Source organism: Quercus robur, chromosome 4 (genome assembly GCF_932294415.1).
Source record: "Quercus robur chromosome 4, dhQueRobu3.1, whole genome shotgun sequence".
NCBI classification, from domain to species: domain Eukaryota; kingdom Viridiplantae; phylum Streptophyta; class Magnoliopsida; order Fagales; family Fagaceae; genus Quercus; species Quercus robur.
Genome location: NC_065537.1, coordinates 336,100 through 407,909, shown reverse-complemented (window position 1 = coordinate 407,909; position 71,810 = coordinate 336,100). Strand labels below are relative to the sequence as shown.

The 71,810-nt window shown below is 34.6% G+C and overlaps 1 protein-coding gene and 1 pseudogene across 3 annotated transcripts; both read right to left on the bottom strand.

Annotated features, from left to right (window-relative positions):
* Nucleotides 1–7,224: 7,224 nt before the first annotated feature.
* On the bottom strand, nucleotides 7,225–16,809 carry LOC126720257 (protein RETICULATA-RELATED 1, chloroplastic-like; annotated as a pseudogene).
* A 14,374-nt stretch (nucleotides 16,810–31,183) lies between these two features.
* LOC126720255 (uncharacterized) lies at nucleotides 31,184–57,801 on the bottom strand. Of its 3 annotated transcripts, XM_050422571.1 has the most exons (21): nucleotides 57,753–57,801; nucleotides 57,562–57,639; nucleotides 57,346–57,429; nucleotides 57,040–57,261; nucleotides 47,579–47,665; nucleotides 47,361–47,450; nucleotides 47,119–47,245; nucleotides 46,577–46,680; nucleotides 44,842–45,010; nucleotides 44,182–44,303; nucleotides 43,512–43,640; nucleotides 43,319–43,417; nucleotides 43,187–43,244; nucleotides 43,032–43,107; nucleotides 42,798–42,927; nucleotides 34,646–34,803; nucleotides 33,552–33,624; nucleotides 33,261–33,455; nucleotides 32,529–32,622; nucleotides 31,275–32,267; nucleotides 31,184–31,241 (listed from the first exon to the last, which is right to left on the bottom strand). In XM_050422571.1, exons 2-20 carry the CDS (start codon nucleotides 57,607–57,609, stop codon nucleotides 31,309–31,311), a joined length of 3,024 nt encoding a protein of 1,007 aa, XP_050278528.1. In that variant the 5' UTR covers nucleotides 57,610–57,639; nucleotides 57,753–57,801; the 3' UTR covers nucleotides 31,184–31,241; nucleotides 31,275–31,308. The 3 variants fall into 3 exon arrangements, with proteins under 3 accessions (XP_050278528.1, XP_050278529.1, XP_050278530.1); XM_050422572.1 differs by lacking the exon at nucleotides 57,753–57,801 and having other exon boundaries at nucleotides 57,562–57,728; XM_050422573.1 differs by lacking the exons at nucleotides 57,040–57,261; nucleotides 57,346–57,429; nucleotides 57,562–57,639; nucleotides 57,753–57,801 and adding an exon at nucleotides 48,198–48,559.
* Between the last annotated feature and the right edge of the window lie 14,009 nt (nucleotides 57,802–71,810).

Below are 71,810 nucleotides of genomic sequence, written 5' to 3'. Positions count from 1 at the left end.
CCCACATACATATAGGGAAAATGATTGAAGAAATTAAAATAAAATTTGGCACGGAATTAAAGCCAACACAAGCTAGTTGGAAATCAAAATTTTACAATAGCATCTTTTAATTTAATGAGAGCAAAAAATTCTAGCATTTTTATATTTTAATTCTCTAAATGCACAAAAAAAAAAAAAAAAAATCTCAAAAAGAAAATTCTAGCATTTGTGCCATATGGAGCATTCCTTGAAGTTCTCTTTATTTAGGGTTCTAAATCAACAAAGTTTGCATTTATATCAAAGGATTAGTTCATTAAATTAGTCAATACAGTAAATGCTTATATCAATTATTTATAGTTGTGCATTAATTATTTATATCAAATGAATTTATATGATTATTTTATAAATTCTATCTAAGAGATAATTTTTAGTTGGAATGATAATAATAAATTTAGAATATGACATTCTTACTCATGTTTAGATGCTGTGACAACTGTTAGGATTAGTGCCCTTAAATTTTATTGTATGATTTTATGTATGATATTATGTATGACATTATATATGACATGATGTATGACTTAATATTGTGATTGATAAATTTGTTTTATTATTATCTAAAATAATGGTAACATGAATATTCGGACATTATCATATAGTCCATGAGATGCATAGTATGTAATTTATGTGAAAAGTCACAGAGGATATAAATCACAAGTTCTTTATAAACTCAGAATTTTAGTTCGTAGTCGGTGATGAAATTGAGCGTTTCATCTGCGAAGATTATAGCATATCAACTAAGATGATTTGTCTTGATCATGGAAGTGGAGACTTCTAGTTGATATGTTGATATGTTTTAAGAGTTAAGATATATTGAACTGGACCGCTGTGAGATTTATTATTCTCCTAACGACTGTCAAATGAATAATAAATCTCACGACTTTTATTTACATGAACTTTTAATCCTGAGAGAATAATGGACCTGATCATGAAGTGTAGGTTGCTTTGATATATCAAGAGTGAGATCTAAAGTAACGGTAAAAACCTCAGTATATTAGGCAACCACATATAGTGTTGATGGAACATATATTCTCAAAATGGAATTCACAGTCTTTTAACGGAAATACAAAATATTCCCTTGAGATAAGTTTAATGGGTTTGTTATTCAGAATGTTAAGTCTAACTACTTTAGTAAATAGTTACTAAAGTATATATTTATGAAATTGGATTTCATAAATATATGATGAATAACTTAAAGGATTAAACCGGGTACTCAAGGATTAAGATGTAGTAATTTATAAAGTGGCAGTCTACATTCATGACTTTGTATTACTACGAATATTTTATAAAGGAGTTGCATGTACAATAAAGTCTTGGGATATAATTTATTAATAAGGCTTAGAGTACAATTATATTTATATAGTGATATTAAATATAATTAATGGTAACTTTGGACTTGTCAAGAGTTGACAGAAAAGCCCAAGGCCCATTAGAACTAATGTCTTATTTGTTCCCTTTTGGTCCTATTCCAAGCCACATACTAGAGCATAATTGGGAAGGCCCAAAAGGCTAGCTCAATTAGATAATCAGTTATAAGAAGAGAAACATACAAAATTTAGAGAAGAACAACATACATGAAATGGTTTGTATGTGAGTGTTGGACACTCTCTCATTCTCTCTTGAACATACACATATAACTCATTGAGAGACTACACTTTTTGGGTGTTAGTAGAATTGGAGTGAAGATTAAAAGTACTCCCAAGGACTTCTAATCTTTGTTTTGAAATTCACCACACCAAGGTACACTCTCTTGTTCTTATATTTTGAAATTTACATAGTGTATGTTGTCAATTACGAATGAAGTAGATCCGTTAATTTTCCGTTGCATATGTTTTATATGTGATGCAAACATGCATTTAACCATAAAAAAAAATTGACACAAGAGTCATAAAAAAAATTTTGTGAATTCACTAAAATAAATCTTAGTCCTTTAAATTTCCTAACTCCTTTTAGTCACATGTAATATATATGTGTGTGTGTGTGTGTGTGTGTGTGTTTAATATAATTTTTCTACATTTATTTGAGAAACAATAATTGAAGGATATATGCATTTTTTTAGTAGGCATGAAACATGCTTATCTATATTAACCACTACGTCATGCAATTTTCTATTTGTGAACACACACACACACATAGTATGATTTCTATTTTGTCTATAAAATAACTAAGGATTACAATTTTTTACAAGGAAATTTATTCAAATTTTTTTTATTCATCAATAGTTTGGGGATATGAATCATGAATATCTCTATTAGAAATTGAGGTGCCAACCAATTAATCTATAATATTCTTGGCAAACTTATTGAAATATTGGAGAAAACTAATAATAAGTACATCGTGTGGAAATTTAGCTAGTCTTACTAAAAGTTTAATCACTTAACCAAAACGTATGAGAGTTTGGAAATTCTACGTACCTTGGAAGGGCGGGGGATGATGCTTATAAAGTGGTATAGAGCTGACCAAGATCCTGTGAATGTAGGCTCTTTCCTTATAGGAAGAGTATGAAGTTAATGCTCTAAGATCTTTAGGCCGAACTTTCCATGTTTGGAGGATATGAATGGAAGAGTATGAAGTTAATGCTCTGAGATCCTTGGGCCTAACTTTCCATGTTTGGAGGATACGAACGTGTAGAAGGATCTTTGGGTGTGGTGTGAAAGTTCTTTCCATACAGAGATACTAGTGTGGAGAACATGTAAACGATGTGGAGCTAAGTATGAAGGGTCGTCAGTCATGCATTGCTTCGTCTGCCATTTTTTGTATCAAACGAGTAAATATTACTATTGTCAGAGATGTTGATGAGCACTTAGGGGGCTTGACGATCTTTGGGGTGCCTGACAAACCTTGGGGACACCTGAAGGTACGCATGAGGCCTAACGATGCTAATGGGACCTAATGATTATTTATTGTCTAATGATGCCTTTGTACTTGAAGGCTCAGTGTGTTAGCCAAATTTTGGGATGGTGAAAATATTCCCTATTAGTAAACATTTTCCCTTATTGTTATGAAAGAGTCCTAATATTATGCCATCCTTCAAGGTTGGTTAAAGGGATGTGATCTTAGGGCACCTTTTCCAATGTTATAGCTAGAAGGAAGGTACATGTTGTGTTGCATTAAAGACAAACAATAATATCAAAGAGGATTGACCAAGGATTGTATGATCAATGCATAAAAAGAGGCGCAGAATTCTATGTCATTGTCCCAGAAAACTCCAACAAACCAATTAGGATGCAAATTCAGATTGGTGGAGGGGGACTTCTACGCAACAGTGAGGGTGACTGGATTGCTGGTTTTACAAGGAAGCTTGGTAGCATGTACAGCATCATGGCTGAGTTGTGGGCCCTTAAGGAAGGTCTTTCTCTGGCTAGGCAATTGAATTTAACAAACCTGAATATTGAAGTTGACACTATTGTCCTTGTTCACCTTCTTACTAACCCTGGAACTATTAATCTTATGCTTGAACTGTTGGTGAATGACTGCAGGAACTTGATCAAGCTCTTCCCTAACTGCTCTGTCACTCATATCTATAGGGAGGCTAACCGTTGCACTGACAAATTGGCCAAGAAGGGAGCAACCCAAGACACTGATCTTCTTATTTGTATGAACCACCGCCTGTGGTGGATGATTTGCTAGTTTTTGATAAAACTGAGCTATTTTGTAATAGACTAATTGTGTCCTAAGCTTTTTTTTTTTTTTATGCAGCGCCTTTTTAACCAAAAAGAAAAAAGAAAAAGACAAACAATAATAGGTAAGTCACAATAAATACAAATATGAGAGGTAATGGTCTTTTATGGCACTCCTTTTTAGGCAAAAACAATCAATTGCCACCTTCAAGTAGACTTTTTCAAACTAAATACAACTTTAGGTGAGGACAATATAATGCGATAATATTGTTTTGTTGCTTATATATATTATGTGACAAAAATGACGACAAACATTAGCCGGCAAAAGGTGTTTCATTGCCATATGTAGCAAGAAATTGTTTTTGTTGCCATAGACCTTGTTTTCCGATTACACTTGACCCTTGTAATGGGGACACATGACACATAAAATGATATCCATCCACTTGCAAAAGATTAAAGATTAAAAAAAAAAAAAATGATCCACCAGCTAAGATTTAACGGATTAAATTGCAATCCCACTTATTGGGATGTAACAAACTAACAAATTTATCACACGGGGATACGAAATATGTTCCCATCCCAGCTATAAGGGATACAAAAGGTTGCAAAAATGAAGCTGATATATCATGTATCCAATCTATATCTATATATTACTAAAAGTTGAAACGTAGTATTTATTGTTGCTAAGCTCCTGTTGCATCACCTCATCACCACATCATTCGCCACATAATTATTATTTATTATTTATTCCTATTTTTTTTACAAATATATATATATATATATATATATTTATATATATAGATTATTGACTTTACATATTCATTTTTGTCGGTTTTAACTTTTAACTTTTAACATCTATATATATATATTTCTTTTTTTATTTCCAATTTTCCTATAAATTTTTTTACATTCATTTATTTTTTAAATATTTACACTTTCTTCAACCTTTCTTCTTCCCTTACATTTTCATCTCCCCACTACCCTCTACTTTAATATTGTTATTCATTTTTCCCTTCATCTTTCTTTATTTGTCTCTTCTTATCTCTTCCCTCTTACTATAAATTTGTCACTTTTTTCCATTCTTTGCATAGTTTTCTCTCACAAAAAGGTTCTCTCTCTCTCTCTCTCTCTCTCTCTCTCTCAATGTTTTGGTGGATTTTTATTTTTTTATTGCATCTCCGCTTTAGGTTGATAAATATTTGTGTTTTTAAGAACTCTAATTTAGGTTAATACGATTTAGTTTTGTGTTTTAATTTATTATTATTATTATTTTGCTCTTTGATTGTTAAATTTTATCCAATTACATTATAAATAATTAAAGATAGTAGATAAAAATAAAATAGTATTCCATTACATAGCATAATTTGGGTAATTTAGTGTTTATTGTTATATCTTTTAATTTTTCTTATTTTTTTCTTCTCTTCTATTTTACTCAATATTGAAATTCAACCACATCCTCCTTATCATTAAATTATTTATATTTTCTCTCTCTTTTTGTTTAAAAAAAATAAAAAATGTAATATTTTACTTAAATTCAAATAAAAGAAAATTGTGCTCATTTTTTTTTAACATTTACACTTTCTTCAACCTTTCTCCTTCTCTTTACCTTTTCATCTTCCCAAACATTCTGCCTTGATATCCTCTTCCTCTTTCCTTTTATCTCCTTTATTTTGTTTCTTTTTATTATCATCCTCTTAGTATAAATTTGTCATTCACTCTTTCATTATTTGCATAATTTTCTCTCACAAAAAAGTGGTTATTTCCCACTCTTTCTCCCTCAATTTTTTGGTGGATTTTTATTTTTATTTTTCTTGCATCTCTATTTTAGCTTGATAAAGTTTCATATTCTTTAGAACTCTATTTTGGTTGATGGGATTTAGTTTTGTGTTTTAAGTTTTTTTTTTCTTTGATTGTTCAATATTATCATATTGCATTATAAATAATTAAAAATAGTATATAAGAATGTACTATTATTATATTACATAGAATTATTTGGATAAGTTATTGTTTATTTTATGTATTTTTTTTTCTCATATCATTTTATTTAATATTTAAATTCAGCCACATCCCCCATATATATCATTAAATTATTTATATTTCCACTCCTTTTTTATTTAAAAAAAAATTTAAAATATAATATTTTGCCTAAATTAAATAAATAAAATTGTCCACATTAAGTGAAGTCATGCTAGGGAAACACTCATTCTCACACCCAATGCATCAAAGGAAGAATGAAATACAAAACAAATTAAGTTAGAAACACTAAATTAAAAATAAAATAAAATAACTAATAATGCATATTTAATGTCATAGAATCATCATCAAATTTTGGAAAACGATAGGTTGCCAATGGAGAGAGAGAGAGAGAGAGAGAGAGAGAGAGAGAGAGATGGTATAGAAAAGAAAAACCAATACAAAGTAATAAAGAGTAGATAAAGAAAAAAAAACTAAATGTCAATTAGTAATCGTTGATTGGAAAACAAAAAGGTTGTAAGGAGAAGTAAAAAATAAAATAGAGATTACCGTGTGGAGAACATTAAAAACTTTACAGTGTAGTAACATAAACTATTAAATTCACTTAAAAAATTAAATCAACAATCAACAATTAAACACAATCATAGTACTAAATTTAAATTTAAAACTAATCAAACTCTAACAATGGAAACCATATTAATCATAACTAAAAAAGAGATGTTCTTTGATAGTAATAGAAATTACATAAGAAATAAAGTTAGAAAATTTAAAAATCTATTTTTTGACATTTCATTTAACCTTATTTAATATATATATATATATATATATATATATATATATATATAATTTTCATACACTATTACTTTCGAAAATCTAATGAACAATGCTACCTCTCATTTATCATCTTTGTTATGCAAATCATCAGTTATTAAATATATGATAATAGTAAGAAGCATTACAAATAAGATCACTAAAAAAATATATAAAATTAATTAGCCACTATTATTATGGAGTAGTAGTCTATAAATTTACACATCCAAAAAAGTGAAATATGTAGAGTTTTCTTAAAGGTATGTGTAAAGATTCACTATATATGTGTGTGTATAAAGGTAAAAAAAGGTATATTTAAGGTGTTTGTTAACTTAAAAACTAATGAAAAACCAATAGTTAATAACTAAAATTATAGTATTAATAAAATATTTAATGAGACAATCCTAAAAAAATTATCACGCGCAACACGCGGCTATGCAACTAGTACATATAACAAGCCAGGAGAGAGCATGGTTTCTTGTATCCTTTTTCAAGGATAAGAGACCAGCCTTGAAAACAAGGCTTACTTGAATTGAATGCTGACTCAATTGCGGTGAATTACATAAGTTCATTACAAATATTTGCAGTTGGATCATTTGATAATAGAATAGATTTAAACATTCATAACTAAGGAGATGATGGCAATAATTCAAAATCATTGAATTGTTTGGGACATGACAAACAGGTTTTGCGAAATCTTGACAGTTTGAGAGCCCAAAAGAAATGTATAGAAGTTATTTTTAAAATCAATGTAATATTCTCATTAAAAAAAAGGTGTAATATCGTAACTAAACATTCAATCTATAAAAAAATTTCAACAACAATTAATTCTGAATACAGCATTGTTATACATGTCAATTTAGATTAAGTGCAAGTACTTTAAAGGGTAAAAAAAAATTAAGAAATCCTCCCCAAAAATATTATTCTTGTACTATTCATTAAATTTTCTCTCAGCTGCCCCACTGCAGAAGCAGCCATGAATCATTATGCATACCTCCCACCCGCTCTTTCTCTAAATTTTGGTGAGCAAGCTCTCAATGTCTTCGTCATATGGCAAAATTGGACAGTGACAGTGATTAGATCAACAGAACTATGCTCAACTTGTAGTCACCTTCTTCCGGACAATCCTCTTTCTCCATGCCTTGGGAGCCGCTGGTTCCCCATCAGCAACAGAGTCAACAGTCCCCTGTTTGATGCCAAGGAGCCCAAGCCCAGAAACAATGGCATTCTTTGATATAAACCATTTTGAAGATGGCCTATTAACATCCTCAGAAGGTCTGCTGTAAACCTTCAAGAGACTATCTGATTGAACCAGTGGATCAGCCTCTACGCCTAACCATGCCAGCCTTGATCTCTCTCCTAATTGAACATTCAAAATCCTGCATACAATGATTACTAACAAAGTTAAACTGCTCAAGCTCAGATGAAAGTATCAAAAGGCAGGGACAATTATTTTAGGTACATAAAGTTTGGACACCAAGACCAATCAAACAAATAAGCTTTCGTAATCTATGGCTACAGATTTCAATATAATCAATATGTGGATGCATATTAACAAGTTCTGACAAAGATTGCAAATCTATCACTTACAGAAGGAATTTATCAAGGAAGAAGCCTTAATGAATAATCTGGCATCAAATGTAAATGGGTCCTTTGACATAGAAGCAAGGAGACAGAGAATGCTAATGCCACCAGATGGAATTCTCAGAGCATATGAGGCAATCATAAAATATATTGACAGACTGTTAAACCCAACGGAATAGCACATATTTTGTTCTAAATAAATAAATAAAAGAATAGAATAGAATAAGAAGCTCTTTTGTAGAAATGAATAAGCTATTAGCAAAAGCTACAATAATGAAAGAGAAGCCACTACAGTTAGAAGACTATACAACTATGTGAACATATTGAGTATATCAACAATGAAGAAAATCCCCAACAATATCATATTAATTTAATAAATTAGAATGAGAGAGAGGTTTGAAAACATCCCTTCCTTTAGCATGGGAAAATGCAAAAACTACGTAAGTCAGTAAGTGAGAACCAGCACTATTGTCAGGTTTGCATGAATGACTTGGTAGAGAAAAACAGACCTCAAAGCTGTGCTAGAAAACAATGCCACTCCAATAACATCAAAGTGGCTGATCATTGCTCTATCAAATCCACTTAACAACTGATATCTGAGGTTTGCATAGAGACCGAGGAATGCACCATAACCAAGTGCGTTGGTACTCACAGTTGGAATTGTCACAGATAACCTGCCCAAAAATCAATGGTCACCCAAAATAATTTAGTCCGGCTACTTCGCCCCATCACAGGCAGAGTTATTTACTTTCCTACTTATAAGGTGAAAAGAAAATAGATTAACAAAAGACATATTTACCTTCCCTCCTTTTTACTGGCCAAAAAGTTTGATACTGCTCCCTGTACTGCTCCAGCACTTAACCCAACCATACACAACTCTGCAGCCTTGTAGAAGAATGAATGGATACCAAACAACAACAGCATTGCAGGCTGCTATGGTAAGGACATTAATAAGTGCCAAATCCCACTCTTGCTTTATCCTACAACCATAGTAAAGAGAATCTAATCAGTTAATTATATTTAATGAGCATAAACTGAACAGCCAATTGTAGCAGCCTGCTCCAAAAGAAGCTTATATAAGAAGGCAGGATCTGCAATCATCCTGTGCAACAGAATAATTTTAGTTGATTACACAAAAATCCTAGGATAGACTCAACTGCTTACTGATATTCAATCAGTCAATGCACATAGAAAAGAATCAACCACTAATTTGTTCACAGCATTATTGAGAGGTTGAAATAAAGATATTATCTGTTATATAATTGTGTTTAAAATTTGGGTAAGAAGTTTATCCAGAACATTAAATCCATTTCTAATACTTCATTGCCTATGATTATGTATCTCTGATGGCACAAAACAGTCATATCCAGGTATGTATACTAAAAATGAACATTTACAATAGTGAACTCCGATTCTTAAACAACCAACCAATTGAAAACCATAATATGAACTAGCAATATGCCCGTCTGGTGCACGGATTACTTAAAAATTCATATATAAAGAAAAGTTTTTTTTTTAAATAAGTAAGAAAGATGTATATTCAAAAGGCTACTTTAAGCATGAAAAGCACAAAGCAAACCAAAATTTACAAAGAAGAGAAAAAAAACAAGGAAGAAAATTAATAAAACTAAAAGAAAATTATCCTAAGTTATATGATGGAAGTCTATTGTTTAAGATTTTTGTCAAAAAACTACTGATTTTGAAGGATTTCTTTTTTTGTTAAGTAAAATAAATTGAATTGAAAACAAAACAGACCCAAATACACTGGAAATGTACAATGGGTACAATACAATCGAGATCCCAAAATATAATGATCCAACAAATCAGAAATAGAAAAACATGAAAATGTTTGTAAAAAGCTAAACTCTACTTGAGTAAAGTACAAAAGAAAAAGACTTAATCTTGAGAATCCAACGTTCACATCCCTCAAAACTTCTAACATTCTGTTCTCTCCAAATATACCACATTATGCAATGTGGCACAAACCTCCACAAAGCTATATTGCAATGTTGGCAAAACCTGCCCTGCCATGAAGATAACACCTCTAGATTCCAAACAAGCTAAACGCCATTGTCCGCAACTCATATGCTAGCATGACATTGGAAGGGAATGAAGAATGATAATATCCATGAACCTCAAAACCTCTACTCTTAGCTGTCTTCCAACAGATTTATCACAGTCATCACCCTGCTAAGACGTGGAATAGATCAAATCCATAAACAAAGCCAATGATTCTAATTCCCAATTAACGAGAACTGTACATCCCAGTGAAGCCTCCCTAGACCGACTAATACAGTAAAATTCCAGAAAAGCCTCCTTAAGAGGATAATCTCCACACCACACATCATGCCAAAACTTCACTCTAGTACCATCACCCACATGACCATTGTTTACTCTTTGAAAGTGCGGGGGGTTGGCCATGATAAGGTTTGTTGGAAGCCAGAAAGGAGTCGGGTGGTTTTGAGGTTAGAAGTTTCTATCTTTCTTTCTACCCTCCTACTCTCTCCTTCCCTTGGAGGTTGGTGTGGCAATCAACCTCAAAGGTCCCTCCAAGGGTGGCTTTCTTTTCATGGTCAGCCTCTTTAGTTAAGATTCTTACAACTGATAACCTCCATAGAAGGAGTATTATTGTTCTTGATTGGTGCTATATGTGTAAGCGGTGGGGGGAGTCGGTGGATCATCTTCTGCTTCATTGCCCAACAGATTATGAACTGTGGTCTTTGGTGTTTTATTTGTTTGGACTCCATTGGGTTATGCCTCTTAAGGAAGTTGAGTTGTTTGAGTTTTGGCAAGGTAATTTCAGGCGACATCGCTATATTGTTTTTTGGAGACTTGTGCCGCATTGCTTGATGTGGTGTATTTGGAGAGAAAGGAATGCTAAATGCTTTGAGGGATGTGATCGGTCCTTGTTAGAGATTAAGTCTTTTTTCTTGCATACTCTCCTTGTTTGGAGTGTGGCTTTATCGCATTTTACTTGATCATTGTAATTTTGGTTCTTGATTTTTGCCCCCACAGTACATCTCCAATGAACTTGGGTTGGCTAGTTTTTTCTTAATAATAATTTTTTTTTTTTGTTACCTGTTAAAAAAAAGAAAACTGGAGAAAGTCAACTAGTCTCTCTTGATGCATTTCCAAAGAGTAAAACCATATGGACCAGAGACAGCTTTTGTACACCATCCCTGCCATTCACTCCCATATTTCACCTCTATGACTCTTCTCCAAAGAGCATCTCTCTCAGTCTCATATCTCCACAACCATTTGCCTAACAAAGCTTGGTTAACTCTTCTCAAACATCTAGTACCTAACCCCCACCTCTACACTGGTTCACAAATCTTAGAGCACTTCACTAGGTGGACTTTAGTTTCAGCACCTATACCACTCCATAGAAAATCTCTCTGTAGTTTCTCAATATGAACCCTGGACATCACCATTTGGGGACACCGATAGGTACCAGCAGAACTAATGGGTCACTGGCGATGATTATAATATTTTGAAATTTCCAATGATATTTCTTTTAAATTTCTTCAAACTTTTAGTGATAGATTTTCAATTGAAATAGAACTATAAACTTCCAGGAGTTTGGCAGTAGAGTTTCACCTAGAATATAATTAGCTTAGTAATTTTAATGTGCTTATAACGTAGTAAGGACTCTTCTGTTTTATGTACTGTTCGTGCAGCATGAGAGAGAGTATAATTAGATTAATAATTTTAATATACTTATAAAGCAGTGTGTGTGTGTGTGTGTGTATAACGTAGTAAGGACTCTTCTGTTTTATGTACTGTTCGTGCAGCATGAGAGAGAGTATAATTAGATTAATAATTTTAATATACTTATAAAGCAGTGTGTGTGTGTGTATATATATATACACACACTTGATGCAATCTCAACGTGTAGGACACGACTTATATTATATAGTGGATGATAATATGATATCATGTATGATATTTCATTAAATCTTAGTAAGCACTATGAAACAAAAGATTAGAATGATTGCAACACAGCAGCTGCATGGCTTCAAAGAAAAGAACTCCTTGGAAGACCTCCACTAATGCTTTAGAACTAGCGTCAATTAAAAGGTCCATACCAATTGAAAAGGGAATTTTAGTTGAGAGTCCATCATAGTTGTTTGGCCCTCATTGGTTTAAGTCTTATTACAATAATTACAAATTTACATGTAGGGTTATAATTTACTTAATCTAAGGATTAGGATTAGTTTGAATTAGAGCTCTCATATTTATAAAAAGGCTCCTAACTCTGTCTTGTCGTGTTAGCACTTAATTAATTGAGATTTATAGCTTTGCTTGTTAAGCATGTGATTTTGTGATTTTGGATTTGGATATTGTTAGATGGGAATACTCCATCGAATATTCAAAATTTTTTGTATCTGTAAGTTATCTAGGGCAAGATTGGTCATTCATATATAAACCATAAACCTATATCACTCTCTTTCCTTTTTCTCTAATAAAATATCTTATAAAAAAAAAAAAAAAAAAAGTAATGTTGCAATTTATTTATTTTTTCACTGATAAAAAATCTTTTAAAAAAAAATATGATATTTCAATTCCTTCTATTCTTTATTTCTTCTTTTTTGTTCTACTGTACCTCTATCATTTTTAAACCTACGAGAGGAGAATCTTAAAAACTTCCTTTTCACAGTAGAAATCATACTTTAACGCCCAACCTTTTTCTCATCAAAGAAGAAAATCTAGCAAACTAAAAATACAAAACCTAGGCTCTGTTAGTGTTCATGTCACCAACATTGGAAGCCCTGTTAACAGCAACCTTATTCCTATTGTCCTTGCTTTGTTCTCAATCACAAATTCAACCCTACCTCCATATCATTTCAAAGCCTAAATCCTTATTCTCCACCAAAGTGATAATTCAAAATCCACTTTATAACCCTCGATTTTCCCGTCTCCAAACTTCCCAACAACATGACAATCAATCTCTTGCAACCTATGACCACTCAAAACCCTTCCAGAAGTCCTCACAAATATAGCTCATCAGCTTTATTTATTTATTTTTGATAAGTAACAAATCTTTATTTCTTTATTTACTCATTTTTATAGGTAAGTAACAAATCTTTATTAAATCAAAAACTTGCAAGTTCAGTATACAAAAAAGGAAAATGAAATCATCCTCTCAAATTATACTGCTCAATCATCTCTAACAAGGAAAAAGAAGAATCTAATTGAAGAACTCTAGTCCAATCCATCAAGGAGTAAAAAAAAAATGACTTAAGCTCACTGCTAGAATGTTCACATCCCTCAAAAGTACTAGCATCTTTCCCACCAAATACGCCACATCAAGCAATGCGGCACCATTTTCAATATAACGGCATTATGATTCCAGCCAAAACTGCCCTCCCAAGATGTTAACAAATCCATAAACTACTGTGGCATAACCCAAAGTATACCAAATAAACAAAAAACCACGGACCGCAGCTCAAATGCTATAGGACAATGTAGGAGCAAATGGTCCACATTTTCCCCATTCCATTTGCACCCAACACACCAATCAATAACAATAATACCTTACATACTTACTCATTAGTCAAAATCTTCCCCTTTGCAGCAGTCCAAGAAAAGAAAGAAACCCTAGGGCAAACTTAGACCTACTGATAATTTTCCATGGAAATGGGGCTGGGGTAGACATACCCCAAAACCTCTGCATTTTCCCCATTCTGTTTACACATAACTCACCACCTTTATCACATAAGACAGTTGTTAAATGCATCCATACTACAGCTGTCCTACATCGGAGTATACTTAGAACCCAAATGACACATGTCCAACGGCTTGAGTTACATTATAACTTGATCGCCTTAACAAATCAATATCTATTATCTCATACACTGCATATTCTAAACCCAGGGTCCCCTCATGTGACAGAAATCAACATAAAATACTTTACTGCATCTCAAGGTGTTCACCAGGTCTTTAATCTTACACTTCAGCAAGGGTTCTAATCTAGTACTAAAGAACCGAATAATAATAGGATAGATTTTTCCTCCAAAAGCCTCCTCCAACCCATTACGTGGTGATTCATGCAACCATCCACTTGTATTACTTAAACAAGTCACATGACTCAGTAAATAGATCATGTGACTAAAAGATAACGAGGACGGTTTTATCAATCGCCACATAGTGGGTTGGAGGAATTTTCCGCCAAACTGGTTTTAAGGTAAGCTTTTTTTTTTTTGAGAATAAGGAGATATCCTGCATTCTCCTCACTTTTCTCTTTTCATTCTTCGATTTTCTTTTCTTTCTCTCTCTTTTTTTTTTTTTTTTTTGAAATGGGTGAGAGAGAGAGAGAGAGAGAGAGAGAGAGAGAGAGAGAGAGAGAGAGATGGAGTGACACGAACAAAACGCCATATGCCCATATCACAGAACAGGAACAGGAACAGGAATCTATTAAAAGAAGCCCAAATTTCAAGGGAATCAGTTTAAGTTGTAGGCTAATTGCAACCTTGTATCACACAAAAAGTTTCAATGTCATGAAACAGTTTTTTATATTCACATTTCATGGCAAATGCACTTGTGCAAAGCTTTGTTCCTTTATATTCAGAAATTATGATAAACGCACACAGGTAAGCTTAGTTTTTTTATATTCAAATATCATGGTGAATGCACATGTAAAGCTTTGTCATTCTTGAAAAAAGATAAGCCTGATGCCAGAGACTGAATTCCTTGAGCTATTTCTACTGTATCAGCATCTAAGGAAGCAAAAGTGAATCCTTAAGAATATAATTAGGATCCTTTTTTTATTGGAAATGAACATACTGAGGGATTATATCACAATAAATTGTTTCAAGTGCCAAAAGCAAAACAATCCCACAAAACATTGCAGATATGAACAGTTAAGACCAAAAACAGAGAGAGAGAGAGAGAGGGAGAGAGATTAATATGTAAATGTAGCATAGGATTATATGGGAACTCTGCAACTTTGACAGCCGATGATGTGGAATTAAAGGAAGCATATTCACCTGCCAATAAATGCCCTCGACATTCCTTCAGGAAGTGCTCGGGAGATAAATCTAGTAGTAGTTGGCTGGGCATTGATTGCTAGGAATTTTACCATTTGAGCAGAGCTAACCAGACCCTGGAGGCAAAATTTGAGTTGGTATATGGAGAGATAATTCTTTGCCAAAAGCATGTAGTTAGAGAAATACCATACCATTTCATATGCTTGTCGGAATCCAGCAGGCAAATCCATCATTGTCTTCTGCCACTCGTTTAACACCGCATCTACGAATTTACGATCAAAAAGCTGATAAAAGGCACAAGATTATAGCTGCATTAGAAAATACTAATTAACAGCACTCACAGGCAAAACATTTAATCTACTCAAGAGCATATAAAAGAATTTTAACCTCCTCAAGAAATTTACGTCTCCTAAATAGGCCTCCCTCATCCCCTTCATCACCATCATCAAAGTCATCAAAGTAATCGTCGTCATCGCCATCATCATCACCACCATCACCACCACCATGATTTATTTTCTTTCCAATATCTCCACCACCTCCCCCTATTGCAGTCTGCAATTCCAGAAGTATCAGTCATGTTGCCCAAGACAATGAACAATTTTCATTACAACATGTTTAAACCAAATCAAAGCAGTAAAACTCAGTCAATTGGTTAAAGGAATGCAGAACATCGAATCTGAGTACTTAGACCTAGATCAGCACCCAAGTCCAAATCTATAAATATGTTGGTTCCCCCTAAAATAATATTTGCATAATTTAGGAGTTATATAATTTAGATGGTATCAAAACTACCGATTTCACCAGTTTCAAACACAACCCGAAGTCCACTTTATCTCAGAAGGCTATATAAGAGTTACAAGACCTATTAAGTTAAAGAAAAAATTGTAATAAGGCTGATACAAGGTCAACTATGCTCTATGGTACTAAATGTTAAGAAAAGCCTTGTAAAAATTCAAACAGGAAACTTAAGCAGAATCTTAAATTATTTTATTTATTTTGGTGACAAAGTTAGAGCAATGAATCTCAAGAATTCTATTGTTGAAGTAAACATTTAGTCCTCAAATCTTAGCCTATCCTAGCTTGGACATGATGATTCATTTTAGTTCTTAATAATTTTAAGTTTGTGCAAAAAAGGTCCTACAGTTAACTCTAACATAAATTTTCTTTTATCTCCAAATAATTGTGAAACATAGACTAAATGTGTAATGTCTCAAATAATTCTGAAAAACTCTGAGCATCCAAACACTAATAGATGTTAGAAAGAAAGAGAGAAAGAAGTACCTCGGGGCTAGACTGGGATTGCTTCTGGGACGTATCAAGCTTGCCTTTCTCCAAGGTAACCGCACCAAACGCACCGTACTGCCCTTTCATAACCGGACTCAGCATAGAAGAAGAAGAAGAAGAAACAGCCGGTGGCGCTACCAAGCAACGCTCCAATAAACTCACGGAGAAGGAGGAGTCTCCTTCCACCACTGCCGACAACGAAGAAGAAGAATAAGAAGAAGAAAAGGCTTTGAGTACCAGAACTCCCCTCCTACTGCGAGCAAGTTTCTTACCGGCTACCGGCGGCAAGTAGGGACCACCAGCAACCGCCTTCGCTGATGACGACGATGATGATAAGGTCCTTATCGGCATAATTTGCGCCGTTTGGAACACCGCGTGAGACATTCTTTTTTTCTGTTTGGATATCAAGAAAATTACATAGTATAGGAGTTTTTAAATTTTTTTTTTTTTTTGGTCTCTCTCTAAGAAGGGGGAGTGTGTTAGCGAGAGAGAGAGAGAGAGAGAGAGAGAGAGAGATGTTAAGATGTTAACTCTCTCTAAGAAGGGGGGTTTTGATGTAGGTGCGAAACTCACACTATCAGGTAGAGAGAGAGAGAGAGAAACCCAATCCAAAAGTTTAGGGCCAAAATGGCCAATTGGCCTTAAAATGGTAACTATTTAGTTAGTAGGTTCTGTTTAGAAACATATTTTGTTTATAGCATCTCGAGTCTTAAAGACTCGATTTTGATCTTCAAAATTGAGTCTTTGAGGCTCGGTTTGTAGCTTGGACCAACTCTGATGTGGCAGAACTGCCACATGGCATTTACATAGAAATCGAGTCTCTAAGACTCGATTTCTAACCCCTATATATACCACTCAAACCAAACACCAGAGAATCAGAGGAAAAACCCAGAGAAAAAAGAAAAAGAAAAAAGAAAAGAAAACCAGAAACAGAAAGGGAGAGAAGATCGGAGACCCAGGCGCGCACGACATGACCAGAAATTGACCAGCGACCCAGGCGGCCTGGGGCTCGCGCCGGCCAACGTCGAGCGCAGCCAGGGGCTCGCGCGTGGCCTGGGGCTTGCGCGAGCCTGGGTCGCGCGCGGCCTGAGGCTCGCGTGCGGCCTGGGGCTCGCGCGAGCCTGGTGAGGTTTAGAAGTGAGGTTCTCTGTTTCTCTCCCTCTGATCTGATCTGAGTAGCTGTGTGTTTCTCTTTCTCTCCCTCTGATCTGATCTGATCTGCGTTCTTAAATTTGTTTTGGGTATTTCGGCATGTAGAGAGACTTAGAATTTTTTAAAAAAAATTTTGGGTTTGAAATCGAGTCTTAGAGACTCGATTTCCAGGTGGATACCCATGTGGACAAAGTGCCATATCAGAACTGGTCTAAGCATACAAATCGAGCCTCAAAGACTCGATTTTGAAGCCCAAAATCGAGTCTTTAAGACTCGAGATGCTATAAACAAAATATGTTTCTAAACAGCGCCTACTAACTAGATAGTTACGATTTTAAGGCCAGTTGGCCATTTTGGCCAAAGTTTAGTTAGGTGAGTCGACTCGGGCGTGTTTCGGTGAGTCAAGGCCGGGTTTGATTTTTGGTTCTAATGGGCTGGGCTGGGCTGGGCTGGGCTAACTAACCATCACCGGATGGTCTTCACTCTTCTCCTGCTCTAACTAACCATCACCATCACCTGTTGGTTACTTGGTCGTCTCTTCCAGGCCTTAAATTACTATTACGCCCCCAAAATCCGCTTTAGCAAAAGAATAAACCGTTCATCCAACCAATTAAAAGTATTCAACTATTGATAAGTTCTTATCAAAAAAAAAAAAAAAAAAAACTATTGATAAGTTAATAGGGTTTAAAAAAAAAAAATTATTGAAAGGGATAATGATAAGTTAATGAATAATAATCCTAACCTTAAAAAAATAAAAAAGTAGGCAAAAATTAATGGATTTTGTATGGAAAATGTAATGAATAATTTCATTTCAAATTACATAAATTTGATAAATTTCAAGACTAACAAAAAATTTTGATAAATTTCAAATTAATTAAAATGTTATAAAAAAATGTTATGATTTAAAAAATATAGCAGTTGGGAATTTGAAAAATGTAATTGTTGGGAATAAATAAATGAAAAATATAGAAAGATTAAAAAATAATAAATGAAGATTAAAGAAAGAATGAAAAAAATAATATTTAAATTGGATAAAAAAAAAATTATAGAGTGTACTGAAAAGTGTATTTGAAAAAGTAGATAGATAAAAGACAAAATGTACTGTTTACTCTCCAAATGTTACAAAAAATATAGAGAGTTTGTTAGAGTTCATAGGATAGTTATCTCATTGTAAGTACTATTTATGTACTGTGAAGGTCCTGAAGTAAGGAATGAAACTTAAGCAGAAAATTAACTAAAAAAAGTCTATTCTCCTTGTAAGTTCAGGAGGCTAGTCATTTCGAATTGATTAATCTATCTTTTAATTATCCTAGTTCACAACATTTGGAATCAAAGCATTTTGATTTGCATCTCCATCAAAAAAGCCACACTAAAAAAAAGGTTCTGTCAAACCCACCCTTGTCATCATCAAAACCTACACCCCACCGGTACTGTCAATAATGCACAACCAAAAAAAAAAAAATCACCGTGTTTCAACTTTCCACTAGATCATTTCGCTGAAACCAACATTTTTTTTCCTAACTTGACCCATTACTCAAAACGTCACCCATCCCACTTGCCAAAAAAAAAACCCCTTTGTTAAAATCAGTTTTTGCATCATGCTTAAAGTTCTTCATGACTAGCCCATATCAAAGCTTCAATCTTGAAGGACAACAAACAATGTCAGGGCATGTCAACTGAATGTTAGAGATTCTCAAGGACATGTCCAAAAGCATACCAAAGATGGAAGCAAAGATGCAAGATTCATGATATCAAATTATAGAGGTCTTAGATAAACAATCCAATGTAATTTTGCAAATCAAAGAACAATCAAAAGTACAAGGATCTCATGAAATTTTGGAGAATCATAGTGATGTACTCCAAGCATCATCAATAATTCTAGAGTTGTAATATGTTGGAGTGTTAGGTTCTAAATGTTTAGAACAATTGGCAAATCGTGAACACAAACTTGTCTAGATATAGATCTTAGAGTTTATAGGTTTTATTAGACAATGCTCAATATGATTCAAGTCAAGATTCAAGAACATACAAGCTGCAGGAAGAAGATTTCATAATCTGTTTGGTTCGATCGATCGAAAGACAGGCTCGATCGATCGAAAGTCGTATCTGCAGAATTTTAATTAAGCCCAAACAGCAGTTCAAGCCCATTAAGGATTAGGGTTTCTAATTTACTTCTACCAGTATATAAAGGAAACTCTAAGCACGTTTTTATGTGGTTTTTAAGAGAGAAAAGAGTGTGCCTCTTTTGTATTTAGAGTTTTGTTCCTAAAAAGCTCTCTTATGTCTTCTATCGGTGCTATCCTTTGAAGAATCTCAAGATCCGGTATTGTAGAAGTTGTTGTCTTCTTTAGTCATCAAAGGTGGTGATGATCTAAACCTTCAAAGGTGGTCTTGGAGTCATAAACAGGAGAGTTTGTGTTGCTAAACCTTTGAGTGGGATCTCAAAGTCACAAACAGGGGTGTTTGTGTTTTGCAAAAGCCAAAGAAAGAAGGAGTCCGTGGATTCGGAGTTTGCACGTGGTCATGTTAGTAAGTTCTACTAGTTGGTAGCAATAAGAAGTCGAGTGTGGGGGCTTGTAAGTCTTATTGTATGAACTTCGATTTTTTCTAGTGGATTTGCTTTTTACCTTGAGGATAACTAGGTTAAATCCTCTCTAGGTTTTTTACCAATTTGGTTTTCCTAGGTTATCATATCGTTGTGTTATTTATCTTTCCGCTACTATGCATGATATGATTGTTTGATTGTGATAACCTAGACTTGTAATTTGGACTAAGTAATCACTTGGCTAATTACTTAGGTTAATCTGATTGTGGTTTTAAGGGGTCTAAAAGCCAACAAGTGGTATCAGAGCAGGTTGCTCTTTTGTTTTAGATCTTTTGATCTAAGAGTTGATCCTTGACCCCTGTTGTCATGGATAATTTGAAGCGTCTTTCTGATCATGTTTCTGCTCATGCTTCTATTGATTTTATTGATGCCTGTGAAACTCTTCGTAAGGAATTATTGAAATCTATGAAAATTGCTAAGAAATTCAAGGAAGAGTTAAAATTGGCTAATCTTGAAAAAGATGAATTGATTGTTAGATTAGATGAATCTAATAAAAAGAATGAATTTTTGAGAAATCAAATTTCCTCTCAAGATGAGAAGATGAAAAGCTTGGAACAAGAGTTAGTTGAATCTAAAGTTAAAATTGAAAATTTGACTAGTACCAAGCCTGCAGTTGATAACAGAAGTGTTTCTGTTTCTCTTAAGCCTAAAATTGAGAAAGTTTATATCCCTCATTTTAAGAGGAATAATAAAGAAAAGACTTATTTTGCTAGGTTAGACAAAGGTAAAAGTTCTGATGTTGACGCTGAAGTTTCTAAACCTAAGTCTAAACCTACTGTTAAAGAGCATAATAAATCTGTTTTTGTACCTACCTGTCACCTTTGTGGTGTTGTTGGTCATATTAGACCAAATTGTTCTTTGTTGAGGCAAGAACCAAAGCCTGTGACCGGAAACCCCACTAGGAATACTGATGTTCCTAAATTTGTTCCTGTCTACCATTTTTGTGGTGTCTGTGGTCACATTCGTCCTAATTGTCATAAACTGAAATTGAAGCATTCTATGTTTCAGTCTAGGATTTGTGATGATATTTCTCCTGCCATAAGTCCATATAAATTAGTTCATATTATTTTGAAAAATTTAAGCTTGTTGGCTTGTGAAAGGAATTTGCAGGATTTTAGTCTGTCTTAGAAGATTAGTGTAATTCTTCAAATACACTCTGCTTCTCATGGATTTTCACCTATAAAACCGAAAACACGTGCTATATGGGTGAGAAAAAATTCTCTAAGGTGAGTGTTGTTGACTTGTCCTTGATTTAATTCTTTCAATTGTTTGTGGACATGTTTTGTTTTTGTTGTTTTGTTTTTTAGTTTTTTTTTTTTTTTTTTTTTTTTTTTTTTTTTTTTAATAAAAAAAATCCAAAAACATTGAAAATTTTCAAAAAGACAAAAATATTTTATTTTGAGTCTTGTTTTATTTTTCTTGAGAATTACATAAATTATGATATCTCTCTTAATTTAGAACATGCTTGACATTGTGGAGAAACTTGAATAGTATGTGTTATATAAGTGCTAAGCTTTTTTTGATTTTGTATGAGTATGTACTAGTTTGTACATATACTCAAGGGTTAATTAAGAAATTGATATTTCTTGTTTGTGTACCCTCTATAGCTTAGTTAAGTACTGTCATGCATTGCATTTGTATTGTTCATTTAGCATAATGTGTGCTTTTTGTTTTTGGTCATAAATTTTTTAAAACCAAAAAGATTTTTGTGTTTTGTATTTTACATCTTGGATTTATAATCAAGGATTGACCATATTATCTTTATATAACAAGTTTATGTACCTTGTTTAGCTTTGATGAGTTTACTTATTGCACTTTACTAGTTGAAGCTTTGTAGTGCATGTTGTGTGGGAAAGATGTTTATGGTTTTTGATTACTCTGTCTTAATCTTGAAGTCACATGTCTTTGAATGTTGGACTTGAACTTTTAGAGAAAGGCATAAATAACCATCTCACCACTGTTCACTAGCCAATCATGAACACCTTAGTGCATATCATAAGATTTTGTGCTCGAGAAAGTGTAGCACATGCACAAAAAGAACATAAGGTGAAGCCTCGGTTTAATTGCTTAGTACTTAAAATTGGTGTGTATATTATGAGGTATAAATTCAAGAAACTTACATGATTGCAAGCTTATGATTTAGGAGATGTGGGAGTTATATGATGTAACTCTTTAGGTGATAGTCTCTTCTAAATTCAATGTGATGAATTTTGTAGACTTTGTGATTGATTGCTATTCACATATCACCTCACATGTCTCTCAAACTTTTCCTAGTTGCACACGCTACACAAGTTACTCTTTGCTAAACATGGTATATTATATTGTGTGTGATCTTGTTGTGGCCATCCAAGATTAAAATTCTTTGATTTTGATGCAAAATATGCTTAATGTTTGAGTTTTTGAGGACAAATTGGTTGAAAAACTTTTAATCTCATACTCATGCATTTCATTCATGAAATATTGTGCTTTGAGGAGTTTCTACATTAAATTGCTCTGTTTTTTCAAAAATATGATTTTTCCATGCATCATTTATGTTTAGGATTCTCATGCATTGCATTGTTTTCTGTATCCATCTTGCAGTTTTGCAGTCATATCTCTCATTGTTTTCACACATAACATGCATACACTTTGCTAAATTGGGTACTCAACTTGATTTAAAAATTGATTGATTAATTTTTGAGTTATGTACTTTCTAGTATATGCTATTTTTATGTGTGAATTGTAGAAAATTATTTTCTTAAGAGTTATGATGGATAATCAATGTGCAAATATTTTCTCTACTCATGCAACTGTTTATGGGTCACATAGTGTCATGTTTGCATTTTATTGAAAGAGAGAATATTTTTTCTTCATGTGTATCCTCAACTTAGTTTTTTTTTTTTAAAAAAAACTTGGTTTGTGTCTTTTTATTTATCCCCAACCCCTTTATTTTTCCTCAAAACTGTTTTTCCCAAAACTTGTTTTGTTTTTCCTATTTTTATAGGGGGAGAAATTTTTTTTAACCTTTGTGGTTCTTAGGGGGAGTTGTTGCTCTTCATAGGAGAAGTTGTCTCTATTTTCTCTTACTCTGTTGTGTATGTTTTCTGTCTACCTTTTGATTAGGTAGTCTTTGTCAATACGTGACAAAAAGGGGGAGATATAGATGACCTGTTTATTTTGTTTAGGGGGAGAATATAAAAACTTTTTGATGTATCTAACTTAGGGGGAGAGTTAGTTTATTTTTTTATATTCTATTTCATATTATTGTTTATATGTCTTTCTTTCCACACATGCGGTGATGTGTCTGTTGAGTGTTTCAGGAAAGACAGGTGCATTCTGATTAAGACCTTCTACCTCTTCTTGCAACTTCTAGGTTAGGAGTCTTAGATTGAGATTTGTGATGTAATTGGGCATTTTATTGTATTGGGTTGTTCTTGTATTTAAGCATTTCATTTTGTATGAAAGTTTTGTCACGAATTGCCAAAAGGGGAGTTTGTTAGGTTCTAAATGTTTAGAACAATTGGCAAATCGTGAACACAAACTTGTCTAGATATAGATCTTAGAGTCTATAGGTTTTATTAGACAATGCTTAATGTGATTCAAGTCAAGATTCAAGAACATACAAGCTGCAGGAAGAAGATTTCATAATCTGTCTGGTTCGATCGATCGAAAGACAGGCTTGATCTATCGAAAGTTGTATCTGCAGAATTTTAATTAAGCCCAAACAGGAGTTCAAGCCCATTAAGGATTAGGGTTTCTAATCTACTTCTCCCAGTATATAAAGGAACCCTAAGCACGTTTTTATGCGGTTTTTCAGAGGGAAAAGAGTGTGCCTCTTTTGTATTTAGGGTTTTGTTCCTAAAAAGCTTTCTTATGTCTTCTACCGGTGCTATTCTTTGAAGAATCTCAAGATCCGGTATTGTAGAAGTTGCTGTCTTCTCTAGTCATCAAAGGTGCTGATGATCTAAACCTTCAAGGGTGGTCTTTGAGTCACAAACAGGAGAGTTTGTGTTGCTAAACCTTTGAGTGGGATCTCAAAGTCACAAACATGGATGTTTGTGTTTTGCAAAAGCCAAAGAAAGAAGGAGTCCGTGGATTCAGAGCTTGCACGTGGTCATGTCAGTAAGTTCTACTGGTTGGTAGCAATAAAAAGTCGAGCGTGGGGGCCTGTAAGTCTTATTGTATGAATTTCGATTCTTTCTAGTGGATTTGCTTTTTATCTTGAGGATAGCTAGGTTAAATCCTCTCAAGGTTTTTTACCGGTTTGGTTTTCCTAGGTTATCATATTGTTGTGTTATTTATCTTTCCGCTGCTATGCATGATATGATTGTTTGATTGTGATAACCTAGACTTGTAATTTGGACTAAGTAATCACTTGGCTAATTACTTAGGTTAATCTGATTGTGGTTTTAAGGGGTCTAAAAACCAACATGGAGGATGCACCTGCTATACAAATTGGATTTTTTTTTTTTTTTTTGAATTTGAATGATAAATTAGCAATAGTAGATTAGGTTGTTATTATTTCAAATTTGTATTTGATAGGAGTTAGTTCTTATTTGTTAAGATAGTTATCTCATTATGAGTATTATTTATGTACAATGAAGGAAGGAATAGAATCTAAGTAGAAAATTAACTAAAAAAGTTTATTGCACAATTATAGTACTATTGTGTACTCGAAGTTCTCAGCGAGGAGAATAAGGGCTATCTTTTCTCTCACTGTAACATAGGGTTTCCCTTCGCTTTTTGAGAAGGAAGTTGAGTTCCCTCTAGTAACAACGTTACTAGTAAGGTTAGGGGGTTTTTTCTTTGTGGGTTTTGAGAAACAGTATTAGCAATAGGTATGGATGACATCGTAAACAGATGGAAAAAGCTGTCCCTATCAAATATGAAGGGGATGAATGTTGATCTCTCAAAGGAAAGAAAACCAATGGAGTTTGTTCTGGCAGCGAAGTTTCTTACTCAAAGGTCTGTGAATATCGAAGCGGTGGCCAGAACTTTCAGGCCAATATGGTGTACACAAAGGAATTTTGAGGTTACCTCCGCTGGTGATAATTTGGTGTTGATAGCTTTTGAGTTGGAAGTGGATGTAGAGAAGGTTCTCCAAGGGGGGTCATGGACGTTTGATAGAAATTTGGTGGTGTTGCAAAGATACGATGGTATAACTCTGGTTATGAATCTAAGCTTCAATAAAACCTCTTTCTGGGTGCAAATTCATAACCTACCTTTCTCCTTATTAACAGTTGAAGCCTCTTTCAGCATTAGTGAAACACTAGGTACGATGATGAAACCAAAGGACATTAATGAGATGAGAGGAGGAAACTTCATGAGAGTCTGTGTTGCCATAGAAATTCAGAAGCCACTATGTAGGGGTAGGAAGATCTCGTGGGATCAAACTGGTGAAGGATGGGCCTCTTTCATGTATGAACGCTTGCTGAATATTTGTTATTGGTGTGGTCATCTTTCACATGACGATAAGGATTGTGCTCTATGGCTCAGTAGCAGAGGTTCATTATCAGCAGATGAATAACAGTTCGGCTCATGGCTTAGGGCTTCACAATTCAACCCAGCAAAGAAACTGACAATAGAGGTACAGGGTTCGAGAGTTTGGGGAGTGTCTGAAGTCAGTCACCTTTGGCTAGGTTTCCTACCCTAAACACAAGTGCTCCAGTAGCCTTAAACCAAGTCAACTTGAGTTACAGCTCTGTGGAGGAGGTGGTGCTTATGGAAGCGGAGGGTGGCGGCGGAGATCCGAGAAAGATGGACAACATGCATGATAGGAATGGCGAGAATTTGAATAAACAAATCCTAGATTTTGAGGAGATTATTAGGGATATTGATAAGGCTATTCAATATGATCCAGGGGTTTTAAATTCAAAAAGAGATATCCCTAATAAATTGTTGAACGGGATTGGCAATAGCTCAAATCAAGGAGTGGATGGAGTTTCTGGAAATATCACGAAGCACACGGGTTCGGATTTTAAGGAGTTTAAGGAAAACACACCTCTTTTAGAAACAGAAGTTACTGAGGATTTGAATTTTAAGTTCAAGTTAGGATGGGAAAGTAGAAACATGGAAAAGAAAAGTAGTAACAAAGGGCCCACATGAAGTAAGAGTAAGGATAAAAACAAAGTACACTTCCAAGACTCTCAAACTAAGCCTAAGCTGGAGGAGGTCCGAGTGGGTCAGGCTAGTGCAAAACGAGGAAGCTGGACAAGGCTTAGGGAGAGGCCAATGCATCAAATGGAAGAGGATTCTTTGAGGTCGATAGGTGAACCAAAGAGGAAGCATGTTGGTACGGAGGATGAATGCTTAGAATCAAAGGGGAAGGAGAAGAAGGTAAGGTTGCTTGAGGGGACTCAACAATTCGATGCATTAATGTCCACAAACCACGGCGGAGGTTGTAGGGCAACTCTGTCGGGACCAATGAATTTGTTAAGTTGGAACTGCCGAGGGTTTGGGAACCTTCAAACAGTTAAAGCCTTAAAGAAGGCGGCGAATAAAGGAGCCCAGTATCATTTTCCTTATTGAGACAAAATCGAATAGAGAGTGGATGGAGTTGGTGAAAGACAAATGCAACATGAAACATGGATTGGCATTGTTGTGGAAGGAGGGTATTACGGTGGAGGTTCAAATGTTTTCACAATCACATATTGATGCGTTCGTAGATAATGGGGCGGATGTGGGTTGTTGAAGGGAGGAGTGGTGGATTGGCACTGTTGTGGAAAGAGGGTATTACGGTGGAGGTTCAAACGTTTTCACAATCACATATTGATGCGTTTGTAGATAATGGGGTGGATGTGGGTTGTTGGCACCTTACAGGATTCTAGGGCAATCCAGACACAGCGAAGAGGCATGAATCTTGGGCAAAGCTCAAGCACTTGAAGGGAACATCTACATTGATGTGGCTTGCCCAAGGTAGTCAAAGGAGTTAGGCGACCTTGAGGCATTAAGGCCTTGTATCGCCCAAGGCGACGAGGCTCCAAAAAGGCGCTAACCCGAGTGAAGCAAGGCGCTAAATATTAAATATAGTTTTTTTTACATATATTGAGCTTAAATCATATATATTAATGTACTGAAAATTATAATCAAGCCTCTCTTACTTTGTTCCTAATGCATGGGTTGTTTATAAAACCAGTTTTTGTGTTGAATCCAATAGAGCCCAAAAAAAGTAGAGAGAGTATAGGAATAAAAATAAAAAGAGGAGAGTTGCTATTAGAGACTAGAGGGGAAAAAAAACTAACAAAGGGGAGCTACGAGGGAAAGAGAAGAACAAAGAGAGTTGCTCTGAGTAAGAAAGGAGTAGAAAAAAGAAGAAAGACAAAAACAAAAAAGAAAAGAGAGGACATAATAAACTATATTATCTCTATAACTACTAGATCGATTGACAAGATTTTTTTTATAAGAGTATTATTGGACTAACTCATATATAGGGGTGTCCACGAGTTGGGCCGGGTCGGGTATGTGCCCAACCCAGACTCGACCTGACTAGGGCAGGTGAATAAAAAATTGACCCGAAACCGACCCGGAGACATGGTCAGATTTTTCGGTTTGGGTCTCGTCGGTTTCGGGTTAATTCGGGTCGGTATCAGGTTTATCACTGGGGATGAAATCTGGCTGAATCCGGCGAGATCTGGCCGGATCCGTCAAGCTCTAGCCGAAATCTGGCTGGATCCGGTGAGATCTAGCAGATATCTGGTCGGATCCGTCGAGATCGGACAGAAATCTGGCCGGATCCGTTGAGATCTGGCCTAGATTTCGTCGGATAACAGTGAGATCTCGCTGGATCTGGTCGGAAAATCGTAATACTTTGCCGGAAAGGATAAGGATTCAGTTCGGGACAGGTGTCACGGGTTTGGAAACCAAAAACTGACAACCGAACTACATGGGGTTGGGTTAGCTTCGCCGGAACCCACGTTCGACCATCGGAGTCGTCGGATCGGGTGGCGGCGGGTTGGACGTGGGCGGGTTGGCCGGGTTGAGCGGGTTGCCGGGTCTCTTGGATAGTCCTACTCATATATTTCAGGAGCCAACTCCTATTTTTGTAGCTAAATCTTCAATATTTTTTCATAATTACACATACTATAAAATAAATGACATTAGAGAAAGATCGTTATATTATTACGTTTTTGTAAATGAACTTTACATTTCATATGTTTTATGTAAAATGAGTCGTACAATATTATTTATGTCAGTTCTTCCTTGTATGGGTGTGAAGGGAGGGATGCTATATATCTCTTTGCATAACTGTAGTTACAAAGTCATTTTAGTTATTTTGCATGGTTATGTCTAATGGGATTGTGCCTATGCGCGAGTGTGCTACTTAGATAAACCATGACCCATGAGGTGCAAATTGAGGCCAGAAATGAGCCTATAGCTACAAGGTCATCAAGAGGTTCAGAAATATCTTAAGTGAGAGATCATAGATTGCACCAGAACGTGCAAAAACTTTATAAACTATGACGACGGAGTGATCTGTCTTCACTAAGCTAATATTGTGGCTAGGAAAAAATATTCACGATCATAAATGGTAAGACGACCTGTCTAGTCAGAATCTTGAGTGGTTCAGGTCACCATGGAATGGAAGGCAGTAAGCTGAAAGGAGATTCTAGGTCTAGTTTGATGCAAAGGAAGAATCGTTGGACTATCTTTTGCTTCAGCAATAATTTTACTTAGCAACTTAACATATTCTTTAATCTTTAAGGATCAGAGCAGAAACATCAAGATCATTTGAATCTCTTACTCCGCCTCCACCTGTTTGATGAATTTCTTGCTTTACCATGTAAAAAGATAATGGGGTCATATACCTTCCGTGGCTCCTTCATGAGACAGCTCACAATTTGTTGTTACTTAAATGAATAAAAATTAAGTTATTTCTACTGTTGCATTTGCAGTCTTCTCACTAATTAATGTTTTGCAGAAATTTTATTTGTTTTCAGCCATCAGTGGCACAGATGCTTAGCAAGTCATGATGCTGAATGATTCTGATTTTACTCTTCTTAATGGATTTCTTTATTTCTGTATTCTTACCGTTCAAGCAATTTCATGCATGTACTGCTGCAGGGTTTGATAAACAATTTGATCTCGGTGGTTTGGGATGCAAAGCAGAATTTTCAGCTGAAGTTTTGGGGTTTGGGATGCAAAGCAGAATTTTCAGCTGAAGTTTTGGGAGACAATGCTCTCATGGAAAAGGCATGGCAGGATAGGGGGATGCTCGCCGAAGGTGTGCTTTGAACATATATATATATATATATATATATATATAAAACACCGTTGTGTTGCCTTTAGTAAAAGGCGAAAGAATAGTTCGCTTTGTGCTCACCGCGCGGCTGCGTGGTCACCGTTGTGTTGCCTAAGAAAGCACATGAGGGGCAGAAACCGCATTTTTTAGTTGTAATGATTATATTCAATTGTTTCCTGCTTAATTATTGTACTCCTTCATGCACTGCTGCTCACATCACGTGGATGTACTACTATAATGGTTTTTATTTTTTTTATTTTATTAATATCTTCTACAATTTTGGTTTACAAGGAAAACCCACAGGCTCTATATGAATTATACCCCAGACGTAGAGGGCTGGTCAACATTAAGAAAAAGCAATAATATATCTTGTTATCTTTAGATTTTAGAATTGATCATTAAACAACCATTTTAGCCCAAAAATGCATAAATAAATACAGTCGTAGAATCTAGACTAGGGAGCAAACATGAAAAGCATTTTCATTACAACTTTTGACATATGAGATGCATAAAATGCCAGTCATTTGGTACTTTTAGAAGGGATAGTTTGAAATCAAACAAAGAACAGGAATAAAATATAAAAATCCGTTATTGCAGAGTTGTCTTTTTATTTGTTTCGTATCTTTAAGGATCTAAGGCTTATTTATTGTAGTTTTAAGTAAATGTATTTAAATCTTATATGGATTGGAGGGAGGGAAAACAACGAAAAAAAGAAGAAGAAAAAGAGCCAATATTTAACTTAAATAAATGAAGGTTAGAAAATTTATTATGAATACCTGAAGTTGGCAAGGATGAGCAGCTTTGTGTCAGTAGTCGGTACACCATTATACAGCACAATAAATATTTAAGTTTAGGCAAAAATGTAAAACTGACCCTTTAACTTTCACTGTTTTTCATTTCAGTCCTCTAACTTTTAGTTTTGTCAATTCAGTCCTCTAACTTTTAATTTTTGTCAATTCAAGGCTCCGTTACAACTCAGTTAGTGTTGCCGTTAGATATGCTTGAAACGATGCCGTTTTGCTCTTTTTTTTTTTTTTTTTTTTTTTTTTTTTTTTTTTTTTAACTTAGAATTAAAATAAAATAAGAAAAATCTGAAAAAAAAAAAAAAAAACATTAAGGGAACGACGTAGTCGTTCCCCTTCCCTGAATCAAAACAAAGAAATCAACCCACCCAAATGCCTAACTTAGAGTAATTGGGGAAACGATTTGAGAGAGAGACTGAGTCCGTTTGAGAGAGAAATTGAGTCGGAATGAGAGAGAGAGACCGAGCATGAGAAACTGAGTCGGACTGAGAGAGAGAGACCGAGTAGGAAACTGAGTCCGTTTGACTATTCAAGACTGATTTGCAAAGATATTATGAATTGGTTTGACATAATCAATGATTGAGTTCTAATGAAGACCGATTTGCAGAGATTGAGGCCGAGAAATTTAAATCGAGAATCCCTATATTGACTGAATCAGTGATGGGTGTACTCCGTAGCTCCAGCTCCAGCCAAGTTTAGGTATGATGAAAACCCAGTTTTTTTAGTGTGTTTTTTTGGATATAAGTAGTAGCAGAACAATGAATTGCTGTGTGTTTGGTGTCTTTTTCTGTTGAGTATTAAAACTTAGATTTATAGGAGCATCAAACGTTGTAGTTCTATCTAATTTACTCTCTGTTTTAAGATGAATACTCTCTGTTTTAGACCCTCTTTTTGCACTTTCTATGTTTTGATTCAGGGAAGGGGAACGACGGCGTCATTCCCTTAATGTGTGTGTGTGTTTTACTAATAACCTTTTAGCTAAGAAGGGGGAAAAATACAAAACAGAACACACAAAGATAAAACCTGCAATAGAGCAAACCTGTGCATTAAAAAAGTTCTAGAACATGCCGTTCGTGTTCTCGAATCCAGTGTAAGAATTAAGCATTACGGTATAAATTTAAAACACTGACATCTACATTTTCCTTGGGTATATAATAAGAGTCGAAAAGCCTTCTTGGTCCTTTCAAAAAAAAAAAGAAAAGCCTTCTTGGTACAGGCTTACAATTCACTCCCATCCTCAATTATTCAGAAGTCTCCCCAAACATATCTGTGCATTGGGTCCCATCTCACTGAATATTGAGAACTCCTCTGGCACCGGGATATTCAACTCCGAACAAACAAAATTAATGATGTTTCCAGTTACAGCCCCAAAAGACATTTTGTTCACGGTCACAGCAATAGCAAACCTGTTATTCATGTCAGCAAAGCCGGTTGATCCGCCCAGTCCTGAGTGCCCAAAGCCAACAAGGGACCCATCCTCAGAAATAGACCTCCTAAACCCTAAGCCAAATTTCCCATTTGGCAAAGCGAGATTTCCATATTCACCAACACCCAAGAATGCATCATGAATTCTAGGATTGCTAAAAATCCTACCAACAGAATTGTTTCGAGGATTACTATCTTCACTGCTGTCAGTCATACTAATGCTATTGCTATTGCCGCTATCATTCACAAGCCTAGTACAACTATCATTGCTGGAATTTCTACTATGGCTAACATCACTGTAATTTGGTTTCTTTTCATAATCATTAGTTCTGTTAATTGCAGCAGCAAATACCTCCTTGGTTTTGCTACTTTTCTGCCTCTTGCTGGTCTTTTGGGAAGGAAATTTGGGGATGTGTGGGTGGCTGCCAAGTGGTGGCTTGGAAGAAGAAGAATGGGGCCAAGGTACCATACCACCATCAGCTAGGGCTGCGTAGTAACGTGCAAGTGCACGGGCTGAGCAATGTCCATTAGCAGCAGGTATGATGGCACGACGAATGTTGAGACTGTTGAATGTAACAGGCAGGGTGGTTGCAAGTTGGGAAACATCACCCAGCTGGATTGTGGAGGTTACGTCAAAACGACTGATGACGCGTGAGAGCTTCTCATGATCATCTTTATTTAGTGTACATGTTGCAAGACGACTGCTGATCCCTGAGAGCTTCTGAAGATCATCTCTATCTGTAGTAAGTGTTGCAAGTCGAGATTCCACACCTGAAGAGGAGCCATTGCACATGGTGATAAGGAAGATAATAGCCCAGCTACCACTAACACTATTTTTCACAAACAATAATTACTATAAACAAAATCTTTTTCCCCTCAAATAAGTACCACAACACTAAATAAATTAACCATTAGAAACATAAACTAAACTGTAGTTCAACATAAATGAGAGAAGAATACAATACAATCATGTGTACAAATATTCTACACAACGAAGCAAGAGAATTAACAAAGTATAAGTCCAACACTTGCCTGGAGGAATTCCAATATATAACTCGCCTTCAATTTGGAGGGGATGAATGAATGCTTCTTCAAGAATCTCCTTAAATTTTTTCCCAGATGCGTGCTATTATATCGAAACAGAATATTAGAACAGCAGAGAAGGTAAGGTTTAGAACATCAAGGAAGTTTTCACGAATAAAAAAACCACAAGATTAATAAAGCACTTTGATGTCTCCAATAGACCTATCAATCCAGATCGAACTGACAATCCAAACACAGGAGGCATGCTAGAAAAAACATGATATCTGAAAGATGCACCAACTCCTAGACGGCCATTGCTAATAGAATGAAGAGATCAACAGTCTAGCTCCATAGGAGTGTTAAAGAGAGAGAGAGCGAGATTAAATCTATCAGAACAAATGAAGTGGACATGTATAAGGCAGGAAAATAAAATCTTTATCGAGCCTCAAAATTCTTTTTTACCATGTTTAGGGGCTAATAGACCCTGTTCCTAAACTAAGGGGGAAAGATTAGGGCCCGTTTGGAATGTGAGTTCAAACAATAGTTTTTTAGTATTTAAACAGTTTTCAATGTAACTTCCTCAACCTAAAATTCCTATAGGGAACAGATGATAATCAAATACCATATTTTATTTCACTGCTTTATTTAGAGATCCCAACCAGGAATAAAAAAGTTTAGCAGAGAGTTTAGATAAATTTAAACATGATCAAAATATTCTAACATATTGGCAAGCAATTATACCTCAATAATGCCACCACATAGCCAGCCAAAAGATAGATGGTGATACAACTGCTCTTGGCCAGGTTCAGTCTCAGGTACTGACAAAGCAATATGATTCAAACACTCATCCCAGTCAGACAATTGTAAAGGATCTTCTCTGATGATGTCTGCTAAAGCATTATGAAGACCAGATGTATGGTTAAGCACATGATGGACCTAGAAAGATAATGGAAAAAAATCAAACAAAAAGTTAATTAAGAATGACAGTTGATACAGGGAGAAGTTTATCAGAAAGTGAGATAAAATTTAAACCTTGATGAGATCTTTCCTATTTGATCCAAACTCTGGCCAGATATTTGCAACATTTTCCTCGAGCTTCAGCTTTCTGGGCAATAAAATGTTCATAAACAAATATTAAAGTCCAGATAATATGCCCAGAAAACAATTATTAATGAATTTCTACATTTGTAATTACATGTAAAATAAAAGTTTTAGGTTTAAAGTTGTGTACTTTCGTCAGTGTTCAAGAAAGCATCAATACATTTGTAGAAGTACCCCCAATCCAGCCCCCCACCCCAGCAAAAAAAGAAAAAAAGAAACATCCTAAGTTTTGACATGGTTCATGTAAATGTTTAGAATTGTGATTCATCAACAGTGCAAAGGAAAAAAAAAGAAAGATTTGGGAAAACAAGGGTACGTGATATGGTTTACAATTACTTCATTCTAGAATTACAGAAATTATGTCAAAAGTTTATTAATTATGAAAGTACCTGTGAGTCATGTATGGCTTTTGAAAGCAATTATTACAGAGACATTATGTTGTGGAGGGATAAGGAAATTTTCAACCCAAGTTTTTCTTCTCTTGGTAAAGAGGGCGATGCCAACAAGGGGTAGCCCCCACCTCCCCCCACAACCCCCCCCCCCCCCCCCCAAAAAAAAAAAAAAAAAAAAAAATACACACATATATATATTTTATTACCTCTAGGAATATATGAAGTAACTGTAACATTACTACACATTATTTATCATATTTCAATTTAAGATACACTGATGTTTGGCCATGCATTTATATTTTTCACATCATGCTAGTATTTTGATGTCATTGAGATTGACTTAAACTCTCCATTGTACACCAAATTTCCAGTGTACACCAAATTTTCAAGTGGATGGACAAATACAGACTATCGTACACCCATCATTCAAATACACACGGCCAAAACAATTGAAAACGTGAGTTGTTTTGGGCAGAGTGTGTAACACTGTATGCAACAGATTTTTCCCTAATAAATTTATAAGACCCAAAAAGGGATTCCAGTTAATTGTTTATAATAAAGTAAACAAAAAGGATTTGTATCATTTGATTTGAAAAGATAAACCTTTGACATTCATAAAATTCTATAACGTACCCATTGTCAACCAACCAATGTAACATTCCCGCTGTGATAGCCTTTGTCACAGAGAAAACAGGAAAAAGGCTATCAGGCTGCACTGGACGAGGATCATAATTACCAAGCACTCCAGCAGCAGTGTCAATTATAACCTCTCCATCTTTGTAGGCACAGACCTGTAGAAAAAATTATTAAAAACTATATCAGAAAAGAAGAGGATAAAAAAAGCCGGGGTGTCAATGCATTAAACATAAAAATACTAATCTCAACAACATACTCAAACACGATAAAATCAACAACAACCGTAAATTGATCATAAATTGTAATGATTTAAGAGACATCTAGATGTGTGGATTGTACCACCCAAATTCATTTGTTACCCGTGGTAATTCTCTTGTTTCCAAATTAATCAAATGGAATCACTTATTTAGGTTCCATTTCTTTACTTTATAGATACATAGTTTTTTTTTTTGGAGAAGCAGATATGTAGATCTTAAACGCATAGATCTCTTCTAATTTCAACTTTACTAGAAAATGTTTTAAAGACAAGAACTTAAATGAGGAATCTTCTAATGTTTTAAAAGAAAAGACTTCTTTTTCACAAAAAAGGAATTTGAAATAGGATTCTCATCTTGATGAATGCAATATACAAATTTGGAAGGACTGACTAGGATACCGGTCTTGATGAATGCAACATACAAATTAGGAAGTACTGACTAGGATACCGGCATGGGTATGATAAAGCGACATGGCAATTTTTGAAAAATTAGGACACAAGTACGACAAGGGTACATATATTATATATATATATATATATATATATATATATATATATATAATTTCAAAACTTACAAAATTTGTTTTATAACAAAAACATTATTTGTTTTTAAATAATTTTAAAAAAATCTTTTAATAAAATTATAAAAGGTTATAACTTATAATTACCTGGCTTGATGGGTGGTGGATTTTAACTTATAAAAGACAAGTTTGAAAAGAAGCTATTCACATGAGTGGGTGGAGATAAATGCTTCACGTGTTTGTGATAGTGTGAGGCAGACAAAATAAAGATAAATCACACATGGACAAACAGGGGAAAAGGGCAGAAGGGGGAAATTGCAAAAGAGTTGGCCTGAGCTCTATGAGAAGAAGAAGAAGAGGGAGGAGATCGGCGTTACAGTGTGTTTAAGGTTTTCAGCTCTTTTTGTCTTCTTGGCCCAGGACATGTCCCAATTGTGTCTCGACGTGTCCTTGCCGTATTCATCATTTTTCAAAAGAAAAAAAAAAAAGGTCGGGATGCGTACAGCTGTGTCCAATGCATGTCCCGTGTCCCATACGTGTCGGACACAGGCACCGCAACCCAAATGCTTTGTCCGTGCTTTCCAGCATACAAATAACAATAACAGCTTCCAATGAATTTAGCCTAATCCAAATCCACATTCTCTTTAGAACATTGCAAGTCAAACTGGAAACTTAAACCTAACATCACCCAAAAAAAGAAAAAACGAACTTTGGTTTTAGTACATAATGACCGATATACTTTTGCTAGTCCATTCAATATTTAAGTACCACAATCAGTAGTTGCTCTTTGCTACTGCTAGAATAATGGTTGGTTATTAAATTCACTATTTTCTAATAACTTAAGCGCTTTGGACAATCAGTAGATATCAAAGTAGGTGGTCCTAAGTTTAAATATTGTTTCTGTCCTACCTCGAATTTAAAAAAGTTAAAAATCCCATATATCGGCCCTAGAAATTAAGGAGTTTGGGCCCACATGTGAGTAGGAGTGTTAGAATAATGGATAAGTGATTAAATTCACAATTGCCTAACAACTTAACATTTAGGGGCAATTGGTAATATACCAGTTACAAAACAAATAAATTTCAGTACTCAACCAATAAATGGATCTTCAGTAATCCTCAATAGCCTACACCTCCAAGCATTACATCTAACTAGAAAAGCAGATACAGATAGTAGCATATAATCAGATTCTTCTTGGAACGCATTGGTGAAGGGGTAGTGGCTATAAAAGGAAAAGATAAGAGCTCATGATCTGAATTTAGCATTTATAGCAGCTACTTTCAGTAAACATAGTTACTGATATTCAAACTAAAGTTATGCTCTTTTGAATATCCACCATTGTCATTTTCTTAAGAACTCTTGATATACACTACTGTTAGTTTTTCTAAGAGTTAAACATGCCTTCAGTAAAATTTCTATTGTTTTTACTAATACTTATCTGTGGTAGAGGTATATATGGAATGCCAGCTTGACATGTCAGGTATAGTTTCCTTATTGCCAAGTTTGTTTTTCCTTCCTCTTTATAGTTTAATGAGGTTGTGTTTTGTATGTTTATGTCATTATTGCATGAAGGAGAGCTTGGTATCACTATTAACTGCTGGCAGGAATTTGGTGCTTTTGTAACTGCTAGGAATGTTTGAGGCATTTTAGGAATTAGCATACTCTATTGAATTTTTTCCATCAGTTAAGAAATTTTATCATTAGACTGGAAAGAGCACTTTAGTTTTAGTTTTTTTTTTTTTTTTTTTTTTTTTTTTTTTTTTGAGAATACTAGGTATTTTAACACACACACATATACAGGGAGAGAGGAGAAGGTCTTAAAGAAATTGACAGTAATGTATATCCAAAAGCGCCTAACTCTTGGATATACAATCTAACAGTGGATATCAGAATCTGACATGGCCTAATTTTTGGATACTCTACTATTAATTTTTCTTTTGGATATGCATCATTGTCAGTTTTTATTTTTAATTTTTTTTTATATATAAGAACTCTTTTTTTTCTTATTAGTTTTTTAACTTGTAGGTTCTAGTTAGCTCAACTGGTAAAGTTTTTGATGGTTGAATAAGAGATCTGAGTTTCAATCCCTGCCTACATCAAAAACCGATTAGTGTCTTGATCTGATGATAAAAAACTATCATCAGGAGTGGATGCCATAGGTTAAAACTCTCTCCCAAAAAAAAAAAAGTTTATTTACTTATTGTTACACTTTGTCCAACTTTTCTCCCTCCTTTTTACATTTTCATCTTCCCACAACTCTTTACTTTAATGTCAATCTTCCTTTATCCATTTATCTTCCTTTATTTTGACTTTTCTTATTCTTATCCTTTTACTATAAATTTGTCATTCTCTTTCTCACTCTATGCATAGTTTTCCCCCACACAAAAATGCTATTTCTCTCTCTCTCTCTCTCAAATTTTTTTTCAAAATTTTTTTTTGTGGTTCTTTTTTTTAGTTTTCTTGCATCTCTACTTTAGGTTGATAGAGGTTTTGTGTTCTTTAGAGCTTTACTTTGGATTGATGTGATTTAGTTTTGTGTTTTTAAGTTGCTATATTTTTTCTTTTCTTTGATTATTAGAAGTTCCTATTGCATTATAAAATAGTATATAAGAATATAATGTTATTCTATTACATTTTATCAAAAAAAAAAAAAAAATTGTTATTCTATTACATAGCATGACTTGGATAATTTGGTGTTTATATCTTTTATTTTTACTTTTTCTATAAATTTGCTATTTTCTCTCACATTCTCTCCTAAAAAAGTGATTGTTTTCTCTCCCCCTCTCTCTTGAATTTTTTATTCTTTCTTGCAACTACTTTAAATTGATGAATCATTATGTTCTTTATAACTCTATTTTGGGTTAATACATTTTGGTCTTATATTTTTGAGTTTCCCATCACAAGTAGTCTCTCTCCCTCATAACTTTGGCTTGATTTTTGTTTGAGTTGATACTTAGTTATTTTGGAAGTGATAATTTGAATTTATATCAAAACACAATCTTGGCTTTGCATTTGAATGTGCCTACCAATTATTTGAGTGATATCAAGTGTAATTTTGTTATGAGTTTTGATTATCATGATAATCTCTTTTAAGATAATGAGGAATTTGAATAATTTATTTGAAACTTAAAAAGTTTAGTCATACAGAATATATATATATATATATATATATTGTGGGGCCAGAGAATTCATGGCCCAGGCCCGCTCTACATCAGGGCCCAAGGCCTAAGTCCGAGGAGACCTATTGTCGAGGACGATTTCACGTCCAGCATCCCACAAGACACCTAAAGAAGAAGGACGAGTTTAATGCAGGGACAAGACAAGTGAAAAGGCTGCAAACACTGTAATAAAGAACTCTGCGTCTGACAGGCCCATGCTCTTGACCATGCTATTCAACCTTTACGTCTACTCCCAACCACTTGAGGTATGGGCGGATAGGACAAGTCCCCTTCTCAGAAGGTAAAGCTTACACGTGGACCCTAAAGAGAGGGAGGAATACGAGTATAAAAAGAAACGAAAGCCAAGAGAAGAGGGGGGGGGGGGGAGAGGAAGGAGGAGAAGAACGGGAAGAACTTGATGCTCCTCGGACTAAGTCCGAGGAGTCAAACCCTTCAGGCTACATCATTGTAGGACTTGGATGTTCAGGCCAAACCCACTTCTGCATGAGCCCCCCTAAAATCAGGACCAGACCGTTGCCCAGCGATCAAAGGCAAGCCTTTTAAGCCCACTCTCTACAAATCATATTGTGAGGGATCTTTTATGTACGAGCCCAACGTCATTCTTGGGCCGTTAAATAATCGTGTCCTTACAATTGGCGCGTTGGCGCCGGTGGTGGTGGAGTCAAGTCTCTGTTGAGCAAGGGTTTGCAAGAGCTCCATCATGTCCAACAGCACGCTATTATTGTTCCGACATAAATTTCCGCTAGGGGCTACGCCTAGCAGTGTCAACGGCACAGGCAGCTCTAGGGGCTTCCAACATCAAGCTAACGCCCTGCTTTGGTCGAGGGGCTAATTTTCGAAAAAAAAAAAAAAAAAAAGAGAAAAAAAAATATAAAATATATATATACAAGTTTTGGACAGAACCAAAGCCTTGTATGGTCCTCGGACTCAAGCCTATGGGGAAACCAACTATTTGAAAGAGAAATTACAAGTTTTGGACAGAACCAAGGCCTTGTATGGTCCTCGGACTCAAGCCTATGGGGAAACCAACTATTTGAAAGAGAAACCACAAGTTTTGGACAGAACCAAGGCCTTGTATGGTCCTCGGACTCAAGCCTATGGGGAAACCAACTACTTGAAAGAGAAACCACAAGTTTTGGACAGAACCAAGGCCTTGTATGGTCCTCGGACTCAAGCCTATGGGGAAACCAACTACTTGAAAGAGAAACCACAAGTTTTGGACAGAACCAAGGCCTTGTATGGTCCTCGGACTCAAGCCTATGGGGAAACCAACTACTTGAAAGAGAAACCACAAGTTTTGGACAGAACCAAGGCCTTGTATGGTCCTCGGACTCAAGCCTATGGGGAAACCAACTACTTGAAAGAGAAACCACAAGTTTTGGACAGAACCGAGGCCTTGTATGGTCCTCGGACTCAAGCCTATGGGGAAACCAACTACTTGAAAGAGAAACCACAAGTTTTGGACAGAACCGAGGCCTTGTATGGTCCTCAGACTCAAGCCTATGGGGAAACCAACTACTTGAAAGAGAAACCACAAGTTTTGGACAGAACCAAGGCCTTGTATGGTCCTCGGACTCAAGCCCATGGGGAAACCAACTACTTAAAAGAGAAACTACAAGTTTTGGACAGAACCGAGGCCTTGTATGGTCCTCGGACTCAAGCCTATGGGGAAACCAAGTACTTGAAAGAGAAACTACAAGTTTTGGACAGAACCGAGGCCTTGTATGGTCTTCGGACTCAAGCCTATGGGGAAACCAACTACTTAAAAGAGAAACTACAAGTTTTGGACAGAACCAAAGCCTTGTATGGTCCTCGGACTCAAGCCTATGGGCCGGCACAATCGAACCCCGGTCCTCGGATCAGAGGCCAGGAGTTATCGGAAACACGGCCAAAGTTCCTTACTACTTGGCCGCCCTCTTGGATGGATTATTTTGGGTCCCTCATTCTCAGGCGCCTACTTCACGCGCGCTACGATACACTCAACTGTTATCTCGGTTAGTCCCATAAGTTTAATTTGCTATTGATTGGTGTTATTATATTTGATAGTTTCAATAGGTTCAAATCGGTGGTTTTTTGTCACAAGGCTTTCTGTCCTATGTATCATTAAAGAAAAATACAGATATAGCATACCCATTCACAAAGTAATTACCATAGAAAAGAGAAGTATTTAGAGGGAAACAAATTTATCTTTTATTAGCACAAAGAAACAGTACAGCATACAATGAAAAAGTTTGAATAAGCTTATACTAAAAGCTAACTACATGAGCGGAAAGAAAAGATACAAGAGAGTGAAGAAAGAGCCAGGGAAGAGGGGCGCTACCGTCCCAAAATGTTGTCTAAGGAAACCATTCCTCAATACTTTTACATGCCTATAACTCAAGCAACAAAAGAGCCCAACTTGGGGCTAGCACCGTAGAAGAAAAGGTGTAGGGAGTCCAACTTGAGGCTTGCACCGTTGAAGAAAAGGTGCAGAGAGCCGAAAGTTGATGAGCCTCCACGTAACCATGCCTGCGGTAGAGCAGACGGCGCTGATGACGGAAAACCTCACTTCTGACGTACCAAGAATCTGATGCGACCAGTACCTACTTCGGGTTTTGACTGAAAGAGGGAGGAATACCATTTTCCCCCTTGTCAAAACGGAAGACTATCTTGAATCTGTGCCTCCCCTGTCCAGGCCACACCACCTTGAGTCTCAGAAGGACCCGGCGCCTCTGTGGTGGGTGTAAATTCTTTACCTCTGCCCATGTCTCAAACATATTGCACTAAGGATATAGAGGCTATGATTATAGTTGAAGGTTGGTGACTCTGAAGAAAGCCAAAGGGTTTGTATGCAAGGAGAATAACCTCCTATCCTACTTATATAAAGGGTAAGGAGGTAGCATTTAATTTGTGCAGCTTTCCAAGGAGTGCTATGGACAAGGCAGGCTTGGCTCAATTTCCCACGCCATCCGCAAACCGTAGGATTTGAAGATCCTCGTGAAGGTGCGCTTCGATTGTTGAAACGTCAGAGGACTCCACGTGAGTGAAAAAATGAAGGAATGACTCTTAACTGGGCACGTCTCCCATGTAAATGTAAAAATACAAGTGTCAGTGGAGCACAGAATTTGAACGAGCCATTGTGTGAGCCTAACGTCACCAAAACCCTCCTCCCCAACTTAAAAGTCAGGCAGCAGGATTTTGAGGGGCTATTGTGGGGCCAGAGAATTCATGGCCCAGGCCCGCTCTACATCAGGGCCCAAGGCCTAAGTCCGAGGAGACTTATTGCCGAGGACGATTTCACATCCAGCACCCCACAAAACACCTAAAGAAGAAGGTCGAGTTTAATGCAGGGACAAGACAAGTGAAAAGGCTGCCAACACTGTAATAGAGAACTCTGCGTCTGACAGACCCATGCTCTTGACCATGCTATTCAACCTTTACGTCTACTCCCAACCACTTGAGGTATGGGCGGATAGGACAAGTCCCCTTCTCAGAAGGTAAAGCTTACACGTGGACCCTAAAGAGAGGGAAGAATACGAGTATAAAAGGAAACGAAAGCCAAGAGAAGGGGGGGAGGGGGGAGAGGAAGGAGGAGAAGAACGGGAAGAACTTGATGCTCCTCGGACTAAGTCCGAGGAGTCAAACCCTTCAGGCTACATCGTTGTAGGACTTGGATGTTCAGGCCAAACCCACTTCTGCATGAGCCCCCCTAAAATCAGGACCAGACCGTTACCCAGCGATCAAAGGCAAGCCTTTTAAGCCCACTCTCTACAAATCATATTGTGAGGAATCTTTTATGTACGAACCCAACGTCATTCTTGGGCCGTTAAATAATCGTGTCCTTACATATATAATGCACTATATCATAATTTCAAAGAATATGGACCATCTTAATGTCTTATAAATGAATAATATCAATCAAACACACCCAAAAATAATAGAATGATTTATGGGTAGAAATAGGAAAAATAGAAAATAATTTTAGAAATTGTTTAATTTTTAGGGAGAACAAATTAAATATTATACCACTTTTATAAAATAATTATCTATTCTCATGCATCGTGTGGTCTACAAACAGTGAGACTAAAAGCTGAAAAAGTTAAAGGTAGAGAGATAAGAAAATCTAAATCAAGCTACAGTAACTGATATATTAACAAAAAGATGGTATTTGGATTATCATCTTATGATATTGATAGTTAAATAGTGCAGCATACCTGTATTCCAAGTATTTTATCATTATTCCCCAGCTCAACTAGGAACTGCCTTAACTTGGCCTCCACATCAGAATGGACAGGTGTGTCATAGATCCAGTGATCATTAACTCTTGGTCCCCTACTAATATGTCTGTTAAGGGCATTCTGGATTCAATCAGATATGATACCGATTACAGAAACAAGAATGACAATAAATAATAAACTACAACACACCAAGATTCAGAATAGACTCACCCTCGCAAAGCAGATTCTGCAAATGGCCTCATGATATCTAGATATACTATGCGAACATTCAGTGTGGAAGAAAGCCCTAAATCCATGTAACATACAAAATAATAAGGGACAACAATTGGAACCTAAATTTAGCCATCGGTATTCCAGTTACAGACCTCTTAGAAGACCAAGGACCCGTGAAAAGATTACAATGTCTCCAGGAATTGCATCAACCTGGAAAGAAAGGTTGTAACTGAATTGAACATGGATGAAAATAGTCAATAAACATATCAGACACATTAACTTACAGGATTAAAGCGTTTAAATTCTTTCTGGTTGAGTTTCATCTTTTCTTGTATAATCTTCATGTTTTTTGCTCTTTTCTCCGACAATAATTTCATAGTTTCCTTAAAAACCCAACAAATAAGTAAATAAAACTAGGTCGGGACTTAAAGACGGAAAAACAATACTTGAAGTAACACAAGCTTAGTGCATACTTACAAGAGATTCCTTTGCTGACGATGAAGTACGAAAGAGTACACTTGTTATCTCCATTGCCTGTTCTGGCATATCCAGGCGCAACTTAAATCCCATTTCTGCAAAAGCAGACAAAAGAGCTGCGTGGTCCCCCTGTGGCAAAAGCATCCAAACTATATCATCAAGAGAACAGTTTGAACTTCAAAGCAATCTTAAGAGCAGAAGGACAACACTAATGAATTGGTTGTATTGCAGCAATCATAATTTATTGTAAACCAACTCAATCAATATCGTATTGGTAAGTAATATTCTCAAATACATATGCATTGGAACATTGCTCATCACCAAGCTTTATTAGTCATGAGTGAAAACAGATCACTCCCAATTATTTGCACACGATGCAAAATTATTAGTTCAATTTAATTTTTAACACTCATCATGGCAACCTATTGCTACACATTAAAATAACAGGAGAAGAGGAAAACAAAAGCAAAGTAAATATGTTGCCCTATAAGGAACAAGCAAAATGAAACACAATAATACCGTTTCATCTCTGTGAGCGTTGACTGATAAAGGCTCACAAAATCAAAGTCAATAAGTTACTCATCGGATATAGTTCTTTAGATGGATTTAAAATCCCGCGCAGTATCAGTTTTGGCAAAGACAGAAAAACCACAAATAAGTATTTACAAACCTCAGCAGATGCCAGAAACATTTTAGCCAGTGCTTGCTTGATAGGACTTGACAGTTTTTTTGTAAGCCCAAAGTCGAGCAAAATTGGACGATGAGGAGGTTCCTTGCTCACAAGAAAATTTCCTGCATAATGCTCCCAAAAAAGCAGTGAACGCATTATTTCTTGAGCATGTAGACAATCAAAAATAGAGCCCAGCTAGTGTATATGTGCCCTCATTCCAATGTCATTATGGTTTCATTTTGCCATGCAAAAAATTTATTATCACACATGCCACATCACATTTTCCTTGCCTTCTTTGTCTCTTAAGCAAAATATAAGCAAATTAATATCAAGATCAAGTAATATGCTCTAGTAAAACGCTACAAGGAAATATGATCAACTTAACAATGAAAAGAGAACATTTGAAATTATTAACTGAGCATATGATTCCATTATCAATGTTTTGGGCTAAAATCTTGACAAAAAAGGCCCTTTTGATCTACCTGCATGGCACATGTATAAAGTATGCATTAAAAAATCAGATTATAAAGCTAGTTCATGACAAGTTCTTATTACAGCACATCACTACAAAATGAATGATTTGATACAACCCCACACAAAACTCAGCTGAAGAGAGAGTGGGGGAGGCGGAGGAGAGGCAATGAGAGTGACAGAGAGTACCAGGATGAGGATCACCATTAAAAAACCCATCAACATAAATTTGGTGGGCATATGCACGTGTTATTTCTTCAACAAGCTTTTGTTTGTTAACACCAAACGCTTCCAGTGATTCCAAGTCATTCAAACGAATGCCATCCATATACTCTAAAATAAGGACTTTCTCCGTTGACTACATTTGAAGCAACAGGATGCCGAGTCAGGTACATGAAAATGGAAGACAATATTTTCCATGGTAAAGGACAAAAAATCTAAAAGTATTTAACCAAGTCAATAGTTTGTTCAACTCAAGTGAATCTATATCTATATATATCTATATAAAGAGATCTGCAACATTTTCACAATACATTCACAACAAAGCATAAGTGGTAAGTTGTTACTAATTCTAACTTGAATCCACAACTTAAATTACTTTGTTGTCCACCCGTAATAGCTAATAACAACTTATCATTTAGGATTTGTTGTGAAAATATTATAGACATAGTATTTCTTATATCTAAAAGTTGAAGCGTAGCATTTACTGTTGCTAGGCTTCTATTGAGCCAAGTTATCCACCTATTTCCAACATTTTTTCTCCTTTTTAACTATAGGTTCCATTAACAGGTGCTCTTAGGGCAGTTGTTAATAAAATATTTTAAAAAAGTTTTGACATTACTTTTATGAAAAATATAAAAAGCCGTCAAAATAATTAAATGCATTTTTCTTTTCCATATAAAGTTTCTAAAAATATTTCTTAAATCAATGCCCTTAGGGCATCTGTTAACTTTTCCCTTTAACTAATTTCTCTTTATTAATTTCTCACCTAACAATTAGGTTTCCTCCAATATTTCTCTCTCAGTTTTACCTTTTTATTTCCACACTACTCTATATTTCAACGTTACAATTCATCTATCCCTTCATCTTCGTTTTATTTTAACTCTTCTTCTCCCCATTTTATTTACTACAAAAATTTGCTATTTTCTTTTCCATTCAATACATATTTTGCCCACACACAAAGGTGAATACTCTCTTTAATTCTCTCTCTCTCTCTCTCTCTATTTTTTTCTTTCTTTTGGTGGATTTTTTTATTCTTTATTACAATCTCTACTTTAGGGAGCGCCTAAAAGATTTTCCTGGGAAGAAGGAGGAAGGGGTATGTTAATTATGGCCAAAAGTTAAGAGCATACGCACAGTGGATCTGTGAGCAGATAACTACTGTGCTACTCTAGTCTTATGTCAAAAGTAATTAGAGTAGTGAAGAACTAGAAGCCTTTATTTTTACTTCTAACTATCTTTACTTCTTAGTACACGACATGTAGAGCGTATCATAAATTTCTTTTAATCAGAACTTGATGCAAATTTAAATGGCAATAGTCTAATTTTAACTCCCTACAAGACTTCTAATGTTATGACCAGGGAAAAGCACTAGCCACATATGTACCTATACCCCAAAAAGACTAATCAAGTTTCAATTTAGGGTTCTCCTAATCGCTTATATAATCCTGCTTGACATATTAAACACTTGATGTAGGACTCGGCACACACCCACACAATACATGCTTATCAAATCAAACCCACATAATCCAGGTTATGATCTAGGTTCTTTGGGTCTTTTGAAGAGTTGATATTATGTTTGGGATTTTGTCTCTTAAGAGAAACCATAAAAAGGCCTCTAATCCCTATATCCAAAAATCATAACACAGCCCAATGCAGTCCTGTGTGCAGACATGTAGTATTAAATATATCAGAGATAGTATACCTGAATAACATCTGGAATCAAAACATCAACTCGATTGGCATTTGTTTTATCATCTTGTTCAATATTTTTGCAGCATAGATTTCTAGAGACTGTTCTAGTATTCTCTACAGACAGAACAACAAATGTCAATAAGAATCAAATTTTGGAACAGGGGGGTGTAAGGCATTTTCAATTTAAGAGTAACTTATGCAAAGTTCCAAAAGTTAGAATAGCAAGATAACAGTTCATATAAATTACATATAGAGTAAGCCAAATAGGAAATAATTTGGTTATAACAGGGTAACAGACCGATGTCATCAGGTTGGACAGCAGAGTCCAAGCAACAGATTGAAGAGAATATCTATCTATTTAAGCATTTGATAATTTAAAATACTCGTCCCTTCAATGCAAATTTAATATGCTTCATTCCCATCATTCAAAAACCTCAAGTAAATCCTTATTCCTCATCCATACATGCCCTAGACAATGCAAGTGATCAACAGAGAACAGCCATTTTCCTTTTAATTACAAACAACTAAATTCTAGGCAAGAGCTGGGCATACCAGCTTCATGAATGAAGTCAACTTCTTTGGGAATTTCTTTGCACCATTCATCTATGAGAGGATTAAAGTCATTCTGTGGCTCTGCCCAAGCTATCCAGTCAACAATTTTCTTTGCATTCTTCAAATCCTTGGGGGGGGGGGGGGGGGGGGGGGAACGTATGGCACAAAAACTATTAAAAAAAAAAAAAAAACCTCAACATAATCTTTTCATCCCAATATCTAAAAAGCCAAGAATGCTAAACCTCCAATATGATTTTCTTGATGCCCTCATGTTGAACTTTAACAACTACCTCCTGCCCATTAAGCAGAGTTGCACGATGGACTTGTGCTATCTGCATAGAATAGATAAGTAACTAACGAGATTGTCTCAAAAAATACTTTTAAGCAATTCCATTATTGATATCATAAGCTATGTGCTCATATCTATTCCCAACTACCAACAATAGTTGTAGGATCTTACAGATGCTGTTGCTAAAGGAATTTTGACAAAATCTGAAAACAGATCATCCATTGATTGCCCCAACTCTGTCTCGATAGTCCAACAAACCTGCACAAGTTAGCTTATTAAGTACCTGGAGGTTATCATCAAAATCAAAATACCAAATAATGATTAAACTAGAACTACCAAAACTCCCAAGTAATAGAACTGTTGAAGGAAAGAAAAAAATGACGAAAGAGAATGATATTTACAACCCAAACAAAAAACCTCAAAAATCTTGTGTAGGGAAGTTTGTTACACCTGGTGAGGACACCTCAACAGGAATACCTCAACCTCACCACTATAGTATAGTATTATTCTAGAGTATACTTGATTGTTCTAGAAGAAATAAGAATAGCACCTAATGGTATCATTCATACAGCAATATTATTTCTCTTCTCTAACCCTCAAGCTGAAGCTGGGAGTATACATATCATGCATATAAGCCCAGTTTGGAACAGATCAATTCCTACATTTTGGATGGTTATGTAAAGATATTCATCATAAGTCGGTCTACAAACTGATTTTCCCACTTATTAGTAACTTGTCATGTGTATGGTATAGCAACTTGATTATCACAATAGTGGGATCGGAGTAGAACCTGAGAATCCTAACTCTTGAAGGAAGTGTTGTAAGTTGTAACCAGGCTAATTCACTGGAACAACTACATTTTTTGTTTTCTTCTTCTTCTTGCTTTTCCATGTTCTAAGATTTCCTCCCAAAAAAATACAATATCTCCAGATAGTCTGCCTATCTGAAGGTGATCCTGCCCAGAATACATCAACGTAGCCTTCTAACTTCCAAGGGCTAGCAAGAAGTATCAAAATAGTGAGATTCTCAGGGCTTCTAAGAACAAACTTATGGCCTGTTTGGATGGAGGAAGTAGAGGGGAGAAGAGTAGAGTTGGTTAAAAATAAGCTAATTTTGTGTTAAATCTATTCTTCTCTTCTCTTCTCTACTCTATTCCCTCTCCCTCTCCCTCTCCCTCTCCCCAAACGGACCATTAATTCTAACTCTGCAAATATCCGGCTTTGTGATGGTGGGTGGGGGGTAATTGATGGTATCAGCTAGGATCTTAAAAAAATGTATAGGAGTGTTAATAGCAGCAATCCAATCTCCTCAAGGACATGAGATAAATTGATTGGATCTTGCCGCCTCAATTCCCAATAATTAAATACGTGATGCTCTCTCTAAGAAATATGTTCTGAACGAGAAACTCCTGTTCCACCTTGGATCGGTCTATTTCGGCCATTCCGGCTTGTGAACAAATAGAAAGAGTAGAGGAAGCAGCAGAAATTCGTAGCCGTGGATTGTGGTGGATGAAGCCCAAGTTGTGGTTGCCATCTGAAACTGATTCTTCTTATTTCTTCAAGGCTTGAGATAATGAGACTTGGAAATATAAAAGGCAAAAGCATCGGAATGTTGTATTAGATTTAGATAGGTGGGTGTTTCTTCTCAAAAAAAAGAAAAATGAAAACAGATAGGTGGGTGCTAGGACTCGGGAGTGGAGCGGAGCGGAGCAGAGTATCTTGGAAGCTTGATATATATACAACTTTTTTTTTTCTTTTTTCTTTTTTTTGTCATAATTTTCATGCATTATAATTTTATTTTTAGAGGGTTTTGACCTATAAAAAAAAATAGTGTATAAAAATTAGCAGCAAGGGACGCAGGTCTAATCCTCAAATAGTGTATAAAAAGGCGCCTTTTGGGTTTTAAGAGGAAACCCCACCTTTCCCCTTCATCGGCCGATGGACTCGAAGGAATGCATAATGCATGCAATGCGATGTGCAGTTTTTGAGACTTGCTCACATGATCACATATATTATGGTACACCCTTCCTTAGGCCAAGTACTTATAAGGCAAGAGTGAGAGGCATTTCTCTCCGATGTGGGATTGAGCAAAACCTTGAGGATTAGGCCTGCGTCCTGTGTCGCTAATTTCGAAAAGGACAATACCTGATTGGGATTCAAGACTAAGTTTCCTCCCACAGGGGGTATGGACATTTTTGAACAAAAAAAATGAAAATCCTAAACAAGAGAAACCCCTTAAATAATAATATAGATGTAGATATATGTATATATATATCCTAGTATATTTGTTTATTTACAAGAAAAATCAAATTTGAACTTTTTTTTTCTCAATAACCAGTCCAATCACTTTATTATGATCTTCTTTTTAAAACATTGTAACAAATAAAATTCATTAAATTACTGTATATCATTTGGCTTAATAATAGCCACAAGTATTAATTAGTAAATTATAATAAATATATAATTTGTGGAGTTCTCCAAAAAAGGATGGGACTCATCCAACTCTTTTATTCATTTCATACTAAACCTGATACCAATATTATAGAAGATGATAATGCTGGTGATGCTTCCTTTGCACCTATGATAATTTGATTAAGGAGGTGAAATTTCTTACTTATTACTTTGTTGATTGTAATTTTTCTCATACTAACTAGGAGACAAGGGAATTGTATTGCTCATAACCTTACTAAATATGTTAGTAGTTTTTCCGGTATGGATGAAAAATGCTCCTCAACATCTTAATGCTGTAATCTCAGCTGACTTGATTGCTCTAGATTAATAAAAATGATAGCTCTCTTCTAAAAAAAAACAAAAAAAACAAAAGATTGGTGGCAAGGGATATCAAAAATCGTACATAAGAGATCTTAGTCACAGGAGAGAATCTCTCATCATAATCAATACTATATATGACACAAAATCGAAGAACATGAACATAAAGGATAGATAACCTAGACTTGCTTGGAGTTAGCACCAAAGAAGAAAGAACCTATAGGAGTTAACACCTATGGTTGACTATAGTTAGCACTAGATCATTAGGACAATTGCACTGAAAATAATCTATATATAAGAGTACATTATTGCTCATATATAAACTACAAAACAACAACAACAATAAAGCCTTAGGCCCAAAATTCAGGGGTCGGTTATTGATCCTCAACAAATTAATTTGGATTGGTCATAGGTATTCTCCTCCATTTTATTTTATCTAATGTTACTCTTTCTATTCTTCCTTAATTGACATGTTCTTCTTTATTACTTCTATTAATCTTATTTTTTATCTTCCCCTACATTTTTTTTCGTTCCTTCAACTTATATCAACTAACTCTTTCTTACTGGTGCATTAGTTGCTCTCCTCTAAATATGAATAAACCATATCAAGGAACTTTTCCTCATCTTTTCATCAATAGGAGCTACCCCTGTCTTAAAATGGATTTCCTCATTTTGAATCCTATCTTTTTGAGAATTTCCACTTATTTATCATAACATTCTCATTTCAGCTGCACTTATTTTGATATATTGCTTCTTGACAACCCAACATTCGATACCATAGAGCATAGTTGGTTGTATAGTAGTCTTATAAAATTTTCCTTTTAACATAATAGGTATTCTACAATTGCACAATACTCCTAATGCGCTTCATCCACCTCGCTCTTATCCTATTATTCACATCCTCTTCAATCTCTACATCTTTATGAATTATTGATCTAAGATATCCAAAGTTGTCACTCCTTAGTATCTCTAGACCATCCAACCTTACTACCCCTTTGCTTCTATTTCTACTTTTACTAAGCCTAATCACATTCCATGTACCATGTTTTACTCCTACTTAAGATATCCAAAGTTGTTACTCTTTTGTATATCTTGACCATCAAGTCTCACTGCCCTTTCGTTTTTGTTTTTACTTTTACTAAACTTACATTCCATGTATTGTTTTAACCCTACTTAATTAAAAGCTTTTAGATTCTGGAGTGTCTCGTCAAATTTTTAACTTGGAATTAACTCTGCTTCTAGTTTTATCTACTAAAATTATATCATTTGCAAAACGCATACACCAAGGGACTCCCTTTTAGATTGATTTAGTAATCCTATTTGATTGCTATACATTGCTAACATTAGGAAATGGAATAATAGGGAATCTCAAGCTCATCCATCACAAGTGCAAATAGATATAGACTTAATGTTGATCCTTGATACAAACCTATAATGATAAGAAACTCACTTGTGATTTCTCCACTTGTTCTCACACTATAATTTTGTCATACATATCCTTAATCAACTTTATATACTTTAGAGGAACTTATTTCTTTTTCAAAACCCTTCACATAACCTTTCTAGGGACTCTTATCACATGCTTTCTCAAGATAAATGAAAACCATATGAAATATTTACAAGTCTTTCTATATTTTTCCATTAGGTGTCTAAGATAATAGCTTCCATGGTAGATTGCCCTAGCATAAAGCCAAAATAATTTTTCATATATTGTTATTTCATGTCTGAACCTATGTTTAATCACTTGTTCATAAAGTTTTGTAGTATGACTCATAAGTTTATTGCACATATAAAGACTACTAAACCCTAATTCTAACTAGCACCTAATTCTAATTGACTTAAAAAACCTATTTCTAATTGACTTAGAGCTTGTTTGTGATCAGCTTATTTGGATTTTTAGCTTCTTTTTGGTACTATTCATATGTCTCATTGCACTTTTTAGTACTATTCATGGGTCCTATTATACTATTTAGCTAGCTTTTAATTTTGTTTTCTACATTTTCAACAAAAAGTTTTCAGTTTTAACTAAATAAGTTGTTCATAAACGGACCCTAAGGGTAGGTAAAATAACCTTTACTCTAACAAAATAATAATCTAATTCTAAATGCCTTGGGAAATTCAATTGTTAATTACAAAAATAATCTTTACTCTAATAAAATAATAATCTAATTAAATATTAAGCTCTAAAATAAAATTCAATTGTCCAATACAAATGCAATTGACTCCAAAATCAAACAAGACTAAATGAAATAAATCATTTCTTTTGCTTCCCACATCAATTCATCTTGGGTGTAGCCCTTGGCAACTAATTGAGATTTGAGATGTTCAACATACCCATAAGGGAGAAATTAACAACATACACCCATTTATAACTAATAGTAAGTTTCCTAAGTGGAAAATTTGAAGTCCCACTTTAATATAAAGTGGTCATTTTCAATTTCATGGCATGTCACCAATTTGGGTGAGATACTGCATCCTAATAATGAGATGGGTTTCCTATTCCCCGCCCCATCAAGCACTCAAGGGTACTCACCCGGCCTCGCTCAATATATTTTTATTTTTATAATTTATTGAAACTTGATTTAAAATATTTACAACAATAAGAACTCATAAAATATCACAAATCAAATTCTAACGTTACAAAACCTTTCAAATAAAATATAAAAACTATAATTCAAGTCGTAAAGAAACATTAAAACAATTCAATTTTAACAATACAACAATTAAAAATCATAAACATTTCAAATATTTTTTTTATAAGTATAAAAATTTAAAATATTTGAAATGTAATATTTGAAATATTTTTTATTTACCTATAAAAAAATAATCATTTCAAATATTAGAACATAAAAACATAAATTCAATAACACAACACTAAAAGATATAATAAACCCAAAATTTTAATATGAAAGAATATACATATGCCTTATAATAAAAAATTTAAAAATTGAAAAGATTGAAAAAATAGTGAATTAGGTTTTCGTTTTTTCATAAAAAGTTTTCTAAAATGAATTACTAATATATGCCCTAAGGGCACAGTTAGTAAATCTCTTTTGCTATTTTGGACGTTAAGTAGCTGTTCTTATCTCAAAAATCTAGTGTGTTTAGCAAAAATTAAAAAGTCAGCTTATTTTACTATTTAGCTTATTTTTGCTGCTATTTATAAGTCATTTTATATTATTTCAGCTAACTTTTACCTTTATTTACAATATTTTCAACAATTTTTTTTAAATTTAATTTTAACCAAATAAACGGATACAAACATAACCTTAGAGTGCGTTTGGGAAGCGCGTTTTGCGCTTCCCAGACGCACGTTTGGGTTTTAGATTTTTATTTTATTTTATTTTATTTTTTTCAGTTGTAACCTTTTGGCTTTTCTTCTATGAACAGTACTCTCGTGCGCTGTTTATGAGTCCCACAAACTACACTTTTCAGCAATTTTTTCCATTAAAAATAGGTCCCACGGTACTATTCACATACTTAAAAATTATTTTACTATAGTATTTTTCAGTTTTCAGTTTCATTTTTTCAGTTTTCAACTGTATCCAAATGGACCCTTAATCTTTTTTATGGCCTAATATTGCGTTAACTAAGATAGAAACTACAGATTTTTACGTTTGTGTCAAGATTTGGGCCAAAATGGCCAAATGGCCATAAAATCCTAACTATGTAGTTAGTAGTTCTGGTTCCCAAACTATATTTTTTACTAGCATTTCGAGTCTAAGAGATTCGATTTAGGGTCTATAAATCGAGTTTTTAAGACTCGATTTTCATGGGTTGTTCACGTCTGATGTGGCACTTTTTCCAAGTGGCATTTACATGGAAATCGAGTTTCTAAGACTTGATTTATATTTAAAAAGGAAAAAAAAAAAAAAAAACCACAAGGACAACAGGAAAAGAAAACCACAACAACCCAGAGAAGAAAGAAAAAAAAAAAAAACCCAGAGAAGGATATGTGTTCATCAGAGAAGGAAAAAAAAAAAAAAAAAAAACCTAGATCGCGCGACCCAAGTTGTAGAAAAGTCGCGCTACGAATTGGGTCGCACGGCGGTCTGGATCTGGCGTGGCCTGGTCTTGCGCGGCTTGTTGCATCTCCATTTCTTCTTCTTCTTCTTCTCTTTCTTTCTTTCCGTGTTTTTTTTTTTTTTTTTTTTTTTTTTTTGCTGTTTTCGCATTTTGGGTTATTAATAATATTATTTTTGGCTTAGAAATCGAGTCTTAGAGACTCGATTTCCATGTAGATGTCACCTGAAAAAAGTACCACATCAGACGTGAATAACCCATGAAAATCGAGTCTCAAAAACTCGATTTATAGACCCTAAATCGAGTCTCTTAAACTCGAGATGCTAGTAAAAAATATAGTTTAGGAACCAGAACTACTAACTACATAGTTAGGATTTTATGGCCATTTGGCCATTTTGGCCCAAGATTTGTTGTGCTAGGTGTTAAGATTCTGCACAGGCCTATCTTTGTGAGAAATAGTGCCAAAGTGATGGAGTTTGGGAGTTTGGGAATACAAAAAGACTAGTAGCTAGTCTAGGCTTGAGGCCTGACAAGTTTGCAAATTTCACATGAAAAAAGAAAAAGAAAAAAAGAAGAATGGCGTATTTGTAAGCGTCCACGTAATTTGATTTTTGTATGATGAAAGGTAGTTTAGAATCCGCATGTTTTATTGAAATTAATTTTTTTTTGTTAAAAGTATTATAGATAAAAATAAAAATTACTTAAAATAGTATAGTGAGATTTATGAATAGTATCAAAAAGTATAATAAAATTTATAAATAATACAAAAAATAAATTAAATAATAAAATAAACAGGTAAGAATAATTTCTTGCCAAACAAAATAGTTGAACTTAGATTTGTCCTCATCTCAAGAGGACTAATGGTGGCAAGAGGAAAAAAAAAACAACACGTATAAAAGAAGATGGGTCCAGGTGGTTGCCCTTACAAATTGACTTATTAACTTATTATGTGACAGAAAGTAAAGAAAAAAAAATGTCTATGTGGATTTTTGGTGTGGGAAACAGTGAACTATTTGTGTGAATTTAGGTGAGGAGACAAATTTTATATATATAAATTAATAATGGTTCTGAAATATAGGATAAGTTTTTTGTGATGCTATTTTTGTCCTCACGAGGAGAGTTAATAATGAGAAATTATTGAAAATTTTTAGCAGTTTCTCTTCTAGCTGAGTATCGTTATAAGTTTTTCTTAAATTATTAATTATTGAGTAAATGGTACCTGAAAAATTGTTTTAAGTGATATCTAAGGATATTAGAAAAAAAGTGTTAGGGAAAAGTTCTTATGTGGTGAGTTATTTAAAATAAGTAAACTTATCTTAATTAGTTTTATTTTACTTATATTACTGTATTTCAACTACTAAATATTATTTATAATTGTTACATTTTTTTTTATTTCAATTGTATTACTAATTTAAAGTAAAGGATAAAGAATTTATCACAAATATATTTGATTACTGAATACAAGATTATATATATATATATATATATATATATTTGAATATGATATATTTTTTGTTTGAATTCTAATTTGATATATATGATTTTGGACGATATAACTATGTTTTGACTTTGATACCCAGCTAATGTTTTAACTTCTTTAGTTTATTTTTGAAAACCCATATTATATTTTAACTTTTGACACGTGAAAAATTTTGATCTCATAAATCTATATTATTTTATCAATCTATATGCTTGTTTCAACTGGTTTGGTATTTGGTTACTTATTGAATTGTCAACTCACTAGCCTCTTTCTCATTCCAAATTCTAATCAGGAAGAGTAGCATGTGTTTGGACTTCCACTGGGATGTGCGTATGAGTGAAGTTTAGGAATCATTGGAAAATAAGATTTGGACTTTTATGGTTAAAATTATCTTTTGTTTAGACTTATAGTCTTAAAAGATTTAGTCTATTTTTCTTTGTGATGTTGGAAGATTATTATTATAGTTGGACTTTTGTACTTTATTGGATTTGATCTAATATGTCAAATGTTGAGGTTTATTAATGCTCTTTGAAGGCCTTGCATGCTTGTAAGGTGGAAACCTTGTAAGTATGCGGCTATTGTTACATGCTTAAACCTATTGGTTGGGTTTAGGACGTGATACAATAACAGCTAACGGAAGCTCAAAGTGTCCAAGAACTCAAGAAGTTCATATTAGAAAAAATATCCATTCATATAGAGTCTTCAAGAATAAAAATTTCAACTTTGCCAAGGCTTAGCTCCTTCTCATCGATGCATAAACACCACGTGGAAAAGATTTTCATAAATCTATATTTACATGACAAGGGAAAATTATTAGGTAGTCTGAGAGTACAGTCTCTCCCTCTCACATTGAGGTGGGCTCATGGTAGGTGAGACATCCTTATTGTGAGAGGGAAGGAATATACTTTTGAAGTACCCAATAACAACTCCATGACAAGAAGAGGGAATCAACCGTCAAGAATTCTCAATTTAAAAAGTCAGACAATGAATTGAAACCATTTTTATGATAGCAATTTGGCAATAACTGATTTCCAGAAAAAAAAAAAAAAAAAGGCATTTTGGAAATGAAATTTCCCAAGAGATTTTTATGCCGTTTCAGCCTTGGCATATTTGTCAAAACTACCAAAACATTAGACATTTGTAGGTCCAAATTAGCCCAATCACATATTATGCAAAACGTTAACAATTTTACTCTGGAGGTTGCTGAATGCTGATAAGTGATAACATCAAAGACGGATGTAAATAATAAACAGAAACAAGTAGAAAGAAGTGCAAAAAATCAACAGAATCCATGCATCAAAAAAAAAAAAAAAAAATGATCCAATCATATATATATGTGTGTGTGGAGGATAGAAAAAAACCTCTTGCAAGGGACGAGGAGGAAGAGAGTCCTGTAACAGCTTGAGACGTGATATATAAGCGTCAGGAAGCACATCTGCACGTGTTGACATATACTGTCCAAGTTTCACCCACAAACCTCCCAACTCTACTATTAAACTGAGCACACGCTTAGCATTGCGCTCATGAGCTTTTTCCCATAAAGTATTAGGATTGCTAGCCCCTTTTTCTCTTTGCTGTAAAACCTTCGCAGATATCCAACCAAAAAAAAAAAAAAAGAAATTAATAAAAGCCACATTAAAACATTCAAGACTGGAAAAGAATATTACCTTATAATCTAGGTATATTACTAGAGCCATTGTAAATACTCTCATACGTCTTCTGAATATGTTTCCCCATCCCATTGGCAAAATCTATTAACAGAAAAAGAAACAATACGAGTCCAATCAAACTAGCAGCGTAGAAAAAGCAAAAAAAAAACTACAGATATATTGCTAACCCTTCCCTCCCTATCAACTCCTTCATTTCCTGAGAGAGAAACAAACCTGCTGGAAAATCTGGATGATTCTTGGAGGAAGATAACTGATGGCCATTCCTTGGTTGATTGTCGATTACAGAGAACGCTAATTATGTTATGCAATTTAGAGAGAGAAGGATTAATGAAAAATCTCAAAATTCCTTATGATATGATATGAAAAGAAATTGAGGCAAAATGAAAAGTAAGTGAAATGAGTACCATTCCAGCACGTAGATATCATAGAACGGTAGAAGCTATAGGGTATACTCTCTGCTCCAGCCATTTTATAGCCACTCTCACACGAAAAGGCAAAATCTATTGTGTGTGTTGCGCTTAGATCCGTTTGGATAGAACTTATTTTGCTGAAATTAAAAACTGAAAACACTATAGTAAAATAATTTTTAAATATGTAAATAATACCGTGAGACCCATTTTGAATGAAAAAATTGTTGAAAAGTGATATTTGTAAGTCCTGTGAACAGTGCACGGGACCCATTGATATGCTGAAAAGGATTGAAAAATCAAATATTGCGGCACGGGACCCATTGATATGCTGAAAAGGATTGAAAAATCAAATATTGCGGCTACTGTTCATGAACAGTGCATGAACAGTAGCTGTTTTTCTCCTAAAACACATACCCAAAAAAAAAAAAAAAAAAAAAAGAAAAAAGAAAAGAAAAGGAAAATGCAAGACTCAAAACGCCAGATGCTAGACGAGTATCCAGACCTACACTTAGTGTTACTTTGGATACAAACACGTTTACATTTGTGCTGGCATACACATTTTTTGGCTGGGTCCTGTGTACTATTCACGGGACTTGCAAATACGGAAAAATGTAAATTTAATTTTAAAATTGGGTCTCATGGTACTTTTCATATATTTAAAAATTATTTTACTGCAGTGTTTTTAGTTTTCAATTTTTAACAATAAGTGGTATCTAAACAGACCCTAAAATACTTGTAAATGTTTTCTCTACCACGTGTAGAAACGTACCATTTCACTTGAATTGCGGTTCTTCTTACCCAAACGCACCCAAATGGTGAGTACTGACTCAACAAAAATAGATTTCGACAATCACAATTCATTTAGCTCCTCACTCTTTTTATTATAGGTAATAGAAATAGTCTAATGAATACGAGTTGCATCCAAATTCACAAATTTTTTTATTTATGCCATTGTGGATGATGAATATTTTTTATCCATTATTGACTATATTAACTATTACTTTTCATCAAACGTTGATAATTACATGAGCTATTACTTTTCATCGATCATTCATAATTACACAAATCAATAAGTTCTTAAATTAAATGTGAAAATTAGTGTGTCAGTAGGATGTGTCTGTAGGTTGGTCATTTCATTTCTCCTTTTTTTCTCATCCTCTTTTTTTATTGGTAATAACATAAAGATTTGTTGGTCTCGGTCTTTGCTTTTGCAAGTCAAGCAACAAAAATAATACAAGACAAAAACAATAACAAGTAGACCAAATATGATATTGTAAATAGTGAATTATTTTTTTGTCCATTACTGACTATATGGACCATTACATTTCATCGACCATTCATGATTGTGCAAAGTGAATACTTTTTGTCCATTATTAACTATATGAACATTACTTTTTTTTTTTTTTTTTCAATCGTTCACGATCACACAAATAAATAAATTATTAACCCGAATGTGAAAAATGATGTGTCTGAAGGACGTATTTGTAGGCTGGTCTTTGTTTTTGGTTTTTTAATGGTAAAATATAAGTTTTGTTGGTCTTGCTCTTTGCTTTTGCAAGTCAAGCAACGAAAATGATATGTGACCAGACCAAATTATGCAAATGAGAATAGTGAATATTTTTTGTCCACTACTGACTATATGAACCATTACTTTTCATGGATCATTCACGATCATAGAATTACTTTTAGTCTATTATTGATTATATGAATCATTATTTTTTACCCACCATTCATTATTACATAAATCAATAAGTTATTAAATTGAATATGAAAATGGTGTGTCAGTAGGATGGGTCTGTCGGCTAGTCATTTTATATTATATATATATATTTTTTCTTTTTTTGATGGTAAAATATAAGCTTTGATGGTATTGGTCTTTGCTTTTGCAAGTCAAGCAACGAAAATGATACGAGACCAAGACAATGGTTAGTAGACCAAACAATACAATTGAGAATAGTGAATATTTTTTGTTTATATGTATCATTAATTTTCATCGACCATTCATGATTTTACCAAGTGAATACTTTTTGTACACTACTAACTACATGAGTCGTTAATTTTCATCAATCATCCAAGATCTTACAAATCAATAAACTATTAAATTGAATGTAGAAAATGGTGTGTTAGTAGGATTTGCTTGTAGGCTGGTCTTTCCTTTTATTTATTTATTTTTAATGGTAAAATATAAGCTTTGTTGGTCTTGGTCTTTGCTTTTGCAAGTCAAGCAACGAAGATGATACGAAACCAAAACAATGGCAAGTAGACCAAACTATGCGATTGTGAATAGTTAATATTTTTTGTGCCCTATTGACTATATGAACTACTATTTTCATTGATCATTCACAATTTTACAAAATGAATATTTTCTGTATACTGCTGACTATATAAATCATTACTTTTCATCGATTATTCACAATCACACAAATCAATAGCAGGTGTAGTTATGTTTTATGTGAGTTCTTTTACATGGAATTAACATGGGTCCAATGGTTTTACTAGTGTTCCAAGCTCTCTTGTTAGACTTTGAGTGGACCCAGATGTGGAATGACCCCTTCTTCCCTTAACTGTTAGTTGCCTCCATTTTTAGTGGGCTTGGTTCATAAAAATGGAGGTAAACATTTGAATCTGGTTTTGAAACTACTCTAGCCATGGGTTGTAGCTGGCTAATTTAATCAGATGAATTTTGGGCCCTCCTCGCATACATAGGTAGGCCTTATGCTAAGCTTTCGTGGACTTCTTTCTCTCTTCCCTTCTTTTTCAGCCCAAGCACGTAGGCTGCATAAATGCTTTCGGTGTTAACTTTCAGGGCTGGGCTAAGATGGGTTATCGTCCAAAAATTTCCTCCAAAGAGCAGTAGACCTCCTTCTGCAAACCTGGCTCAGAGAGCAGTAGACCTCCTTCTTCATTATGTCAAAGACTCGTGGGATATCTTACAGCAGCTTGGCAACCATATGCCATTAGATCACTGTCTTCTGTAATCACTGTTTTCTGGTTTAAGGCTGCACAGATATGCAAACTGAGCATCAGCCTCATATGGAGCTACCACATATTCAGTGTTCTCTGATCTAAGAACCTGAAGGGTCACCAAGGACACATTTACTAGCAGTGAATTAGGTCCCAAAGTTTATTAACTCTAAGTAATGCTCATATAATGAAATGGATTCTACAAATAAAAACGCAATGCTTATTGTATGCATATAGCTAATAGTGATATGATAATTAGATAACTGTATCACTTGATGCGACATGGATTGATTGATACTCACTGCCCTCTACAAGTTATTAACCGTAAAAATTTATACACAATATTTCTTCAAAACATATATAGGAACAATAACAGGAGAATATTAAAGAAGAAGATTCATTCTTGCTAGTGCAGTGAGCTGTTACGCTATACCTAAGAAAAGTAAATGCTTTAAAAAGTTTTACTGAGAAAAATTACTGACTGGGTTTTTAAATTAAACACAACTAATATGGTACATGATTGTTTTTCCGAACAACAAAAAATATTTGCTCAATCCCATCAAATATATATATATACACACACACACTCAAGTTTCAATTTAAGGCAATTTTTCTAGATCAAATCACATCAAATTGTTCATAAATTTTGTGAAAATTGTTATATGATTGTGTGTGATAATTGAATGATGAATGGAAGCATGAAAGAAAGAGCACATACAAAAGTTTAAGCGGCTATTTGGATTTGTAGTTTTCCATCACCCATAACTTTATTTTCATCACTCATCACTCAAAACCAGTGAGTTCCATGGTTGAGTAATTTTTTTTCATCATTTAATTCTCTAATTTTTGAGTGATGACTTATGGAAATTGAAACACATTTTAGCATAGTTTTAAAAACCGAAAACCGGCGTGGTCGAACCGGTTTTGCAAAATACAGAGAAAATGACTTTGTTTCTCTTGATTTCTTCCTTATTTGGCCTCTTTCATTGGTGCAGCAGTTACTTTGTTGTTGTGAATGATGGGAATGAAACAATTTTTCTTCCTCATTTTGAGAATCTTAGATCTGTTGTAAATAAGATTTGGTGAATGAAACTTTCAAATCTACGGGTAAAATAAAATTTGGAGAGGAGGCAAGAGAAGCAACATGAGAAGGGTGGAGGAAGGTATTTTGGTTTGAAGTTTGAACTATTGCTAATTGATATGTTGCAGAGAGATGGAGTGATGGACGGGCTTGGTAGAACGGTGAGAGGGAGAGATAGATTAGAGAGAGAGACGAATGAGAGGTTATGGCCTTATGGGAAATTGCCAATTTGGATTCTGATGGATTTCTATTGGAAAAGTGGAAAGGCTGGGAGTCTTGGAACTTGGGAGAAGTAAATGCTATGTCATAAAAGTCAAAAAGTGGGTGGGTGTTAATTGTTAGTGATGGCTGGGAGAAGTAACCAATGTGGGGGTGGGTTATTTATTTATTTATTTATTCATTATCTCTTTTCCTTTTTTGGTGGAGCTTAGAAAGTCTTGCAGCTGTATGTGCCTCTTTTAAAGTTTTAACCATATTTGTGAAGAAATATAGTAAGTTACCTTTAATATTTAAATGATATGTATTATATAAGTTGTGAAAAATTATTAACATTTTAAAAATAAAATATATTCATCATTATTTATTTATATAATTTTAAAAATCATTAATTAAATTATTTATGACGTCACCGATTCGACCATTGATCGGACCCCGGTTGGACCAAAAAACCGATAATCAGTCACATTTTCAGTTCTTTCATCATATCGGTTTTTAAAATCATGCATTTTAGGTGTTTTCAAGTTATCAAAACTGAGTTTCTATGACATTTTGATACATAAACACACATACATGGGACCCACGGTTAGACCTTTTGCTCTCTCCAACACATGTTGTCTTTTTTTTTTTTTTTTTTGGTCTTTCACACTGGGTCTAGGACGATCACCTTTCTCTATTCTCTTCTTCTTCTTCATTTTTTTTCTCACATTGGGTTTCTTGGTTTGGTTGCTTCTTTTCTTTTTTTTTTTTTTTTTTTGTTTTTTTTGTTTTGTTTTTTTTTTTTTTTTTTTTCACTTCTCACGATCTTTTCTCTTCCCTGTTTTCCCTCTTTTAGTTATTTCTAAGCTTTATAATGTAATTTGTTGTGCTGTTGAAGGTGTGAATGGCTGGATCTGCTATGGTGGATTGGTTTGATATTTTGTGGTTTGCACGGTGATGTTTTTTTTTTTTTGTTTTTTTTTTTTGTTTTTCAGTTGGGTGCTGGGTTTGGTGAATGGATGAAGAAGGAGGTGATGAACAATACTTGAGAGTAATTTGGGTTCGGTGAGTTTGGGTATTGGGGGTTGAAGGAAAAAAAAGAAAAAAGAAGAAAAAGAAATAAGAAGCTATGGGATTCGGTGAGTTTGGTAATTGGGGGTTGAAGGGGAAAAAAAAAAAAAAGAAAAAAAAAAGAAAAAAGGAGTAAAAGCTGCACTAACTCAATTTATGGGTCCTACAAAAAGTAATTTTTTTTTAGTTATCAAAGTTGGAAACAAGTGTCAAACATGCCACCTTACGAAGTTGTGGTATTTTCAGTGAGGAGTGATGAGTTATAGAGTGGTGAGTGATGAGTGATGATATTTGAGTGAGTATTTTCTAAATCCAAACAGCCCCTAAGTTGTTTGGCCTAATGGCCTATGTCCATTGAGAAAACTCTTGACCACTACTTTTATACTATTTATTATAAGAGGATTATTCTTTTTAAATTGGACTTATATGTGGTTCAGAAATACCCCTAAACCTTATGTTTAACAGGGAAAAAACTTAAGGACAATCTGGCAAAATATATCTCCAACTCCACTTAAAATAACTACAAAATAGGACACTCTCATACTAATTCATGTTATCAAAACAAACTTATCCAATTTTTTTTAAAAAGGAAAATTATAATGCTAGACAAAAAAAAAAAAAAAAAAAAAAACTCATCGCATGGACAAAACGCATGTGATGAGGCTAGTATTATACTAAGCACTTGTGTTACAATGAAACTGGCCAATATAGAGTTTATATACTAGAAAATATTTGACTAACCCTAAGCTAACTATAAACTAAACTAAAGTTAATATGCATATTCTACGAGTATATGAGCTTACAATTGGTTTGTGCCACTTGGACCATAATATATCTAACAACCTCTCTTAAACTTGAAATGTCTTGAATGTATAGTTTGGTATGACACCTATGCTACTTGAATAACTTGGCAAAATCTTGTGTCGCCACTGATATGACAAGCTATGTAAGTAGGGCTCATGTGGCAACACCTAGTAATATGATTGGCCTCTTTTTATTTATTTATTTGAGATACATGAAACCCGTACGTGTGTGAAGTCCAACCGGGTGAGGCTTAAATCCAGTGTATGTAGTTAGGGGTGTCCATGGGTCGTGCCGGGTCAGGTTTGTGCCTGACCCGAAGCTGACTCGAATTTCTTAGGTGGGTGAAAATCAGAACTGAAACTGACCTGTATTAATGGTCGGGTTGTTTGGTTTGGGTCCATCAGTTTTCGGGTTTGCGTCGGTCGATTTCGGGTTTCACTGCCGGTGTCAAAATTTTGCAGGATCAGGCGAGATCTGGCCGATATTTGGTTAGATCCATCGAATCTGGACTAGATCTCGACGAAATATTGCTGGATCTCACTGGATCTGGTGGATTTCAATTAGAACTTTGTCGGAAAAGAAAAAATATCGCCGGTATTTGTTATTTTTTGTCGGAATACCTTTAAATGTCGCCGGATGTTTTGATTTGATGGTCAGGTCGGGTGGCTCGGGTTTTTAGGGAGGAAACCCACCAATTGACCCGAAGGGTTTGGGTTCTGTGTGTGGCGACCCGCCACCGACCATCGGATTGGTCAGTTCGTGTGGTGGCCGGTCAGTTTCGGGTGGGTCCGACGGGTTGGTCGGGTGATGAGGACCTGTGGACACCCCTACATGTAGTGCATTGGACTTGTTAAGATTGTGACATATGTTCAAAAGTGGACACGTATTATAATCTCAACAAGTCCAGTGTAATTGGATACTGGATCCAAACCTCACCTAGTCCAACCAATGGCAATAGTGAAACCCATATGTGAGTCAATTCGTCATAATACATGGCAATTTATGTGAGTGTGGCGATGGTTCCGGATCTTTGCTACTCTGTGACAACCTTTGACAGCGGCTGGGCAATCTTGATGACAGTGTAGCAGATCTGGTGTGACAAAGTTACACAAAACACGAGATTGATGATCAGGGAAATTCATGGCTGTGGCTGTGGTGGGTCTTCGTTTACTAATGTATGGTTGGCGAGATTGATGTTGCTGTGTGTGAGAAACTACCACTAGGTTGATTGAGGTTTGAGTGAATAGCAACTTTGATGGAGGACATGGTTGGGTTATTGCCCAATTGTAGAAGTCCTAGACCTTCTCGTGTGGATCGGTAACCATAGGTTCAAGTTGATACAACAAGAAGTATTGTGTTGTGGCAATTTTTTTTATTTTTATATTTTTAATATGAATTTTTTATTATTTATTTTATTTTGTGTGTGTGTCGTGACCTTAGATCAGATGTGGCTTTGATACTGTGTGAAAATTGTTGTGTGATAATTGAATGATGAGCGGAAGTTCGGCCTAACGGCCTATGTCCTTGTATTACAATGAACTAAATATTAGATTTATATACTAGAGAATGTTTGAATATCTTAATATGCTTATTCTATAAGTATAAAAGCCTATGATTAGTTTAGGCCATGCCATAATATATGTAACAATCACAAATATGTGCTCAAATTTCAATTTAGGGTAATTTTTCAAAATCAAATCACATCAAATTTTTCATAAATTTGAACAAGATAGTAGATAGGTATAGGTTTACCTCACTCAAAGCAAATTGTACTAACCCAGTAGGGTTAAATATTAATTAAATAATTATATTTGTCACTTTTTAAAAGTTTTAGCTTTTGGGACAATTGACAAACTATCATAGTATTAGCAAAAGTGCTATTGAGTTTGAACACTATCTCCCTTGTATCTCCCATTCAAATGTTAAAAATGAAAATTTGGGCCGAGACATGAAAAAGAGTGTTAGAATGTTAATTAAACTAGTTGTAGACCCACGCGATGCATGAGAATATATAAATGTTTTGCAATGGGGTGTAGTATATAAAAAGTAACAATTACTTCAAGTATTATCTATTTTTAAAAAAAGATTTCTATAGGTATTTTTTTAAATCTTTTTATCTCTACAAATATATCATATTATTGTTTTTTGTATGTTTGATTAATACTTTTTTAAGGTGAGCCATATGCTTTTAACTTCTGTGGTAATGTGTTATATTTTTCTAATACACAACTAAAATTTATAAGTTTTATTCAAATTTCTCATCTCTTAAGGAATAAGGAGATTATTGCAATAATAAATGTTAGGACATATGTGATTCACTTGTTAGGAACATATATCACTACTTTATGTAATTGACTAATTCTTTGACAAAACACAGTTTACTTGTATTTGGGTAGATCTAGGATGTGTTTAATACTTCAAGAAACTGTGTTTCAAGTCTAGTATTAAAACCATGAAGATTAGACTAAGAAACAAGTGAAGAAAATCTGTTCATTAAAACTGGACAGATAGCTTGACAGCTACTCAACAAATAGCTATCTATCGAAGTTATGGGAATTCAGATTTCCATATCTGAATTTCGGCCCAAGCTTATGTATTTGTGTAGGGTTTCTTTTCTCACAACCCTAGACATATATAAGGCTTATTTTAGAGGTTGCCACATATGATAGAATACAAGGAGAACATATGCAGAAGGTGACCGATGCCTTATTCTCTCTAAAAGAAGCTACTACGTCTTTCCGCCTTAAGGTTTTGTAACCAAGTGCTTCTTGATCTTCATTGTTGATGAAGTGAAGAACTTTGCAGCCAACATTCTTCTTCCTCAAGTTGGTGAGTGAGTCACGTACTGAGATTCTAAAAACAGTGTGTGTTATGTGTACATTGGTACTTGTGTACCTTGGATGACCATTGAAACAAAGTTTTCTAAACTTTGTGTCTTTTGTAGCTTAGATGAGCATCTCTATGCATAATTAAACAAGTGAGTTTTATGGCTCTTGTTTGTGATGAGTAAGATTAAGTTATTTCTTGTACTTAACACTCACATCACTCTTTTTGATAGGAAGGACTAGAAAATCCTAAGAGAAAGGCATAAATAACCATCTCATCATTATTGCTTGCCAATCATAATATGACACCTATATGCTTCGACATAGCAAAAGTGCAGTGTCAATGACATTTGTGTGCTTCAGCATAGCAAAATTGGAATGTCAAATGCTTAACATCATTGGGTATTTCTTTTCTCTCTCTTATATGCCCATGCATGATTTGCTTAAATAAAAATATACAAAGAAAATGAAAAGCAAAAAGATCAAAATGCTTTAAATATGATTGCAAGCGTGTATTCTAGGAGATGTGGGAGTTATAAGATGTACCTCGAAGGTGATAGTCTCCATCAAACAGTTATAATTATATTTGAGTTAGAGTGATTTTCTCATATCTCAAATCGTCATAACATGTATACACTTATGCAATCTTGCGATGTTTTTCACACAACACATGCAATATTCTTTGCTACTCTTAATACATGTGCAGGTACAATGTGATTTGGCCATCACAAGGTTTACATGTTGTAAGGTTGAATTTAATAAACCATGTGTTGGCTTTATTCCGTGACAACTTTGTTTGTAATACAGCACTTAGAAACCCTTTATTTAGGTGGGAATCATGTAAGGGTAGTGTGTGAGAGAGTGTGAAGAAATGCTCAAGACTGTGCAGTGAAGCAGGGACTCGCGGCTGGATCTCGCGGGAAGCTCGCGGCTTGCAAGCCGCCAAAAGTTGCACAAGCGCAGAGCATGCAGGGGAGATGAACAGTCATGCCAGCTGGAGCACTACAGGACAAAAATCCAGACTGGCCATTCAATTAGCTTGCGGCTTGAACTCGCGACTCAGTCAAATCGCGAGGTCAAGTCGCCAGCCAGTCCTGTTTTTGGAAAAACTGACTCTTCGCATTCCATTCTCACACCAGTATAAATACCCCTCATTCCCACAAAATAGGTGTGGCTATTCAGAAAGAAAAATCCTAAGAGAGGTTTCTTCAAAACACCCACCCAATTAGAGAGAGCTACTCATTCTTAGAGAGAAATCTTTGTAGTCTCTTTTCATTCCCTCTCTCATTGTCATACCTATTGAGAGGAGATTTCTATCCAAACACTACCCACACCCATTTAGAGTGTTGAGTGTTCTTGGAGTTTTGGGAAGCATTGGAAGATGCCAAGGATGGCGGATGCTATGGTTTAGTAGCGGAATCCGGTAAGCTAGAAAAGAAAAAGGTTCGGCGCAACCTCGTTGGAGCAAGAAGCTTGGAGGGTTAGGTACATCGGGTAGATTAGGCTTGGAGGGTCTATTGCTGTTCATGTATCCCAACTACATTTTCTAGTGGATTATTGACCGCTTGGAGGGCGGCGGAGAGGTTTTACGCAGAGGGCTTCGGTTTCCACTTCGATAACACATCGTGTGTTGTCCTTGTGTTTGCATCTCTCTTCTCTTTATCTTTGCCTTTTATTTTCTGCTGTGGATGTGATTTATAATTGGCTTAGATTGTTTTCCAATTCTGTTTATTGCTTATGTTCATTTTCCGCACACTAGTTGTTTGACATAAAGCTTGAATTGGTTAATTTGTAAATTGGGGGTCTAAATGCTCAAGGGTGTTTATACACATATTTGAACTTTCAATTGGTATCAGAGCGGGTACACTTGTTGTGGTTTAAATACCTAAGTGTGATCCTTGACCCCTTGTGTTTATTTGCCATGGATTGTGCTTTGTATGCCTCTTTGCATAATTTGGTTGGTGATGAATGTAACATGCCACGTGTTTGTGAAAATGCCTCTATAAGTGTTAATCCTCATAAGTGTGATGACATGTTATTTGAATCTATGGGTGTTGTTGACAAGCTCTTGAAGAAAAATGCTAAGATGTTTCAAAAGAATTTAAGCAAGTTATTTTGTGAAAAGGATGATTTGATTGCTAAGCTCAATGAATCCAACAAAAAAAATCTTGTAACCAAAATTACAAAATTGTCCCTTCAAAATTACTAAATTCCTATATAATGGGTCATGCATGGATATTACTGTTACACTTAAAAATTCTTTTTGTAAAACTTGGTCAAAGAAATTGTATAATTAAATTGTAATTTATATCCTTAAACATTAAATTGTGGTTGACAAGACATCATTAGCCAGAGTTATATATTCACACTAACCATACGTATTCAATAACAAATCAAGAAAGATTGAAATATCCTTATAAGACTAAATTTTCTTTCCCAATGAGTTAGTCATTGCCTTCTCAAAAAAAAAAAAAAAAAAAAAAAAAAAAAAAGAAAAAAAAAAGAAGAAGAAAGAGTCAGTCACTTTATTATACATAGTTAGGTCGATTATAAAATACATTTCTGATGGACTGTAATTACAAATTAGAGTGATGCTAAACATAAGACCTACTAATCCTAACTTTTTATTAAAAAAAAAAGAAAAAAAAAAGACCAACTATCTTGTGGTACTAAATATTATTGGGTAGTTAAGAAGCAACATTTTCATAAAATGAGTATAATTAGAATGAAAATTAAGATGGATGAGAGGAAATATACAAAAAATTATGATATGAAATAAAGCTTATAGTAAAATCATTAAATTCAAACTATTACAGTAAAATCCACCAGAACTAACATTATAATACAGAGAAAAGGTTTGATAACACATGTGGGGTGGTCAATTTGTCATAAGTGTTGCATACGTTTGACATGGTCTTTAACACTAAGTCCAAAAAGGGGGAATTTAAGTTTGTTTGATAAGGTCTTGTTAGGTATGAATGGCATGGTATTGAATATTACAGGGTTGTTAAGAAGCAACATTTTAACAAAATGAGTATAATTAGAATGAGAATATCAAGATGGATGAGAGGAAATATATGAAAAAAAAAAATGATTTGAAATAAAGCTTATAGTAAAATCATTCAATTCACCCCCATTACAATAAAATCCACGAGAACTACCACTATAACACTAAAGAAAAGGCTTGATAAAACATGTGGGGTGGTTCAATTTGTCGTAGGTGTCACATACGTTTGACATGGTCTTTAAAACCAAGTCCAAAAAGGGAGGAATCTAATTTTGTTTGATCACGTCTTGTTAGGTGTGAATGACATGGTACTGAATATTATTGGGTTGTTAAGGAGCAACATTTTCATAAAATGAGTATAATTAGAATGAGAATATTAAGATGGAAGAGAGGAAATATACCAAAAAAAAAAAATGATTTGAAATAAAGCTTATAGTAAAATCATTCAATTCACACCATTACAGTAAAATCCACGAGAACTAACACTATGATACTAAAAAAAGGCTTGATAACACATGTGGGGTGGTTCAATTTGTCATAAGTGTCACATATGTTTGAAATGGTCTTTAACACCAAGTCCAAAAAGGGAGGAATCAAAGTTTGTTTGATAAGGTCTTGTCAGGTGTGAATGACATGGTACTAAATATTATTAGTTTGTTAAGAAGCAACATTTTCATAAAATAAGTATAATTATAATGAGAATATTATGATGGATGAGAGGAAATATACAGAAAAAGAAAAGAAAAAAAGATTTGAAATAAAGCTTATATTAAAATTATGCAATTCACACCATTACAGTAAAATCCATGAGAACTAACATTATAATACAAAAGAAAAGGCTTGATAACACATGTGGGGTGATTCAATTTGTCATAAGCGTCGCATATGTTTGACATGGTCTTTAACGCCAAGTCCAAAAAGGGGGGAATCTAAGTTTGTTTGATAAGGTCTTTTCAGGTGTGAATGACATGGTATTGAATATTATTGGGTTGTTAAGAAGCAATATTTTCATAAAATGAGTATAATTAGAATGAGAATATTAACATGGAAGAGAGGAAATAAACGAAAAATATATATGATTTGAAATAAAGCTTATAGTAAAATCATTCAATTCACACCATTGCAGTAAAATCCACGAGAACTAACACTATAATACTAAAAAAAGGCTTGATAACACATGTGGGGTGGTTCAATTTGTCAGAAGTGTCACATACGTTTGACATAGTCTTTAACACCAAGTCCAAAAAGGGAGGAATCTAAGTTTGTTTGATAAGGTCTTCTCAAGTGTGAATGACATGGTATTGAATATTATTGGGTTGTTAGGAAGCAACATTTTCATAAAATGAGTATAATTAGAATGAGAATATTAAGATGGATCAAAGGAAATATACAAAAAATATATATGATTTGAAATAAAGCTTAGAGTAAAATCAGTCAATTCATACCATTACAGTAAAATCCATGAGAACTAACATTATAATACAAAAGAGAAGGCTTAATAATGCGTGGGGTGGTTTAATTTTTCATAAGTGTCACATACATTCGACATGGTCTTTAACACCAAGTCCCAAAGGGGGGGGGGGGGGGACCTAAGTTTGTTTGACAAGGTCTTGTCGGGCGTGAATGGCATGGTACTGAATATTATTGGGTTGTTAAGAAGCAACATTTTCATAAAATGAGTATAATTAGAATGCTAATATTAAGATTGAAGAGAGGAAATATACGAAAAATATATATGATTTGAAATAAAGCTTATAGTAAAATCATTCAATTCACACCATTACCGTAAAATCCACGAGAACTAACACTATGATACTAAAAAAAGGCTTGATAACACATGTGGGGTGGTTAAATTTGTCATAACTGTCACGTACGTTTGAAATGGTCTTTAACACCAAGTCCAAAAAGGGAGGAATCTAAGTTTGTTTGATAAGGTCTTGTCAGGTGTGAATGACATGGTATTGAATATTATTAAGTTGTTAAGAAGCAGCATTTTCATAAAATGAGTGTAATTAGAATGTGAATATTAAGATGGATTAGAGGAAATATAAAAAAAAAAAATGTATGATTTGAAATAAAGCTTAGAGTAAAATCAATCAATTCAT

Coding starts and splice junctions, on each gene's coding strand:
- LOC126720255 (XM_050422571.1), bottom strand. CDS start 57,609: ATGGCCATCAGTTATCTTCCTCCAAGAATCATCCAGATTTTCCAGCAG. Junction 47,451..47,578: donor TTCCTTTAGCAACAGCATCT/GTAAGATCCTAC, acceptor TATTCTATGCAG/ATAGCACAAGTCCATCGTGC. Junction 32,623..33,260: donor TATGTGGTGGCATTATTGAG/GTATAATTGCTT, acceptor TCGATATAATAG/CACGCATCTGGGAAAAAATT.